Source organism: Microcaecilia unicolor, chromosome 13 (assembly GCF_901765095.1).
Source record: "Microcaecilia unicolor chromosome 13, aMicUni1.1, whole genome shotgun sequence".
Lineage (NCBI taxonomy): Eukaryota > Metazoa > Chordata > Amphibia > Gymnophiona > Siphonopidae > Microcaecilia > Microcaecilia unicolor.
Window position 1 is genome coordinate 91,132,524 of NC_044043.1, and position 71,186 is coordinate 91,203,709.

General features: G+C 45.9%; 3 protein-coding genes across 4 annotated transcripts; 2 read left to right on the forward strand and 1 right to left on the reverse strand.

The window, feature by feature from the left end:
* Nucleotides 1–5,586: 5,586 nt before the first annotated feature.
* FAM43B (family with sequence similarity 43 member B) lies at nucleotides 5,587–6,502 on the reverse strand. The gene has a single exon (XM_030222167.1). It carries the CDS (start codon nucleotides 6,475–6,477, stop codon nucleotides 5,587–5,589), a length of 891 nt encoding a protein of 296 aa, XP_030078027.1. The 5' UTR covers nucleotides 6,478–6,502.
* A 16,446-nt stretch (nucleotides 6,503–22,948) lies between these two features.
* Nucleotides 22,949–33,984, forward strand: MUL1 (mitochondrial E3 ubiquitin protein ligase 1). Of its 2 annotated transcripts, none has more exons than XM_030185858.1 (6): nucleotides 22,949–23,083; nucleotides 23,355–23,456; nucleotides 29,568–29,702; nucleotides 29,868–29,955; nucleotides 31,576–31,696; nucleotides 33,086–33,984. In XM_030185858.1, the coding sequence occupies exons 3-6, from the start codon at nucleotides 29,583–29,585 to the stop codon at nucleotides 33,816–33,818; spliced, it is 1,062 nt and encodes a 353-aa protein (XP_030041718.1). In that variant the 5' UTR covers nucleotides 22,949–23,083; nucleotides 23,355–23,456; nucleotides 29,568–29,582; the 3' UTR covers nucleotides 33,819–33,984. The 2 variants fall into 2 exon arrangements, with proteins under 2 accessions (XP_030041718.1, XP_030041717.1); XM_030185857.1 differs by having other exon boundaries at nucleotides 23,355–23,398.
* Nucleotides 33,985–57,511: 23,527 nt separating this feature from the next.
* Nucleotides 57,512–60,318, forward strand: CAMK2N1 (calcium/calmodulin dependent protein kinase II inhibitor 1). Its single transcript, XM_030222545.1, has 2 exons — nucleotides 57,512–57,787; nucleotides 59,820–60,318. Exons 1-2 carry the CDS (start codon nucleotides 57,604–57,606, stop codon nucleotides 59,885–59,887), a joined length of 252 nt encoding a protein of 83 aa, XP_030078405.1. The 5' UTR covers nucleotides 57,512–57,603; the 3' UTR covers nucleotides 59,888–60,318.
* The last annotated feature ends 10,868 nt before the right edge of the window (nucleotides 60,319–71,186 follow it).

Here is a 71,186-nt window from a genome sequence, read left to right on the forward strand (position 1 = left end):
GTTTCTCTGGTTTTATCTTTTTTAAGAGATGACTGCTTGTGTAACATATCCACTCAGGTATATAAAATAATGAGTGGAGTGGAACAGGTGGATGTGAAGCGTCTGTTCACAATTTCCAAAAATACTAGGACTAGGGGGCATGCGATGAAACTACAGTGTAGTAAATTTAAAACCAATCAGAGAAAAAGTTTCTTCACCCAATGCTTAATTAAACTCTGGAATTCATTGCCGTAGAACGTGGTGAAGGCGGTAGCTTGGCAGAGTTTAAAAAGGGGTTAGACGGTTTCCTAAAGGACAAGTCCATAAACCACTACTAAATGGACTTGGGAAAAATCCACAATTCCAGGAATAACATGTATAGAATGTTTGTACGTTTGGGAAGCTCGCCAGGTGCCCTTGACCTGGATTGGCCGCTGTCGTGGATAGGATGCTGGGCTCGATGGACCCTTGGTCTTTTCCCAGTGTGGTATTACTTATGTATTTATCATTTCTTCCTTCAGTATTGTGATGAAGTGTTGCTACACTATCCTGCTTATTTTCGAACAAGAAGACCGGCCATCTTCCGACACAAATCGGGAGATGGCCGGCCTTCTGCTAAATCCGGCCAAATCGGTATAACTGAAAGGCGATTTTGGCCGGCTTCAACTGCTTTCTGTCGCAGAGCCGGTGAAAGTACACGGGGGCGTGTCGGCAGTGTACCGAAGGCGGGACGGGGGCGTGGTTAAGAGATGGCTGGCTTCAGCTGATAATGGAAAAAAGAAAGCCGGCCCTGACGAGCATTTGGCCGACTTTGCTTGGTCCCTTTTTGTTCATGACCAAGCCTCAAAAAGGTGCCCCAACTGACCAGATGACCACTGGAGGGAATGAGGGATGACCTCCCCTTACTCCCCCAGTGGTCACCAACTCCCTCCCACCCAAAAAAAAATATAAAAACATTTTTTTGCCAGCCTCAAATGTCATACCCAGCTCCATCACAGCACTATGCAGGTCCCTGGAGCAGTTTTTAGTGGGTACTGTACAGCGCTGCGTATGCCTTGTAGCGCTATAGAAATGATAAGTAGTGGTAGTACTGCAGTGCACTTCAGGCAGGCGGACCCAGGCCCACCCCCCCCCCTACCTGTTACACTTGTGGTGGTAAATGGGAGCCCTCCAAAACCCACTGTACCCACATGTAAGTGCCCCCCTTCACCCCTTAGGGCTATGGTAGTGGTGTACAGTTGTGGGTAGTGGGTTTTGGGGGGGGGGATTTGGGGGGGGGGCTCAGCACACAAGGTAAGGAAGCTATGTACCTGGGAGCAATTTGTGAAGTCCACTGCAGTGCCCCCTACGGTGCCCGGTTGGTGTCCTGGCATGTGAGGGGGACCAGTGCACTACGAATGCTGGCTCCTCCCACGAAAATCCTAAGAAATAAATAATAAATAAGCGTCAGTAAGCTTGGACTTACTGCTCACTAAACAGGAAGAACCACTGGGCTACCGCAGCAGCAGCACAGCGGTACTTCCCACCCCTAGCGAACCGTCATAGCTGGCGTTTTGTAGCGCCGGAGTGTGCCTGGCAGTAATTGGGCAATGCTGCACGCTGCCCAGTTACCGCCGGGTTAGCATGGGAGCCCCTACTGCCACCTCAATGGGTGGCAGTAAGGGCTCCCCCCCCCCATAAAAGGGCCAGGCGGCAAGTGCTTTACATGCTGCACGGTCATTTTCTGCAGGAAAGGCAGACTTTCCTTTTACCCACTGCGGTAAAAGGGGGCTTCGGCGTGCTTGAAGAACACGCGCCGATACCAGCGCAGGCCCCCCATTTGCCGCAGCTTGGTAAAAGGGGCCCCTCAGTGCATTGGTAAAGTATGCATAGCATATGCAAGAATGAACCAAATGTGAAAAAAAAAAAATGAAATAACAGGAGAGAAACAGAAGAAAATCCCTTACAATTTCAGTTTTGCACTATTGATGATACTGGTCTCCAAGCAAAAACAAAAGCACCTTTTTTTTAAAAATAACAAACAAAATGATAAATGTTGTAAAAATAAATAGATGGTTTCCTCCAGTGGCGTTCCTAGGCTGGCTGACACCCCCCCCCCCCCCCGGCGAAATTACACCCCCTGGGTGCATTTTTACCTGCTGGGGGGGGGGGGGGGGGTGCCGCACGCCTGTTGTCTCAGAGTCCGCTCATTCCCTGGCTGCTGCTCCCTCTGCGCGGAACAGGTTACTTCCTGTTCCGGAACAGAGGGAGCAGCAGGGAGGGAACGAGCGGACTCGGAGCCAACAGGCGCGCGGCACCCCCTCAGCAGCGTGCACCCAGGGCGGACCGCCGATGCGCCCCCACCCCCCCGGGTGCAGCACGACCCCCCCCCCTGGCAAAATTACACCCCCTGGGTGCATTTTTACCTGCTGGGGGTGGGGGGTGCCGCACGCCTGTTGTCTCCGAGTCCGCTCATTCCCTGGCTGCTGCTCCCTCAGCGCGGAACATGCAGGTTGTCAGGACTCACAGAAACAGAATCCTGATCAGCGAATGCGCCGGACTCAGAGACCAGCACTGAAGGGGACTTCGGCTGGCGGGGGTTGGGGACCCCACCAGCAAAGGTAACTGGTAGTAGCGGAGGACAATTGGCGGCAGCGGGAGGGGGGTCGAAAGGGACGGGGAGGGGGGCGGTGCCGCCCGGAGGGGGGGGGGGGGTCAAAAATGGTGGCGGGGGGGGCTAAAATGTGCCCCCTCACCTCAGGCTCTGGACCCCCCCTCCCGCCGAAGTCTGGCTACGCCCCTGGTACCGTGTCATGTCAGCTTTAAGAAACACCTCTAACCTTGCTGTCCTGAGTCCGTCTTAGACGAGAGCCTGATCCAGCTGATCTACCCCGTGGGATTTTTGTGTTCTTTCCACTTTTTGTGGGGTTTTTTAACACCCATTATTCAACATGAATGTCAGTGTGTTTCTAATCATTATACATGTATATGATGTTTTGCTTTGTACAATAATATTTCTCAGCACTTATGAATGTCCATTGTTGGGCTTTGCTTAGGGCATCAGTTGGCCTTAATCCGGCCCCAGTCCCATTCCCTACCCCCTTGTCCGTGCATACAATCACAACCACAGATTACATCCGAAAGCAGACTGTCCCCAGGCAATGATTAATTCTGGTCCTGGAATATTGCCGCGGCTAGCCCCTAATCCACACCAGTACAACTCGATCAGCATTGCAAAGTATTGTTCTGTTCACCAGCTCATTTCAAGACACCCCCCCCCAACCAAAGTGATCTTGCTGGAAAGGTACATAAAGTTTATTCTATGAATACCTTATGCTACCTGGTTTTAGCACATGTACACAGGGTTAAAACACCCCCCCCCTGCCCTTTGCTTTTCAAGAAAAGCTTCTAAATCCTAAATTACACTCCCAGAATATAGATAGAAAACTGTACAATAATTACATTTACCTTTTGATTATTACATTTAATATAGAACTTTGAAATACTGCATTTTCAATACAAAGAGAAAAGGTTATATAAATATTTCTTTTGCAGCGTCTCCACTTTCACTGTAAATATAAAACATCTTGATTTCAGTCAGCATTTTGGATGTGTCAAAGCAAAACCACCACCGCATACAGCAGCAATAAATTCACTAACTGGCCCAGGCTTTGTGCCAGTCCTGCCCAGAGGGATGGCAGAGCTTAGGCTGAGGCATCCGGGGCTCACACACCGTTCAAACGTTTGCCAGAGCCTGGTCCTACCTATGGGATTGAAGTCACGAGTTTTGCTAGTGGGCAAAGAGTCAAGATATGCGCCTGATTCTAATGGAAACGAGTCTGAAATCCGCCTTGTCTAGAGAGTGCGATGCCCAGGGTCACTCAGGAGAGGGGTCTTTACCCAGGGAGGGGGCCAGGCTTCAGCCTGTGTAATAAGGATGGGGGGGGGGGGGGGAGAGAGTGTGTGTGTGGTGGTGGTGGGGGGGGGGGGGTTCTGACCTGGGGGAGGGGGCAGGCTCCAGCCCTTAAAAGACAGAAGAAGGGGTCTTTGTCTGGCTCCAGCCCTTAAAAAACGGGTCGGGAGAGTAAGGGACGGGGGTCTTCGTTCTGGAAAGGGGAAGGGGCAAGCTTCAGCCCGTATAATAAGGATGAGAGGGAGGGGAATGTGTGTGTGTGTGCGTGTGTGGGGGTCTCTGACCTGGGAGAGGGGGCAGGCTCCAGCCCTTAAAAAACAGAAGAGTAGAAGAAGGGGCAAGGGGGTCTTTGTCAGGCTCCAGCCCTTAAAAGACGGGTCGGGAGAGTAAGGGACGGGGGGGGTCTTTGTTCTGGAAAGGGGAAGGGGCAAGCTTCAGCCCGTATAATGATGAGAGGGAGGGGAGTGTGTGTGTGTGTGGGTGGGGGGGGGGGGTCTCAGACCTGGGGGAGGGGGCAGGCTCCAGCCCTTAAAAGACAGAAGAGTAGAAGAAGGGGCAAGGGGGTCTTTGTCAGGCTCCAGCCCTTAAAAGACAGGTCGGGAGAGTAAGGGACGGGGGTCTTTGTTCTGGAAAGGGGAAGGGGCAAGCTTCAGCCCGTATAATGATGAGGGGGAGGGGAGTGTGTGTGTGTGGGTGGGGGGGGGGGGGTCTCAGACCTGGGGGAGGGGCAGGCTCCAGCCCTTAAAGACAGAAGAGTAGAAGGGGCAAGGCCCAGGGGGTCTTTGTCAGGCTCCAGCCCTTAAAAAAACGGGTCGGGAGAGTAAGGGACGGGGGTCTTCGTTCTGGAAAGAGGAAGGGGCAAGCTTCAGCCGGTATAATAAGGATGAGAGGGAGGGGAAAGTGTGTGTATGTGGGGGGGGGGGGTCTCAGACCTGGGGGAGGGGGCAGGCTCCAGCCCTTAAAAGACGGGTCGGGAGAGAAGGGGACGGGGATCTTTGTTCTGGAAAGGGGAAGGGGCAAGCTTCAGCCCGTATAATGATGAGAGGGAGGGGAGTGTGTGTGTGTGGGTGGGGGGGGGGGGTCTCAGACCTGGGGGAGGGGCAGGCTCCAGCCCTTAAAGACAGAAGAGTAGAAGGGGCAAGGCCCAGGGGGTCTTTGTCAGGCTCCAGCCCTTAAAAAAACGGGTCGGGAGAGTAAGGGACGGGGGTCTTCGTTCTGGAAAGAGGAAGGGGCAAGCTTCAGCCCGTATAATAAGGATGAGAGGGAGGGGAAAGTGTGTGTATGTGGGGGGGGGGGGGGTCTCAGACCTGGGGGAGGGGGCAGGCTCCAGCCCTTAAAAGCCGGGTCGGGAGAGAAGGGGATGGGGATCTTTGTTCTGGAAAGGGGAAGGGGCAAGCTTCAGCCCGTATAATGATGAGAGGGAGTGTGTGTGTGTGTGTGTGTGGGGGGGGGGGTCTCTGACCTGAAGGCGGGGGGCAGGCTCCAGCCCTTAAAAGACGGGTCGGGAGAGAAGGGGACGGGGATCTTTGTTCTGGAAAGGGGAAGGGGCAAGCTTCAGCCCGTATAATGATGAGAGGGAGTGTGTGTGTGTGTGTGTGTGGGGGGGGGGGGGGGGGGGCTCTGACCTGAAGGAGGGGGGCAGGCTCCAGCCCTTAAAAGACAGAAGAGTAGAAGAAGGAGGTCTTTGTCAGGCTCGGGGAAGGGGCAAGCAAGCTTCAGCCCCTCACAGACGAAGCAGGGCTCTTCCCCGGGGGGCTTCCCGGAGCAGACCCCCTGTGCAGGCTGCAACGCCTGAGCTGCAGCGCTAAGTCCAGCAGCCGCTGCTCGTCTTCCTCCTCCTCCGGGATGCAGCTGAGCCGGGGGGCGCCCCGGTTCCTGTCCGCCGGGGGCCGGTACGGGCACTTCCCCTTCAGCTGCCTACGCAGGGGGGGCAACGGGATGACAGCCTGGCCCAGGAGCTGCTGCCGCACGTGGCGCCGGTCGTCCTGGCGCTTGAGCCGCTTGAACTCGCTGAAGGCGGCCCGGGAGGTCTGGTAGAGGAACCGGGTCATGGCTCGGGCTTTGTCGGCCCGGGAGACCAGCACGGCGTGGCAGCGGAGCACCACCGCCTTGTTCTTGATCTGGTGCCGGTAGATCCAGGCGAAGATGCGGGGGTGCTGCGGAGCCTCCACCCCGCAGTGGGTGATCCGGTGCAGCAGGTAGGCATGGCCGGGCTTCTTGGAGCCCTTGTCGCACGGGCTCATCCGGACCCCCTGGGGCCCCAGGCTCAGCTTCATCTTGGTGCTGTGGCCGCCGAAGTCGCTCTTGGCCCAGATCTTGCGCACCGCCTCTTCTGTGCATCCCTCGCCCTTAGCGTGCAGAGTGACCGCGTTACCCAGGTAGCGCACGGTGTAGCTGGGATCCTCCCGGTTCAGTTCCACCTTCTGCCGCCGGCTCCGGAACACGCTGCCCAGGCGCTGGAGGGAGCGATCGGGCAGCAGGTCGGGGCAGGAGCGCAGGAAGGAGGACAGCAGGGACGTGTAGGTGAGTCCCGGGCTCATGCTCTTGGGCTGGGATTTCGGCTCTTCCGCTACCAGCACGAACTTGCTTCTCTTCCAGGGCAGCATGGTCGGACCGGTGATCGGAAAGAAGATGGGGGCTCGCTGATCATCAGAGAGATCCAACGGCAGGGAGCAAGGGATTTGCTAAAGACAGCTTCCGAGACGGCAATGTGCATGCTCTAATGGGGGAGGGGGGAGGGGGGCTGGGCTACTCCACCTCTTTACATCCAGAGAGATTACTCATTGCAAGGAGGGTGGAGGGATAGGGGGGAAACAACAAATCAAAGGCCATACTGTAATAAACAAACCCTGATCAACGCCCCCCACCCCCCAGAACCAAGACACCTCCCCGCAGCATACAAACAAGCACACGCTCAGTCACATTGTTAACTAGAAGTGCACCAGGGTCACAATTGCTTAGCTGAACGTGTCTGTCTCTGTGACGTTTTCTGAACGTAAGACAATGAGTTTAAAAAAAAAAAAAAAGAGCGATTGAATTTTGCATTTTGATAATGCATCGGTCGGACTGGGAATACTTAATACGCAGCACGAAGAGGGTCTGTTAACGCACATCTCATTTTCTCTATTTCTACGGATATTTCCTCACACAGGAGCCAACTTTTCAAAATTATTGGGGGTGCTGAGCCCAGTGGAAATAAACCCTCCCTGGACACTTACAAGGAATTGTCTCAATAATTGAGGGTGCTCAAGCACCCACAGAGTCGGCTCCTAAATTCCTCATAAGATACATGTCCTAAAATATGCAGAGTACACTTTAGTATTTTGCATTTTAACGGTAACTTAGTAACATAGTAGATGACGGCAGAAAAAGACCTGCATGGTCCATCCAGTCTGCCCAAGACAAACTCATATGTGTATACCTTACCTTGAATTTGTACCTGTCCTTTTCAGGGCACAGACCATATAAGTCTGCCCAGCAGTATTCCCCGCCTCCCAACCACCAGTCCCGTCTCCCATCACCGGCTCTGGCACAGACCGTATAAGTCTGCCCTCCACTATCCACACCTCCCAACCACCAACCCCTCTTCCCCCCACCTGCTCCGCCACCCAATTTCAGCTAAGCTTCTGAGGATCCATTCCTACTTCATAGGATTCCTTTATGCATATCCCACGCATGTTTGAATTCCGTTACCGTTTTCATCTCCACCACCTCCCGCGGGAGGGCATTCCAAGCATCCACCACCCTCTCCGTGAAAAAATACTTCCTGACATCTTTCCTGAGTCTGTCCCCCTTCAATCTCATTTATGTTTTATTTGTGCGGGTTCGTATCAGGGTGTGGGGGGGGGGGGGGGGGGAATGCCTGACTGCAAGAGAAAAGTCAAAACTAGGTAAAGGTTAAAAACAAATGTGCGAAATGAACTAAAAAAAAAAAAAAGTTCAGAAATCAGGAATGGTAAAATCAATCCAACAATGAAATATTTGCCAGAGCACATCCCTAGCACCCATGGTTGGACTGGAATTATTCCCGAAGTTTTACTGGTGCTCTGTGATCCCAAGGAATCCTTAGGAATTGCTCCCCCCCCCACCCCCAAGGTACATATTGCATACATTGAATTTTAAATTGATACTTCTTTGGCCCTGGGCTTTAAATCTTCACAACTTCAAGAAGATACATACAAACATCCTCTGGACATAGAAAAGGCTTCCTGAAAGGAGGTGGGGGTGGGGGGGGGGGTGAAAGAGGGTTTGCATATCTTTAAGTTATGTCTTTAAGGGCCAGAGTCCTGCAGCCCTTCCTGCACAGTTTGTTCTGGCCAGGGAAGGTTTTCCATTTTCAAAAAGGCAGGAAAGTAGAGCACCTTTTGCAGTACAAATTGTGCAGAAATTTTTAAAAAAATAGAGAGGTGTGGTAGCCGTGTTAGTCCACTCTTAAAGGTTATCAATAGAAATCAAACAAAATAAAACATGGAAAAGAAAATAAGATGATACCTTTTTTATTGGACATAACTTAATACATTTCTTGATTAGCTTTCGAAGGTTGCCCTTCTTCCTCAGATCAGAAATAAGCCAATGAGGTAGCAGATAGTATATATGAGAGAAACATCAAAGCATTACTTTGACTGTCTGACAGAGTGGGAGGGTGGGGGTATGCCTGAGGACATCAAAGCAGTGGCGTTCCTAGGGGGGCGGACACCCGGGGCGGTGCCCCGCCCCCCCCTGGTGCAGCACCCCCTCCCCCGATGCAGCGCGGACCCCACCCCCGGGTGCACGCCACTGGGGAGGTGCCGCAGCACGCGCCTGCTCAGAGTTCCCTGACTTCGCGCGTTTGCTGGAGCTCCCTCTGACCCGGAACAGGAAGTAACCTGTTCCAGGGCAGAGGGAGCTGCAGCGAACGCTTGAAGTCAGCAAACTCAGAGTAGGTGCGCGCCGCGGCACCCCCCAGCGGCGTGCACCCGGGGCGGACCGCCCCCACCGCCCCCCCCCCCTTAGTACGCCACTGCATCAAAGCATTTCATTGATATTCTAACAGGATGGGTGTTGGTAGGTGAGAGGAGGGTAATAAACAATTAAAAAAATAATAATGAATAGAGGGCAAATTGTCTGAAGACAGGTGAAAGAGAAAAATGTAGGCAGGTAAAGATCGGAAAGCAATAGTTCCAAACCTGGTCCTGGAGGCACCGCAGCCAGTCAGGTTTTCAGGATATCCACAATGAATATTCATGAGAGAGACCTGCATGCACTGCCTCCACTGCATGCAGATCTCGCTCATGAATATTCATTGCGGATATCCTGAAAACCTGACTGGCTGCTGTGCCTCCAGGACCAGATTTGGGAACCACTGCTGTATGGCCTATCAAGAAAGACTGCCCATCCATGCCATCTGCTATCTACTCTTTTCCCTTATTGACCCTAGTACTTGTCCCAAGCTCTCTTGAATTCAGATACTGTTTTCATCTCCACCACTTCAGTTAAGCTCACAATTGTCTAGTGATCTAAGGTTGGCTGTTTTCAGCAGTATTTGTTTCATATACCTCACTCTTTGTTCTCAATGCTTTTTTTTTGGCTGCTTGATGCTTCGCTTCTTAACCCTTTGTTTCCACCTTCTCTTGGGACTGCAGTCTTCAGGTTGATGATGGAGGGAACCGGTGGGGGTTTAGAGAACTCTACCAATCAGCTGTTTGTTTTGTTCAGGCCAGCAGTGAGTGAGAAGGGGAGCTGAGACAGCCTTGTGAACAATCAGCATTCACAACCTCTTCTCTGTTGTCTGCAGAACTCAGCATCAGGAGTAATGTAGCTCAGAAGGTTATCGAATTTGGGCGACACCTGCTGGACTCTACAGATACTTTTCACTTTCTTGTCTAAGCACAAGGGGACCTTTTTACAAAGGGGCACTGAAAAATGGCCTGCGGTAGTGTAGACGCGTGTTTCGGGCGCGCGCAGAATCATTTTTCAGTGCACCTGTAAAAAAAATACTTTTTTTAAATTTTTGCTGAAAATGGACATGCGGCAAAATGAAACCACCTGGGATATGCAGAAACAGTATACAGACGTACACAGCAAACAAGTGACAAAACTGTTTCTGCATATCCGAGGTGGTTCAGATTTCTGTTTGGTTCACCATACGCAGGCGTTCCAACACTTTAAGAAATTTCAACATTTGTAAACCACAGGGACTCCTGAGGCAGGCCTCTGCGGCCGAGACACGATTCATGTTGAGTACAGTACTTATTGTGGAATCAGTGACGATCCTAGGTCGGCTGCCACCCGGGGCGGACCGCTGATGCGCACCCCTCCCCCCCCGGGGTGCATTCTTGGCTGCTGGGAGCAGCCGCGCGGCTCTTGGCTCTGCTGGCTTCCTGCTCCCTCTGCCCCGGAACAGGAAGTCACCCCGCCCCGCCCTTGCTACACCGCTGGTGTGGAATAAACTTCTGATGTGAACTCTTAGAGTCCGTTGGTTGTTTTTCATCATCTTCTGTGTCTCCTTCGCTATTTTGCCTGCTTGGTGTGACCTGCGCGAAGGGTTTGGTTTCTTCTGTGCTTGTCGCGACAAGACGGGTGGTTACAGAGTTAGTTGGGATAAATAAAAGGGTTGCTAAACTCAAGGCAAGTTCTTTGTACAGTTAAACAAGATATAAGGAACTTATCTAAGTTACAGTGTGTGCAGCAAGCTAGTCCAGGTGCAGAATGAGTGTCTAGTCAATCACCATGGGCCCGATATTCAGCTGGTGTTGGGCAGCGCTTTTGTTGTCCACCATTGACATTAACCCGGTATTTAATGCCGGGCCAGAAATGGCAAGAGATTGATTGGGGAGTTGATAAGTTGAATGGGGGGGGGGGGGGGGGGTGCAGAAAAATAAATGTAAAATGAAACTGAGGGGCCCTTTCACTAAGACGCGTAGGTGCCTATGCGCGCCCAACGCGCGCCAATTCAGAACTACCGCCCGGCTACCGTGTGGCCTGGGCGGTACTTTCATTTTTACCTGCCCAGAAAATTTCCAGCGTGTGGCGCTAACTAGGCGATTATCAGCATTGTACGCGCGCTGATGATTACTGCCCAGTTAACATGAGACCTTAACACTAAGTGAATGGGTGGCGGTAAGGTCTCAGACCCAAAATGGACGTGCAGTGCACCAATTTTAATTTTCCCGCACATCCATTTTCAGCCCCTTCCAAAAGGCCTTTTTTGCAGGTGCGCTGAAAAATGGACCTGTGTGTGCCCAATACACAAGCGCAGGCCACTTTTCGGCACCTGAGTAAAAGGACCCTTGAGGATATGCTAAAATATTAGCACTGAATGGTAGTAGGTTATTTTATTTAGTTCATATAGGAGAAAGGGGGTGGGACTTAATATACCACTTTTTTGTGGTTACAATCAAAGCAGTTTACATATTATATACAAACTAGTAAAAAAGCCCCGTTTCGGATGCAAATGAAACGGGGGGGGGGGGGGGGGGGGGGGGGCTAGCAAGGTTTTCTTCTGTGTGCATGTGGGAGTGTGTGTGTCCCTGCCCTCTCTGCCCTCCCCCCTCTGAGTCCTTCATTGTTACAGAGAGAGCGATTTGATTTCCTGCTTTGCTGTTTTCCTTCACTGTTTGTGTTAGAGAGAGAGCGAGGGCGGGGCAGACACTCATGGGGAAACCGGATATCTCTCCCCCTTCACACTTCCGGTCGGAGGCTTCATAGAACGTTGGTGTTGCCTTTTATATATAGAGATACTTATTTATTTAGATTTTGCTCACATAGCTCAAGGTGAGTTACATTCAGGTACTCTGGATATTTCTCTGTCCCTGGAGGTCTCACAATCTAAGTTTGTACCTGAGGCAATGGAGTTAAGATTAAGTGACTTGCCCAAGATCACAAGGAGCAGCAGTGGGATTTGAACTGGCCACCTCTGGATTGCAAGACTGGTGCTCTAACCACTAGGCCACTCCTCCACTCTGCTTTAATTTTTTTCCCCCCAGAGAGGATCATATCACCATTATCACCAATCCTTTTCAACCTAATGATGACCCCACTAGCTAAATCCCTAGCCAACCAAGGCCTCAACCATCTACGCAGACGATGTCACAATATACATCTCCTACAAACATGATCTATCAGAAATCACCAATGAAATCGAACTCAGCCTGAAAATCATGGGCGGATGCATTCCAACTAAAACGTAACGCAGACAAAACACACTGTCTCATCCTATCAACCCAATACAACCAGGGCCGCCGAGAGAGGGGGGGGGGGGGGGGGACAAAATTCCCCGGTCCCGGGCCTCCAAAGACGTCTATCTCAAAAACGTCCAAATCCAAGCCATTTGGTCGTGGGAGGAGCCAGCATTCGTAGTGCACTGGTCCCCCTGACATGCCAGAACACCAACCGGGCACCCTAGGGGGCACTGCAGTGGACTTCACAAATTGCTCCCAGGTGATAACCCCCCCCCCCCCAAAAAAAAACCCACTCCCCACAACTGTACACCACTACCATAGTAGCCCTTAGGGATGAAGGGGGGCACCTACATTGGGTTTCTGGTGGGTTTTGGAGGGCTCCCATTTACCACAACAAGTGTAACAGGTGGGGGTGATGGGCCTGGGTCCGTCTGCCTGAAGTGCACTGTAGTACACACTAAAAACTGCTCCAGGGACCTGCATACTGCTGTGATGGAGCTGGGTATGACATTTGAGGCTGACATTTGAGGCTGGCATAGAGGCTGAAAAAAAAGGTTTTTTAATTTGTTTTTTTGGGTGGGAGGGGGTTGGTGACCACTGGGGGAGTAAGGGGAGGTGATCCCCGATTCCCTCTGGTGGTCATCTGGTCAGTTTTGGCACCTTTTCAAGGCTTGGTCGTGAACAAAAAGGGACCAAGTAAAGTCAGACAAATGCTCGTCAGGGACGCCCTTCTTTTTTCCATTATCGGTCGAGGATGGCCATCTCTTAACCACGCCCTGTCCTGCCTTCGGTACACTGCCAACACGCCCCCTTGAACTTTGGTTGTCCCCGCGACAGAAAGCAATTGAGGAAGCCCAAAATCAGCTTTCGATTATGCCGATTTGGGCGACCTTGCGAGAAGGACGCCCATCTTCCGATTTTTTTTCAGGACAAGGTCTCGAAAAGGTGCCCGAATTGACCAGATGACCACTGGAGGGGATGACCTCCCCTTACTCCCCTAGTGGTCACCAACCCTCTCCCACCCAAAAAAAAAAAATTAAAAAACATTTTTTCCAGCCTCTATGCCAGCCTCAAATGTCATACCCAGCTCCATCACAGCAGTATCTAGGTTCCTGGAGCAGTTTTTAGTGGGTGCAGTGTACTTCAGCCAGGCGGACCCAGGCCCATCCCCCCCCCTACCTGTTACACTTGTGGTAGTAAATGTGAACCCTCCAAAACCCACTGTACCCAGCCCCTCTTCATCCCTAAGAACTATGGTAGTGGTGTGTAGTGGGGTTGGGGGGGCTCAGCACACAAGGTAAGGGAGCTATGCACCTGGGAGCAATTTGTGAAGTCCACTGCAGTGCCCCCTAGGGGCCCGGCATGTCAGGGGACCAGGGGACCAGCAGTGCACTACAAATTTATTTATATATTTATTGTATTTGTACCCCACATTTCCCCACCTTTTTGCAGGCTCAATGTGGCTTACAGAGTATGGAAATGAGAATGTCATTACATGATATAAGAAAACAGTCGATCATAAGCTGAGGTGAAAGAGGAATTTAGGTAGAAGGTGTTAGGTAAGGTCGTGAAAGAGGTGTTTTAGTGTACTTGGGTGGTTTAAGGAATGATTTGTTTCATTGAGGGTGACTTTTGTAGGCTCTGTTGAAGAGATGTGTTTTCAAAGCTTTGCAAAAGCTGGTTAGATTTGTCACGGTTTTTAGGGCCATGGGTAGTGCGTTCCAAAACTGTGTACTTTTGTACTCAAAGGTGGTAGCATAAGCCTGTTTGTACTTCATTCCTTTACAGCTGGGAAAGTTCAGGTTGAGGAATTTGCAGGCCGATCTTTTGGCATTTCTGGGCGGTAAGTCCACTAAGTTTAGCATATAGAGTGGGGCATCTGCGTGAATGATTTTGTGTACATTCGTGCAGATCTTGAACTCAATTCGTTCCCTGAGCGAGAGCCAATGCAGTTTCTCTCTGAGGGGTTTCGCACTTTCGTATTTAGGTGTTCCAAAAATGAGTCTGGCTGCGGTGTTCTGGGCTGTTTGGAGTTTTTTGATGGTCTGTTCTTTGCAGCCTGCGTATAGAGCGTTACAGTAGTCCAAGTGGCTTATTACCAATGACTGTACTAGGGTGCGGAAAATGTTTCTTGGGAAAAAAGGTTTTATTCTTTTGAGTTTCCACATCGATTGGAACATTTTTTTCATTGTGTTCTTCGCGTGGGTGTCAAGAGTGAGGTTTCGATCAATAGTGACTCAAAGAATTTTCAGAATTTCTGAGATAGGAAGTGTGCAGTAGGGTGCGGTTATTGTGGGGTATTTGTTTGTATTGTATTGGGAGGTGAGAACTAGACTCCTCCCCCAAACAAATGCTTGGATTTGGTCATTTTTGAGATGTTGGTTCTCATTTTCCATTATCGCCGAAAACCGAGGTCACCCATCTTACCATTTTTTTTATTTTTATTGTTACATTTGTACCCCGCATTTTCCCACTCATGGCAGGCTCAATGCGGCTTACATGGGGCAATGGAGGGTTAAGTGACTTGCCCAGAGTCACAAGGAGCTGCCTGTGCCTGAAGTGGGAATGGAACTCAGTTCCTCAGTTCCCCAGGACCAAAGTCCACCACCCTAACCACTAGGCCACTCCTCCAATCCAATTAGGTCGACCATCTCTTAGGTTGACCTATATTTTGAGATTTGGTCATCTCTGACTGTATTATCGAAACGAAAGATGGACGCCCATCTTGTTGGCTCTTATGGACCACTGTACCAACCACTAAGCTACTTCAGGGACCTGCTTGCTACTCTAAGAGGAATGGCCATTATATCTGCAGGCTGTCATAGAGCCTGGAATGTATTTTCACCTGTTACGGGGGGGGGGGGGGGGGGGTCAGTGACCACTGGAAGATTAAGGGGGGTTATGCGTTTATCCCTCCAGTGGTTATCTGGTCAGTTTGGCCACCTTGTTGGCACTTAGTCATTATTGAAACAGGTCTAGCCAAAAACATCCTATTTTTTGCCCTGGACGTTTTTACAGTGTTCCATTATTGCACAAAATCATCCGAATCGTAATCGCACCCAAGTCCCACCCAAAACACGCCTCTAACACGCCCCCTTGAGATTTAGATGAACTGCATAGAAAACCATTTTAGAAACGAGTTTCAAAAATAGCGATTTGGACAATCCGCAATCCTTGGCAAAGTCTACCTAAAAGAAATCTTCAATCCCTAACAGAAGTCCCACAAAGCAATGCAACTACCCTGTTTCCCCGAAAATAAGACATCCCCTGAAAATATGACCTAGTAGAGGTTTTGCTGAATTGCTAAATATAAGGCCTCCCCCGAAAGTAAGACCTAGCAAATTTTTGTTTGGCCCCGATGGGTGCCCACTCTCTCCCACCAGACGCTCACTATTTGGCAACTAGCCACCCAGCCCAGTTCCCATTAGTGTGGAGGTAGTGATGGCGATATGGTACTGTGTTGTGGTTTATTAGGGGAGGTTGTTTGTTTTTTTTGTGTCCTTGTGAGAGCCGGACGTCTGTAACACAAAGCAACACATTCTTTTCCTCGTTCTTCCTCTATCAGGGGCCATCGTTGGGATTTTTTTTTTGTATGTGTAATCGTTTGGTTCTCTAGTGTGGTGCATTTGGGTATGGCTTGTACCGTGTTTTGCCGAAAATAAGACATCCCCTGAAAATAAGACCTAGTGCATCTTTGGGAGCAAAAATTAATATAAGACACTGTCTTATTTTCGGGGAAACACGGTAGGAAGGACCTCATTCCACTCCTGAGGTGCTGCCACAGAAAAACACAGTGATGGGAATCCAGTAAAAACGTAAAGAAAAACATAAGAAATTTTTTATACAGATGAAAAGTGAATGTGGGTTGATCTATGAAGATTTGCGCCTCAACCATTTTTCCTGGATGGATAAAAGAACATTGAAAGTTGTGTTCATATGGTAAGAGCAGCATTAGTAACTGATGATCCCCAAAGAAAATATTGCTACAGAGTATTACCTTGTTTAAATTGATATAGAAAGAAGAGGAATAAAAATAACAAGAGTAGATGAAAGATTACGGTGGTTTGGGACAAGGACTATATAGTACATTGGCACGTAGAACCGGCATTTAACCCTTAGTAACCCTACAGCCAAGCCCTTGCTTGCTTTCTGCATTGGTCCCTTAGTAAACACCTATAATCCAACAATACAAGAAAGGTGATAATTATGTATTCCATTTATTCAAGAGTGGAGACACAACTCAATAAATGGTATTCCATTTGTTGTAGAGTGGAGGAGTGGCCTAGTGGTTAGAGCACCGGTCTTGCAATCCAGAGGTGGCAGGCTCAAATCCCACTGCTGCTCCTTGTGATCTTGAGCAAGTCACTTAACCCTCCATTGCCTCAGGTACAAACTTAGATTGTGAGCTCTCCAAGGACAAGGAAATACCCAGTGTACCTGAATGTAACTCACCATGAGCTACTACTGAAAAAGGTGTGAGCAAATCTAAATAAATAAATAAAGATTCCATTCATGTAGAACCGCAAAGAATATCAAGATTCTGGAATCCTAAAGAGTGACAAGGTTCCATGCAGAATCTCAAACAGTAGCAACATTCCATGTAGAACCCTAAAGACTAACAAGTGGAGGAGTGGCCTAGTGGTTAGAGCACTGGTCTTGCAATCCAGAGGTGGCCAGTTCAAATCCCGCTGCTGCTCCTTGTGATCTTGGGCAAGTCACTTAACCCTCCATTGCCTCAGGTACAAACTTAGATTGTGAGCCCTCCTGGGACAGAGAAATATCCAGTGTACCTGACTGGAACTCACCTTGAGCTACTACTGAAAAAGGTGTGAGCAAAATCTAATAAACTTTGCTGCCTCATCTTAGCTTTTGGGAGTTGCTCCAAGACAAAAAAAAAAACCCAACAACAAATATATATATATATTTGACTTTAGTGATTAAAAAGAGTATAAAAAGTTGCTATATTTAATAACTGAGTTCTGTTGTTATGGCAACAGAAGTTCTAAAAATGAGGCAAAATAGGGTCCTGCTTCATGTTGTCATGGCAACTGGCATTTTAAGAATATTAGCCTAAGAAGAGGATTTGCTTTCCTTTTTATTTTCTGACTTGGACTTTTTATTTTAACTCATTCATTTCATGTCTGAAGAGGAAGCAGAATGAAAAGACTAATGTGTAAGAGGGGTAGCTTTAGAAATAATGTACGATTTTTGTAATTTGACCCCACATTCTATAAAAGTTGCTAAAAATTGCTTGTACCCAATTTGTGTGTGCAATTTAATTGCATTACAAGCTAATTAGTGCTGATAATTGGCTTATTAAGAAGCAATTATTGGTGCTAATTGGATTTAATTAAAATTCACATGCATAAAATGTAGATGCGTGTCCAAAAAGGGGTACGGCCTCTCTTTTATTTATATTTTTATGGTGGCATATGTCGGCTCACGATTTCAGAAGGTTTGTTTTTGTGAAGTGCCATCTGTCAAAGTGTGCATTTTAATTGCGAGTTCAACAAATAGATACTCAAGTGGAGACTATATGATTTTATAGATATCGATTAGCCCCTGATGCAGCCCAGTGGGGCGAAACACGGCCTGTGTCGGGCTTGTTAATTTTTTATTGATCCATATCAATTAAATATTGTTTTCCACATACGAATCTGCTTCGTTTGGTGTCCATCTTGGAGTTTGCAGATCGATTACCCTGCCATGAGTGGGAAAGCGCAGGGTACAAATGTAACAAAACAAAAATTTAGGTGCGGGGATTTACACCAAGGTTTTATTGGTGCAAATGGTCACGCCTAAATATAGATATTTATTTATTTATTTGTTGCATTTGTACCCCACATTTTCCCACCTATTTGCAGGCTCAATGTGGCTTACATAGTACCGTCAAAGGCATTTACCCAGTCGGTTGATAACAAGTACAAGGTTGATCGTATGAGGTATATGTGGAGGGTCGAGAGGGATGAAGATTGCGTGTTGTCCAGTACGGTCAAAGTCATGCTGTGTTGCTGGGTGAAGAGGTTTACGTGGGCTTGTTGGGGTAGGCCTATTTGAAGAGGTTGGTTTTTAGTGATTTCCTGAAGGTCAGGTGGTCGTGGATTGTTTTCAGGGCTTTTGGGAGGCCATTCCATAGTTGTGCGCTTATGTAGGAGATGCCGGATGCGTAAGTTGTTTTATATTTCAGGCCTTTGCAGTTTGGGTAGTGTAAGTTTAAGTAGGATCTTGACAGTCTGACTTTGTTTCTTCTTGGTAGATCAATAAGGTCTACCTTGTATCCTGGGACAAATAAAGTTGCTGTTCCTGGCGCTAATCGCTATTCTATCACTTTAAGCGCTGTTCATAGAACAGCTTTAAGCACTTTTTCCCGGTGCCAGTTTTTTTAGGCGCCGTTTATAGAATTTAGTCCTTGATTTTCATTAATCCCCGGATTCTACATATGGTACTCACAATTGTGTGCGTAAATTTGGGCAACGAGTTGATAGCTAGCAATCATTAGGTGCTAACAACCAATTATTGCAGTTAATTGGCTCCAATTAGGATTTGCGCGTGCACCTCCAAAGCGCTATTCTATAAAGTTGCACGCTCAGATCTTCTAGTGTGCAACTGAAAAGGGGCGTGGCCATGGGAAGGGCATGGGTGGGTCGGGGATGTTCGGGTGATCCGTGTTTAATTTGCACATGAGGATTTTACATCAGGTTTCAATTGGTGTAAATCCTTGCATCCAAAGCTGGGCGCGGATCCCAGCACTACACGGTATTCTGTAAACAGCACCCAATTCAGAGCACCGTTTATAGAATAGTGCTCAGTGCGTATTTTTTTTACGTCCAAATTAGGGCACCATTTACAGAATCTCATCTTAAATGTCAAATGCACGTGATATTTGTCCTTAACGAATATTTTGATAGTATGATGCAAACAAAATGATGAGATGCAAAACATGCAAATCACATGATTATTATGCAAATCAAATTAACTTCTCGGGCTGCATTATTCATGGAAAAAGCCAGTTCAAAGCTGGTGTTCTTCCCCCCTGGAAACACTGGGCTGCTAATGGGGAGCCTGATTGTTCTTGGGGAGGACTCTTAAAGGGGCCGATGATTTAAACACCAAACTCCCTTCTCTCCTCTGACAGTACCAGCACAAACTTTTACCTCGTTAGCTCCTGACTTACAAATGGTGCCTCTCACCCCTAGTAGTAGTCTCCTAATGCTAGAGGTCAAGTTTTGGCAGGGAGCTGATGGGGAAGGAGTGCTCCTGCCCCACCCCCCTCAGTAGATGCTAGGAGAGGGATCAGAGGGGTTAGGGTGGAGCTACTTCTGGGTAGGGTTACCATACTTCCGGATTCCCTTGGACAATTCATTCCCTCTTTTTCAAGGACTGTTGGAGGTTCAGGCCCATTTGTTCGGGTTTCTGGACAGACGGGCTGGTTGGTGGGCGGGCCTTCTCTCTCCCACCTGAACCTACTGTAACACGCCCTGGTGGTCTAGTAGCCTTTTGGGGGCAGGAAAGAACCCCACTCTTTCCTGCTCGCTGCCGCTTCTTTTTAAAGCGGCGGCCTTGCATGTTTGTTTAAATTAAATGCCTGTGCTTGCTTGCATTTGTGTCTCTGTGCATTGGCTTGGAACAGTGCACAAGTGTTTCACACCCTACAGCCTCACAGAACATATATTTCATCCCAGTTCTAGCCGTCTCTTCAATCAGCACATGTGCGCTCATTTTCAAGGGAGCAAGTTCTCTCCAGGGCCAAGGCATAGATTTCCTGCTTCACCACAAATACTCAGAGACAGATATGGGCTGTTCCAACTATTTTATGGAAAACTTGTCCAGAACATATGGGACTAGATTCAGGGCTGCTGAGAGACACAGCTGGGTCTGGGGCAGGACTGGATTGCTGTGCATGTGCATGCGTGTTTGCCCCCTGCACCCCCCACCTGGGCTGCCGCGCCACACCCTTGCTCCCCCACACTCGGTCCGCCACCCCCGCACTTTTCTGTCTGCTCCATCGCTCTGTGCTGCTCTTGTCCGTGCTGGGAGCCGGGAGTCAGGACCCGGATGATTGCATTAACACAATATCACATTCATGCAATCATCCAGGTCCTGGGCGGCACCTTACACACGTAGGAGCAGGACAGGACAGACACGAACGCAGGCAGAAAGAACCTTCCTGGCGCCGAGCCCGGGGAATTTTGCCACCCCTGTGTCCCCCCTTTCGGTGGCCCTAACTAGAATCCGAGTCGGGTGCCATTTATAGAATAGCGCTTAGAGCCGATTTCCACGCCAAGCTTTGAGCACAAGGATTTACACCAACTGAAATTTGGTGTAATTCCTGGTGTGTAATTTAGGCATGGCTTCCTGATATTCAGTAATACTGCATCCATCTTTAGTGAATGCCCTGACCCGCCCAGGCCCCTCCCATGGCCACTCCCTTGAGTTGCAAGTGAATCTTTATAGAATAGCATGTAGCAAGCTGCGCATGCAAATCCAAATAATAATGGCAATATTGGCTCTAATTGGCTCAGCCAATTTAGTTGCGTGTGGGAATTTGCGCACCATTTATAGAATCCAGGGGATACTGCTTTGAACTAGTCCTTCTGTCCTGAAGTTGTACAGCATTGGGTTAACACTGTAGAACACACATTTCACTTATCCTTTATCTGTGTCTGTGATCCCTTTCAATCAATAACAGTCTTTTCCCAGGAGGGGTTTCCTGGTGGCAGGGTAAACCTATTCCCTTCTGCACAAAAGTTCACAGTCTCTCCTTTCAGGGATCCTCTTCCACACAGACTCTTTCAAAAGGAATCTTTCCCCACAGTACCTTCTCCGGTAGTTATGCTCCTGGTTGGCACTTTTCTCTCTCTTTTCCTTTCTTAGACTTGTGGCTCAAGCCCTCAGATTCACTCCTGGCTTCAGCACTCAAGTAAAGAGGATGGGTAGTACCTTTGAATTTTACAATTGAGGCTGACAGAAAATGCTTTATTCAGTTTTGGCCAAAACCAGAACTGCCACCAAGTTGTTTGAAAGGTTTCGGCAGCCGAAACTCATGACCTGGTTTTGGCCAAAGCCAAAACTGAAACTGAATTTACACAACCAAACTTGAGTTTTCAGTGAGGGCTGCTGGGCACTGTCGGAGCTTTCAGTCTGCACCTCTCTGTTAAACTTTAACCCACAGTATCTAAGCCAGAATATAATAATTAAAAATAAAGACTATTTTACCTTCAAGCAAAGTAGCCTCCACACACTTGGAGCACAGCTAATGAAAACTGATGGTGTTTACAGTGGGTAACTTCGCACCACACTTGGAGTGACAGCTGATTTCATAATTTCACAGCGAGGCTAACGCCTAAAGAATTTATCATCCCAAATTTACAGCTTAAATTCTTGCTGAAAGTTTGAACCAAAAGCGTTTATTTGGAGCACTCTATTTACCATATAAACTATTGTGCAAGATTATAACTGCATTACTTGCTATCGCAGTACAAACAAAAATACAAAGAGTAGCCCCCCTCCCCCCAGGACTACCTTAAAATCCCTGGTGGTCTAGTGGTGTACCCAAAAAAACCCTGTAGATTACAATAAAAGTTGCTCATAGGCTCCTTGTACTCATAAATTCTTAATCAAAACACAAATGGAGGAAAAGAATTGGCCACTATTGGAAGCAGGATACTAGGCTAGATGTACCATTGGTCTGACCCAGTATGGCTATTCTTATGTAACTGGTCAGGAGCCATTTCTGGCTGATTAAGGTGCTCATTTTCAAAGCACTTAGACTTACACAATTACATAGCAACCATAGTAACCTATGTAACTTTGTAAGTCTATGTGCTTTGAAAATGAGTTTCTAAATCTCTTTGAATATCGATCTTAATTAACTATTGTGGCACTTGAAACTGTGACCTTAGATTTCTGCAGCATTAAAAAAAACCCCATTTTCATTGCAGTTCCATTTAACTGTTAACTTGGTTGGTACCCACAGTTTTCAACAGTTTTTGTTTCCTCTTTGAAAACTCGGTAGTAGAGAACATATGTCCGGTTTTACCTGGACATGTCCTCTTTTTGAAAACACGGCCAGGCAACTGGGCAGGTATTGCCAGCCTGCCTGCCTGTCCGAATTTGCGGACAGGCAGGCAGGTGTCCTATCCTCTTTTCCTTTACCTTAGTGTCTTGCAAGGTCACTGCTTGAACTCTCAGCAGCCATTTAGAATCGGTGTGGGGAGACAGACAGTCTGCAGACGTGCTGGGCAGGAAATAGGGGGCTCTTTCCTGACCCAAAGAGGTCACTAGACCACCAGGGCACCACACTAAGGTAAAGTAGGGGAGGAGTAGTGAATTGAGTCATGTGGGTGGAGGGAAGATGGAAAATTGGGGGAGTGGATCTACATGGGGGGGGGGGGTAGAGAGGGAATCTGGCTTTCTTTTGGGGGAGCAAAGTGACAGGGGGTGGTGTGGGGTGTGACAGGGAGTGGGGCAGGTTTGACAGGGGACTGGATGGGGTGTGACAGGGGCGGGGCAGGATTGTGATGGGGTGGGGCAGGGTGTGACAGGGCAGGGCATGTATCCTCTTTTTTTTTTTTTTAGGGCAAATATGGTAACCCTAAGAGAACAGGACCATTATGAAATATTTCAATTTCTTATGCAGTCTCTCAGCAGGGCTTACATAACCCAATCTCTCACACAGTCCCTGATCACAGTTCCTCTGTCCTATCCTCCCCTCCTCTCTTTGCCACGGCCCCTTTGTTCTCCTCTATTCTGCCCTTCCTCCTTCTCCCCACCAACCCCACTCTTTCTTTCTTTTTCAAAACTTCTTGCTATAAGCGGTGTTCCTCTTATAAATGTCCCCCCCCCTCCCTTTAGGCGGAACCGATATTCTTGTTCCCGGTTGCTATGGGGATTGTTACGCAGGTGCACCGGCTCTCCATAGCAGCCTCGGCACTTCCTGTCTCGACTTGTTGCGGGACGTCCGAGCCCCCGGGCGCTTCTTCCGTCCCTCCCTTGGCAGCCAAGAAAAGCAGAAGGAAGAAAGGGTGCGTTTAATTTGGGGAAATGAGCCGAGGTAAGAAAAGGCGGCGTTTGTTACCCCCTCACCGCTTTCTCGTGCTAATGCCACCTTTATCCTGTGTTTTCAGTATATTTAACATAAATGCAAAGTCCTTTTGCTTCTGGACACACAGAGCAGCAGTAAATAGCCAGAGGCGACAAGTATTAACAGGCCTCTTAACTTTGTTGAGTTTGTGGCCCCGGCGTATTTTTTATTTTATTTTATTTTTTTGCATCTTTCATCTTAACCTTGCCTGCCACTCAGATTTCTTTTGCTTTTCTTGCAGTGTCTGGGAAAAGCTGTCAAACACTCCCTTTCTTCGGGAATGAAGTAAGTCAGACTGATGAAGATGTCCATGATGTCTTTAACCTCCAAATAAATTGTCTCAAAATGAGTCACTCGCAGGGCTACTGCCTGCTACTGTTAAGGGATGTGGCTCGTAGTCTGATCTGTATTTGTAAGGAGCATTTCTGATTTCTTATGGCCCTGTTTGCTGTCCTGTGCTGTGTTTCTTTCTCCTCCTGGTGCCTGGAATGCCTTCCTGTGGGAGGTGGCGGAGAAAAAAAAAAAAAACCTGCTGTGGAATTCAAAAAGGCGTGGGATGAACACAGAGGATCTCTTAATTAGAAAATGGTTTAAAAAAGAAACCCCAAACTTAAAGGGTTTTATATGTGTTTGCATGTCAAGGCGTGTTTAGATGGCAACTCTGACTGTATCGGCTAAGGCCGGTGCTGGGCTGGCTTGTATGGTATGAGTCTCGCATCAAGGAGGGATATTTTCAAAGCACTTAGCCTTCCAAAGTTCCATAGAAACCTATGGAGCTTTGGAAGGCTAAGTGCTTTGAAAATATGCCTCTATAGTGATCCGGTTTAGGATGGGCCGGAGAGAGCTTCAACAGATAACTTTAGTCATTTGGAACTTGAGGACAGTTCCTGGCAGACTTTTACAGTCTGTGTCCCGCAAACGACAAGACGGATTCGGGTGGGCTTTGACGGCAACGCCAGTAGTTGGGACAAGCGGACTTCTACGGTCTGTGTCCCAGAAACATCGTGGAAAGACCACGATCAAGTATATAATATCACATTCATTCTTAATTTAATCTTGAATTGATAATGAATGTGACTGTTGGGGCAGATTGGATGGACCGTTCAGGTTTTATCTGTCATCACTTACTATGTTACGGTGTGTTATGAATACACAGCTCACCTTGTCCTTGTGTTGATTATTGTTGTGTTGCCCAAAATGACACGCCCATTTCGTTATCTTGATCTTTGGAGGAAGCTGTGTTCAAGGTCCAGGACTTGTACAATTGGCTTATGGCATTTTCATTTAATTGCTAGCTGATGTTTGTAAATATTTGGAATCGGATTCAGAATCTTTATTGCTTTGGTGACAAAGGCTGGAATATTCCTGGTGTTTCAGGGCCACTTCTTTTAGGAGTGGGTGGGAAATCTGATCTGCCTGTACCAGGGGTGGAGGGGAGGTGTGGTTATGGTTTATTAGACTTCTAAACCACTGCGATGTTTCTTTGTGAACATAAAATCAATCGAACTGATGGGAAAAGAACTCAATTTAATTATAGAATAGAGAAAATAGTAGAAAGGCCAGGGATAAGGGAGGAGAGCTATATAAATAGGATTCAGGAGGGGGAGGAGCGTAGGCACTGGTGTGCACTTTGGATGGCAGAAGTGCCATGGAGGAAAGGGGAGGGAAGCTTCAGAGTGGCTCATTGGTTGACAGCATTAGTGTGTTTGATGGTGGTGGAATTTTTCTTTACTACGGTTATTGGACCTTGTAATGTTTGCTTTCTGGAAAGCTCAACCTGTGTGATGGACATTGCTGATCATTTAGAATAACTGAGATGTGTACGTGCAGAAATTGCTGAAAGCGGTTCCAGTTTGATTGATTTAAACTGCAGTATGAAAAAAAAAAGAATTCCAGGTCTCATTACTAACGGACACCGGCAAATCATTTGTGGAGGCTCCACCCCAGCTTAGTGGCATCAGTGTCTCATGTGCCATGTTTTATTGCTGCCACTTCACTTTTTGATGTTGTGTGTGGGTTGGTAGAGCTAACCATTTGCTGAATGTGATGGCCTTCATGAATCATTGTCCTGTCTCTATGCCACCTACCTTAGTGGCGTGCATATGCATGCTGGTGCGCGTGTATGCCCCCCCCCCCCCCCTTACTGGTCACTCCAGTGCATTTATGCAGATAATTATTTTTACTTGGTAATGTTAATTATGTCTTTTTAGCTTGACACACTAAGGGGTCATTTACTAAGGGCCTCTTTTATCAAACTGCGCTAGCAGTCCCTGGTGCGGCAATGCCGACAAAGCCCATTCACTTTGAATGGGCTTCTTCATTATTGCTGCTGCGCGGGAACCGCTATAGCGTGGCTTGATTAAATGCTGTGGGCTCTGCAGTGACAGCTGTTAGGGAGCCTTTTACTAATGGTTAGCACACGCTATGGGAATAATTTTATAAAGTGGGTGCCCACGTGTACACGCCATTATTCTAATTATTTGCATGTGTAATTGGCATGTTACTGTGTGCTCACATACGTGTATAAATGCCAAAATTCCATCTAAGTGTTGTTCTAGAAATATGCGCGTTACTGTGGCTCACATAGCATGTATCTCATAGATGGGAGCAATGGTGTAGCCAGAACTGAGTTTATGGTGAGGCCCAAGATTAACATGGAGGAGGGGGCTCTAAGCATACAAGTCTGGGTTATGTTTTAGGTGCCTTTGCAAGCACCTAAAATGCATTTCGAAGTAAGCAGTCTGCAACAGCTGCTGTGGATCATGCATGACATAGTTACATATTTTAATTCAAAATTTTCAAGCTCCTTCCAGTGCCAAACCACATACACATTATGGCAGCACTTCAGTGTCTGGCAGTGGAGGAGTTAAATTAACCCAAAACCCTGTAAAAAGATATTCAGAACCTTACCGTACCATGGCAGTACTAACTCTTAGGACTCAAATAGCAATGACCTTATCTGTGAAAAGGCCATACTGCATATAACATACTAGCCCCCCTGTTTACAAAGCCATGCGGCAATGCCGACACAGCCCATTCAAGTGCCTACCTTCCTTTATAGAACAGGTGCCACATAGGTTCCCTGTGATAAAATTGCCTTTCATCCGTATGTATGTTGCAGAAGGGAAAACAGAGTGAAACCAGTGACTTGGGAAGCATCATTTTTCATTGAGTTTAATGTCAAGGTTTTCAGTATCATTACATAAGCAAGTGTTTATACCTCTTGCCAGTCAGGTTTTCAGGCTATCCACAATGAATATGCATGAACTTGATTTGTATACTACCTCCATCATATGCAGATCTTCATATTCATTGTGGATAGCCTGAAAACCTGACTAGCAAGGGGGGTACTCCAGGACCGGACTTGGGAAATATACAGAAAAATTCACTTCAGATTGGCAATGCGAGGCGCCATCGCTGACGCTAGCTGTGCCATGTACGTACAAAAAAAAAAAGTCTTCTGCAAAAATGAAAATAATTTGTACACAATGCAATGAGCGCCAGTTACATTAGAAAAGCTATGGGTACTCTCTTTGTTTCCAATCTGCAATTCCAAACTTGTTCAGTAAGGAGCAAAGCCTCTTGTTGGGGTGTGTTTCAAATTCAAAGTAGCAAGGAAAGTAGAATCCAAAGTGCATAAGTACATAAAGTACATAAGTATTGCCAAAGGTCCATGGAGCCCAGCATCCTGTTTCCAACAGTGGCCAATCCAGGTCACAAATACCTGGCAGAAAAACAAAGAATAGCAACATTCCATGTAGAACTGCAAGGAATAGCAAGATTCTAGAATTCTAAAGAATAACAAGATTCCATGTAGAATTTCAAAGTGTAGCAACATTCCATTCAGAATCCCAAGGATATAAGTACATAAGTGTTGCCACACTGGGACAGACCAAAGGTCCATCAAGCCCAGCATCCTGTTTCCAACAGTGGCCAATCCAGGTCACAAATACCGGGCAAGATCCCAAAAAAGTACAAAATATATTATACTGCTTATCCCAGAAATAGTGGATTTTCCCCAAGTCCATTTAATAATGGTCTATGGACTTTTACTACTACTACTACTACTATTTAGCATTTCTATAGCGCTACAAGGCATACGCAGCGCTGCACAAACATAGAAGAAAGACAGTCCCTGCTCAAAGAAGCCATCCAAACCTTTTTTAAACTCTGCTAAGCTGGGTCATTTTTGTAGATGCTTAATAAAATGAGCTGTAGCCACAAATAGCTTTAAAAAGGCCTCAACAAAAATAGACAAAGGTTCCAAGATTGAGCCTGTCCCAGACACAGTTGGCTGACCCTATGGGAGGACTTATGGATCTTTGGGATCGAGTAAAAAAAAAAAAAAAAATCAGAGCTCTGGGATGTTTAACCCGCAAAAGTCCAGCCTCCCACTGGGTGGTATAAACCTGCCTCTAAAGATTCTTGAACACGAGACCTGATAATAAACTATGGAATAAGCATTGCTATGCAGATGGTATTCTTTTGTGGTTAGGGTCTTCTCCTCATCCTCAGATCTCATCTACTCTTCAGAACTGTCTGGATGCCATCTCAAAATGGCTTAAAGAACATCTGTGTTGGCTAACCAGCCAGCTACACTATCTTACTCGCATCTCTCTACTGTTTGGCACACACGTGCCTATGGTGGATAGTTTTCGCTATTTAGGAGTCCTATTATATTATGGGCTGGCTTTCAATGAACAAGTATCATCCATAATAAAAATAGGGTTTTATATCTTATGCAAATTACATTCACTTAAATATTTGACAAAGCAGCGCTAACATGTATATTACTACATGCTTTAATAATCTACAAGAATATGGTCTATGCAGGAAAATCAAGCAATAATATTAAACGCTTGCAATCTCTCCAAAATGCAGGAATTACAGTGCTTGAGGAATATTTGTAAGTATGATAATGTTGCCCCTCTTTTTAAGTAATATTATTGGTTGCCTGTTAGTTCAGAATTTAAGATCGTAACGATTGCACATAAAGCCTGCTATGACTATTTGCCAATCTATCTGAGTACTTGAGCTATTTCTTATACACCTGCTAGGATACTAAGGACCCTGTTTACTAAGCCACGCTAGCGTTTTTAGCGCGTTGTAAACGCTAGAGTAGCCCATACGTTGCTATGGACCACTTAGCGTTTAGTGCGTCCTAATCAGTTCGCGTTTAAAAACGCGCCCTTAGCGCTCCTTAGTAAATAGGGCCCTAAGATTGTTACAAGATTGTAGAATGTGTGTTCCACGTGTTGCTAGCACACACTGGGGAAACACATGAATGCACATTTTTCTGGCCATCCGCTATGCTTTGGAATAGACTCCTGAAATTGATCTATGCTGAAATGAATTTTGTTCAAAGTTAGGTTAGAAACTTCCCGGCCAATACTCAAAGCCTCTCCTGTCCGCTTAAATCGCTTACCACCACCTAACACTCGATATTCAGCGGCTGCTGAATATCACCTCTGAATGGCCTCAGAAAAAGTGGGCAGAGCTGGGGGTTATGTGGGTGCCAGAAATATTCAGTGCAAAAGGCAGCCGCAAGAGAGTGGGGTTCTCTCCTGCTCCATCGTTGCACCGCCCCCCTGCCCCCCACTGAACCACCAGGGATACAGGTAGACCCAGGGGAGGGTGTTTGGGGTATATTTGGGGGGAGGGGTTTGGGGGCTTTAAATTATGGTGAGAAAGGAAAGGGAAGGTGGCAGGCAGCTTTGATTTTGGAGGGCGAGGGGGGGATTAGAAAACAAAAGTTATGCCGATCCTGACTGAATATTGTCTGGGACCTGCATAACCTCTGGCAGCCAGCACCACAAACATTAGCCTTCAGTGCTGGTGCCTGGCCTGACACTGAATATCAGGGGCTAATCTAGCCAGCAACGATAAGCGTTTAACAAAAAAAAAAAATGGAGGGGGGTGGTTACTTCTTCTATCAGGTTTTTGATATCCAATTCAGATTGTGAATTGGAGATTATACTGATACAACTGCTTAGTGAAAAATAGGAAAGGATGTGAGTTTTAGGTCATTCCAGTCTCCCCAGTTTTATGCCCCCAAACCAACACACTTTGCAACTGTGGGTTCTAACGCGCCACTAAATGTCACCGTTGGGCAATGACTGGGATTTCCTTGCTATTGCAGCAGCTTCAGCCTTGCCTGACCTGGGAATGGAACCCATGTCTTCCGTGTTCAAATGGTCCCAGTATGTGTCTACAGAAGAACTGCTGCATTAAAATTTTCTAATGCATAGGGACTGGGCAGTTTATAATATCATTCAGTTTGTACATTTTGGGTGGCACTTTGTTCTTTGCCATTCTGTTTTTGAATGAGAGTCTTTGTTGGAACTGAAGACTTTGGTCACGTTTTAAAACCGGTTAATCCCTAAAACTAGAAAGAAAAGAAAATGCTTTTCTGAGCAACGTTTAGACCCAACCTTTTTATTTTCATTTAACTTAGGAGTGATTTACAAAGATGGAGGCAGGCGGGCGACCTTCAATAGTCCAAGTCCTCCTGTTGGCCACCAGTTCAGCCGCTACTGCGATACTCTATAGCATTTACAGGCAGAAGCTGCAGAATGTCCAGACTCTTAAGGTTGGTAGTTCCAGGGGAGGGAGGAAATGGAGCTGCTCCTGGCAGCACGTGTGACCGCTCCCTTCTGATGCGCACACCTTGCAAACTTCTTCTGCTCGCAGATTAAGGGGAATTGGACCTCATGAATAATACGCTGCTTTCTGTTTTATCTCCCACGATGCACAGGGAGCTACTAGAGTGTCTTTGGACGAAGACTTACAGAAGGTTCTTATGGAAGCACCAGGGAAATGTATCCCTTATGCTGTTATTGAAGGTACATTAGATGTTTGCAGTCAGGCCTAAGTTACCGTATAAAGATCAGTAATGGAGATCAGGATTTTAGACTATTTTATGATGCAACTGAATAGCAAAGAGCACAGGTAGTTTTCTCGCAGTGCAGAGTTCTCAACCTAGTCCTCTGGACACACCAAGCACATAAGCACCGCCACGCTGGGAAAAGACCAAAGGTCCATCAAGCCCAGCACTCTGTCTCCGACAGCGACCAATCCAGGCCCCAAGAACCTGGCAAAACCCCCCTCCCCCCAAATTTAATAACGATCAATGGACTTTTCCAGTCTGACTTTCAGGGTATTTACAAGGAATAAGCACTACCTCCATTGTAAGCAAATCTCTCTCTCGTGCACATTCATTGTGGGTACCAAAAAGCACGCAGGCAAACGGTCTGCAAGATCCAGTACAACGGGGAAAAAAAGAAGAGCAGAACTGCGTGATGAAGTTAGACGAGATTTATTCAAAGCAGGTGAGTAAAAACAATATACAACTTTCCTCTAACCGGCCAACATGACCATGTTTTGCCCTCTCAAGGCCTGCGTCAAGGGCTTAACATAAACCAGCAGGAGTAAATCAAGGTTTTCCCAGTCTGGTTGATACAGAGCAGCTTAGAAAGTAAAGCTCTCAAACAGGAGCTGCTGCTCTGTATCAACCAGACAGGGAAAACATTGATTTACTCCTGCTGGTTTATGTTAAGTCCCTGACACAGCCCTTGAGAGGGTGAAATATGGTCATGTCGGGCGGTTAGAGGAAAGTTGTATGTTGTTTTTTTACTCAACTTCATTGAATAAATCTTTTTTTTACTTCGTCACGTGGGTCTGCAATCCTTTTTTTTTTTTTCCTATTCATTACGGGTATCCTGAAAACCTGGCTGGCTAGCTGAGGACTGGGTTGAGAACCCCTATCGTAGAGGAAATGCAGTCGCATGACTTGGCCAGGTCTGTCTGGCAGACTGTTCAGGGCGCATAGGAAACCGAGTGTTCATGTACTACCTTTTCATTGTTTGAAATGGATAGAGAGGGATACCATGCATGAATTAAAAAGCGGGTCTAATATGTCCCCTACCCAAGAGGTCAGAATGCTAAAGACGTAGGGGAGAAAAAAAGGAGTGATATGTTTATGGCAAGAATAGATCCTTGATTGGACAGAGACAGACTGAACAGACTGCTTATCGTCTACAAAGTGTTATAGCCCCATTCCCAGGATGCTGTGAGTGCTGTCTACTGACCACATTAAAACATCTGCCTAAATATTAACGCATTAAAAACGTCAGAAGGATTTTCAACCATCCTCTAACATTCTGGGATTGATTCCCCCCCACCACCACCTTTTTCCTTCTCTGTCTGATTCATTTTCTACAGTGTCCCACACAGCTTGTCAGGCCTTCATCTTTAAATAACTTTCTTTCTGACAAAACCAAGTGCTCAGCTGTCCACACAGCATGTAATTACATGCTGCAGAGAAGCAAGTTTCTATGCCTGTCAATTCTATTGCTGCTGTATGTTTCTCGGCATTTCACTTTAGGACCAAGGATGGTAAAGGAAAAACAAAAAACAGGAAGTTTGCAAAAGGGTAAACGATTTTTTTTTTTTCCGTGCTGCAGGTGTGGTCCGAGCCGTTAAGGAAACTCTGAGTAGCCAGTTTGTGGAAAGCTGTAAAGGAGTAATTCAGAGGCTGTCGCTGAAGGAGCATAAAATGGTGTGGAACCGGACCACACATCTCTGGTGGGTCCCCCCTCCGTTCTCTCTTGTCTCCCCCATAGGCTGAAAGAAATGGCTTATTCCGTGAAAAGAAATATGAAAGAGCAGCACAGCCTAGGACTTGGTCAGATGTGAGTAGAAGATATGCAGTGGTATTGCTTTTGCTTTGAGTGAGTCGGATAAAAGTTGAACCAGCAGAGGAAGAGTGAACTGCTCCATTTAGATTCCACTCTAGATGTTGGTGGTGACAGGTGTAACATCTGAAAGCAAAGTGAATAAAAGAGTGGGGTGGTCTCTATCCAGGTGATTACTCATTGCCTTGTCTTCAGTCTGTTATAAATAGAGACTGACTGAATTTAGGTTTTGGCGCTTGTTAGTCATGGCAGCCATTTTGACTGTGGAGACTACTTGGGCAAGAGTGACAGGGGATTGCTCCTGCCCCAACTAGCCACTAGACCACCAAGGGATGTATGTGGTAGACTCAGGGGGAGGGGACCTATGGGAGTGACAGGGGATTGCTCCTGCCCCAAGTAGCCACTAGATCACCAAGGGATGTATGTGGTAGACTCAGGGGGAGGGGACCTATGGGAGTGACAGGGGATTGCTCCTGCCCCAACTAGCCACTAGACACCAAGGGATGTATGTGGTAGACTCAGGGGGAGGGGACCTATGGGAGTGACAGGGGATTGCTCCTGCCCCAACTAGCCACTAGACACCAAGGGATGTATGTGGTAGACTCAGGGGGAGGGGACCTATGGGAGTGACAGGGGATTGCTCCTGCCCCAACTAGCCACTAGACACCAAGGGATGTATGTGGTAGACTCAGGGGTAGGGGACCTATGGGAGTGACAGGGGATTGCTCCTGCCCCAACTAGCCACTAGACCACCAGGGGATGTATGTGGTAGACTCAGGGGGAGGGGACCTATGGGAGTGACAGGGGATTGCTCCTGCCCCAATTAGCCACTAGACCACCAGGGGATGTATGTGGTAGACTCAGGGGGAGGGGACCTATGGGAGTGACAGGGGATTGCTCCTGCCCCAATTAGCCACTGGACCACCAGGGGATCTATGGTAGACTCAGGGGGAGGGGACCTATGGGTGTGTCCAGGAGGGAGGAAGTATGAGCTCTTTAAAGTTTGGTGGGGGGGGGGGGGGGGAGGAGGAAGTGGGAGCTGTTCCCATTCAGGGACTGGGTCGGTTTTGATTTCAGCCTCAGATTCAGTTTCAGCCAAAACAAAAAAACAGTTTTGGTTGTCCTCTATTTCTAAGACCTGAGAGTGAAGTTGCCAGGTTTAGAAACCTGGAACTATAAAACTGTGGATATATGTATATTCATAGTTGCTGAAATCACTGTCTCCAGAGAGGCTGCAGCACTGGTCATTCTGTTTGTTTTCTCCTTCATCCTAATGCAGGAATGACTATGAGAAGATTATTCATCAGAGAACCAACACAGTGCCCTTTGACCTGGTGCCTGGTGATGGTGATGGGGTGGAGACAGCCGTGAGGGTGCTCAGACCCCTGGATGCAACAGAGCTGAGCCTGGAGACGGTATACGAGAAGTTCCACCCTGCTGTGCAGTCTTTCACAGATGTGATTGGCCACTACATAAGTGGTGAGCGGCCTAAAGGCATGCAGGAAACGGAAGAATTGCTGAAAATTGGAGCGGCGATCACAGGAGTAGGGGAGCTGGTTCTGGACAACAAGACCATCAAATTGCAGCCTCCAAAATCAGGCATGCAGTATCATCTCAGCAGTTTGGACTTCGACACGCTGCTGCAAAAACAGGAGTCGCGGCTCAAACTCTGGAAAATCTTGACCGTCATCTTCGGCATGGCCACGTGTGCCAGCCTTTTCTTCATCCTTCGACGGCAGTACCGGTACCACAAGGAGAAGCAGCGCGTACAGCGCATGCAGGAAGAGTTCCGGGAGGCACAGGCACGGCTTCGCCAGGAGATGGCGACCGAAGGGGATGAGGTGTTGAAAAATGCCTGCGTCATCTGCCTGACTAACATAAAGTCCTGTGTCTTCCTGGAGTGCGGGCATGTGTGCTCATGTGATGAGTGCTACCAGGCTTTGCCAACTCCAAAGAGGTGCCCAATATGCAGGGAAGGGATCTCTCGTGTCGTTCCTCTATATAACAGTTAAAATACTGCTTTCTTTCACAGCAGCTAGCGTGTTGTCCTCTTTGCAGAAATGTTCCCGAACACACTCAGGGGTGGGGAAAGAGAAGGGCAATTCCTGATTTTTGTGTTGCAACATGAAGAGGAAGGAATTGTCTTCTAGTCTAACCAAAAATTTGACAGAAAACAGTAAAAAATAAAAAAGCCCAGAATTTGGTGGCAGTGTTGGTGTAAGAAGAGGAAAGGCCCTTGCAGAAAAGGGATGAACACAAATTTATTATAATAGTCTGAGTCGCAGAAGGTGGCAACATTAAACGTCGGCTGCAAGCCCAGGAAACCTCTGTATTGACGGGGTTACTAAACTATACAAGATTAAGTTTCAGGTCTCTGTAGTTCTTTACCTTCATGCAAGTGGCACCTGGATGCACCGGCAGCTATAATTAATGGTCAATGTGGCTTTTTGAATTTAAGCATTATCTATCTGGTTGATACTTGGCTGATGGCCGTTGGTGTTTCTTTAAACACTGACCACCGCCAGCTAATTTAGACCCGTCTGGGCACTGACTATTTTTGGTGGCATCTGGAAGTTACGTGGCTTCGGCTGATACTCTGCGCTGTATCCGGATAACTAACCAGGCAAAGTTAGTTACTGCCTTTTGTGTGGTCCTACCTGCCTAGTTAGCTATGCGGGCAATATCGCTTGGACCTGCTTAATTCCTGGCTTTTCTCCGACACTGCCACCAGTGGTGAGTGCAGCGGTGATCAGGTCTGATGTTCAGTGGCATTGTGAATATTCGTGAGCCACCCAACATGATTTAACCGGGCAGGAACCTTCTCTGCCTGGTTAAAGTGCTTTGAATATTGACCCTACAAGTAAAAAACAAAACATGGACTCAGACTTGGAAGAAAGTGTCATATCTCAGTCCTGGTACAAGAAGAAAATTGAATCTCAAGTCGGTCCCTGCCACAGGTGAACAATTCTAGCAGTGTTATTGTTCCTGGGCGGGGGGAAAGTAGTTCCTATGTAGGCTCCAATACTTTTTTTATTATGTCAAACGGAGTGATCCCGAGAAAACGGTGCTTGTGAGCTTTTAAGACCTACACGGGTCCGATGATCTCGAAAGCTTGTGTGAAACCGCCTCGGATAATAAAAGCTGGCACAAGAAACGAGGAGGCGGTGACAACACAAGTTCTAGTTTTGGTGGTGAAAGAAGGGAGCACTCCATGAAGTTTCATTTTTAACGTGTACAGTTTGCGATTGTCATCTCTGGTACTTTGTAAACCAAAGCTAAAAACTCTGCTGGGGTCATGTAGCAAGCAGAGAAAACGTGTGGTCTTGTAAAGAAATAAAATCTAACTTGAATAGACAACTCTCTGAGCTTTTTCCTCAGCTTTATAGGTTATTTGTGGGGCTCTTTTTTTTCTTTGTAATCTTCCTTTCTGCGGTGGCAAAGTCTGTTTTACTGGCCACGGTGATTGTAGCAGGCTGATGTGACTTTGCTGCTGTTCCCCAGAGTTCTGGAAGTAAAAGGTGACCATATCTGTTATATCTGTAGTTTTTGTTTAGTGATTTTCACGTTTTTGAAAGTATTGGGGTTGATATTCAGCTGGCGGCAGGCGGCGTTTTGCCGATTGAATATCTGGGAATAAAGCTGGTGGCAGTGCCAGGCCATGTCTAGGCACCGGCATTGAATATCCGGGCATACGTGGCCGGTTCAAACATAACAGGTTAAGTGTAATATTCAGCAATTAACTGGCTACGATGAGCCGCATAAAGATAGAACTGTGTTTTAGGTGGTTAGAAACAGAGAAATATGATGACAGATAAAGGCCAAATGGCCCATCCTCTGTAACCCTTAGCTCCTCCTTTTCCTAAGGGATCCCACATGCTTGTCCCATGCTTTCTTAAACTCTGACACAGTCCTCGTCTCCACAACCTCCACCAGGAGGCCATTCCACGTTTCCACCACCCTTTCCGTAAATGAACACTTCCTTGGATGGGACTGGAACTTGATATGTCTCCTTTCTGTGGTTTTTGAAGCTACATTCAAAGCGGTTTACATAGTATATACAGGCACTTATTTGTACCTGGGGCAATGGAGGGTTAAGTGACTTGCCCAGAGTCCCAAGGAGCTGCCTGTGCCTGAAGTGGGAATTGAACCCAGTTCCCCAGGACCAAAGTCCTCCACTGTTGCTACTATTTGAGATTCCACTAGTAACATTCCATGTAGAAGTTGGCCCTTGCAGATCACCAATGTGGCCGCGCAGGCTTCTGCTTCTGTGAGTCTGACGTATGTGCAGGACATCAGACTCACAGAAACAGAAGCCTGCGCAGCCTTCTACATGGAATGTTGCTAGTGGAATACCAACATTCCATGTAGAATCTCCAATAGTATCTATTTTATTTTTGTTACATTTGTACCCTGCGCTTTCCCACTCATGGCAGGCTCAATGCGGCTTACATGGGGCAATGGAGGGTTAAGTGACTTGCCCAGAGTCACAAGGAGCTGCCTGTGCCTGAAGTGGGAATCAAACTCAGTTCCTCAGTTCCCCAGGACCAAAGTCCACCACCCTAACCACTAGGCCAGTCCTCCACTGTTGCTACTATTTGAGATTCTACATGGAATGTTGCTATTCCACTAGCAACATTCCATGTAGAATCTCCAATAGTAGCAACATTCCATGTAGAAGTCGACCCTTGCACTTTGTGATTCAAAACATACCATTTCAGTGGTGGAAATATATTTTAAAAATCCAATCTCTCTCTGGTTGTAATGCAAAGTCCACAATTAAAGTCAGTGTTGTAGCCCAATTTCATCAAACTCTATTATTTGAATGAAATTCAAATTGAACGTCTGACCCAGTAGCTATTACTTGATCCATAGATTTCTTAACGTAGGGCTGTAAGTGATACATCTTAGCAACTGGAGGGTAAGACTGTTCTGGTATCTTCAAAATTTGAAAGTAATCAATGGCGTTATGGAAGGTTGCTTAGGAAAATTAATGAAGCGTAAAGTTTTTAATTGCTGTTGGTTCTTCAAATTTTAAATTTTCTGTTTTAACAGTATATTATCTTTAATAATATCACATTTTCCCTCCTTAATCTTCACAATATCTGCTTTATTTTGAGTATCATTCATCTCCAACACAGTTATTTTCTGCTCAACAAGTGAGATTTTTCCAACAAAAGATTGATTCTGAGTCACCAAAGTTGAACTTCCATTTAATCAAAAATTTTCTAGTCGGACCAAAACGGCCCATATAGAATCCGAGGATACGTTCGAGGGTTTATCGGGCAGTGAGGATATACCAACTTGATCCACCTGATTATTCAAGGGTTCTTCGCCTCACTGCTCCAGCTGACCTGTAAATGTCCTCAGAAATCCCAGCTGCCGAACCACCAGGTTCTTCACGCGGTAGTAGGTTTCTGTGGCCTGACCCTGTGCTTGAGATCGCCGAGCTCTCATCAGAAAATGGCATCCCCATGCCTGCTTGAGCAACACTGCCGGCATTGAGGGCAGTATCCACAGTTCGGAGCTAAAGAAGATGTCAACTTCAAGTAGGGAGATTGGTTCACCTGCCACTGACCTTCCCTGCAGTGAAGATGTGTACCCCAAGGTTCCTGCAACCGCAAAGCGATCCATCGGACCCACCACAGGCAAAGCAGCTACCGCAGGGTAGGAATGCTGTTTCGCTGTCCTCTTAAGCATCAGAACACAGGAAAATTCAGAACAAAGGTTAAAGTGGGTAGAAGCATTTAAGCAGTACTTGTTTCAAATCGCCATCTTGGATTCCCCACTCCCCTTTTTCTCTTAAACTTACATTGTTAATTATTTCCGCACCAGTTGGATGAGGAAGCAGATAACAAAGGGTTGTGCCTGAGACAAATTCATGGTTCTTGAGCATCTTCAGTTTCCTTGGCTTTCACCCTTTATGTGTGGAGGGGTACAAGGGTTTAATTTTATGCAACATTTTTCACTTATAACAAGTATAGGTGGAAAGTGATACTTATACATTGATACAGGGGATACACACGTACAAGTCCGCTTGCTGCTATGACTGTTGTGTACGTAGTAGTTTGGCCAGAACTGGGGTGGTTTTGCAGTGTATTTGCAGATTTTATACAACATGCATGTAGATATAGTAACATAGTAGGTGAAGGCATATAAAGACCTGTACAGTCCGTCCAACAAAATAATAAGAAGGTGGTACCCGGGTTCAGCACATGTCTACAGCTTCGGAGTATGTGTCTGTGCACCAGTTGGGGTCATTGTTAGTTTTATAAAGGCACGTGGTGTGCTGTTATGAAATTAGGTAAGCGAGCACGGCAGGGGTGACACGAAGGATGATGCAGAACAAAAACCTAAGTAATATTTTGGTTTCAATACTTGCCATAATTATACAGCTTATTAGTGTTTTTACCTCAAAGGTCATGCTGTAGCTACAGACATTGGTTGATACATATGTGCTTCCATTTTTTTTAATATATGTGTGCTCCTTTGTCACAATTTTAATTACTCCTAAGTTTTTAGGTCACATTGAGGGGCATAATCGAACGAAAACATCTATCTCCATGGGCGTTTATCTCCGAGAACGGATCTGTGAAGGGGCGGACCAAACCGTATTTTCGAAAAAAATAGACGTCCATGTTTTATTCGACAATTTGTGAGCTGGGCGTTTTTGTTTTTCAGCGATAATGGAAAATCAAAGCGCCCAGCTCAAAAACGAATAAATCCAAGGCATTTGTTCGTGGGAGGGGCCAGGATTCGTAGTGCACTGGTCCCCCTCACATGCCAGGACACCAACTGGGCACCCTAGGGGGCACTTTTACAAAAACAAAAAAAAAAAAGGTAAAAGAGCTCCCAGGTGCATAGCACCCTTCCCTTGTGTGTTGAGCCCCCCCAAATCCCCCTCAAAACCCACTGCCCACAAGTCTACACCATTACTATAGCCCTAAGGGGTGAAGGGGGGCACCTACATGTGGGTACAGTGGGTTGGGGGGGGATGGACGACTAAGCAGTAAGCAGCACAATTGTAACAGGTGGGGGGGGATGGGCCTGGGTCCACCTGCCTGAAGTCCACTGCACCCCCTAACAACTGCTCCAGGGACCCGCATACTGCTGCCAGGGAGGTGGGTATGACATTTGAGGGTGAAAATAAAAAGTTGTGAAACATCATTTTTTGTGGTGGGAGGGGGTTTGTGACCACTGGGGGAGTCAGGGGAGCTCATCCCCGATTCCCTCTGGTGGTAATCTGGTCATTTAGGGCAATTTTTGGGGCCTTATTCGTGAAAAAACAGGGTCCAGGAAAAGTGCCCTAAATTCTAGCTACAAATGCATACTTTTTTTCCATTATCGGCGAAAGGCGCCCATCTCTGTTCGGGTGATAACCATGCCCCAGTCCCGCCTTCACCATGCCTCCGACACGCCCCTGTCAACTTTGTACGCTTCGGCGATGGAGTGCAGTTGAAAACGTCCAAGTTCGGCTTTCGATTATACTGCGTTATTCGTTTTTGTGAGATAAACGTCCATCTCCCGATTTAGGTCGGAACTTGGGGGTTTTTCTCGTTCGATTGTAAGCAGGATTATGTTCACAATATATGCATTCTTTTAAATGACTGATTTTACATTTTCTCATGTTTTATTGCCTGTTACTTTAGCTTTGCCTTTTATTTATACATGTCAATTATGTTTATATTAATTGTCTATCCATTTCTTTATAGATATATATCTTATTTGGGTACCATGGCTGAATGTTTGTTGTCAACTGTGCCACTATTGATTTGTACTTATTTTACATATACACTTTTGTTTTTTTGACAGTTTTTGATCTATATGTGTTTTGTGTATTGTCTAGGGACTCCTGAAGCAGTAGCTGAAACACCATTTGTGTTGAGTCCATTTTATCCTGAATAAAACTTCTAATGTGAACTTTTTTAGTCCATTGGATGTTTTTGTTCTGCATCAGCCTTCGTGTCACCCCTGCTGTGCTGGCTTACTTGAGTCTACCTGTGCGGAGGTTTCTTTGTTCATCTGTTATGAAATTACCCATATTAAATTCTCAGAAGCTCTGCTAAAGTGAGGCTTAAGTCTGCAGTTACTCACCTAACTTTAGTTGTGAGCACTTGTGCCAGCTTGGTGGCCTGGTGTAAATATTCACACTGAAGTGTGGGTATTAGTTATTTAGATTTTCCTCACACCTTTTTTTCAGTAGTAGCTCCAGGTGAGTTACATTCAGGTACAATGGATATTTCTCTGTCCCAGGAGGGCTCACAATCTAAGTTTGTACCTGAGGCAATGGAGGTTTAAGTGACTTGCCCAAGTTCACATGGAGCAGCAGTGGGATTTGAACCGGCCACCTCTGGCTTGCAAGACCGGTGCTCTAACCACTCCTCTAATGGCAATGTTCTGTGTAGAATCTCAAATAGTAGCAATAGAATCTCAGATAGTACCAACATTCCATGTAGATTCTCAAGTATTTATTTAGATTTTGCTCACACCTTTTTCAGTAGTAGCTCAAGGTGAGTTACATTCAGGTACTCTGGATATTTCTCTGTCCCAGGAGGGCTCACAATATAAGTTTGTATCTGAGGCAATGGAGGGTTAAGTGACTTGCCCAAGTTCACAAGGAGCAGCAGTGGGATTTGAACTGGCCACCTCTGGATTGCAAGACCGGTGCTCTAACCGTAGTCAGATGGCATAACCGCTACTGTTCTAGAACCCCTCTGTGTAAGTGTTAGGCACACCCTTGACTCGTTCATGCCTTCCCAGGTCCATGTCCCCATGCCGTTGCATGCTGTGGATTTTGTGTGCACAATTTGTGCAATACCAACTAAGGGCAGTTATGCATGTAACTACCAATTAGCACCACAACATCAATTAAAGCAATTAATGGTTGTTAATGCCAATTATAAAATTTACACGCATAACTGACCTTGTTCTAAAACGCAGTTAGCTCACAGTGTGGCACGCGCAAAGTTTTGCAAGCAAATTTAAATACTTAAGACGATAATGCTCAATCTTTAGTAAAATACAGTTTATATTTCAGATATTTTATTAAATTTTAAGGATAGAAGATTATTCCACTTTGGCGGCTTTTTCTTCTCTTGTATGGAAAAATGTCAATAAAACCATATAAGGCGACATTCCCATCAGGTAAAAGCAAAAGAAGCGTTCCGGCAAAAGGTGACTGACTGAACATGCAAGTGCATTGAGAAAACATTACAATGGGAAGGGTCAGGTGATGATGGAATGATAAAACATATGACAGGCAACAATATTATGGCCCAAGGTTCTGTTAAGTCTTTTTAAGTTTGTTTTTGAATTGTGTATTCAAAATTTTAATTCTTCTGTCTTAAGTAGAGGAGTGTGGTAGCCTTCCTTTAAATACTGCTAGTTTTCTGTAAATAAGGTGGTTGCTGGGTTTTTTTCCTTAGGTGATTTTCTTAAATACATAGAATTAATCATTTATTGCTGGAGGAGTTTTTGTCCTTTCTGTAGTGGTTAGTTCAATAATCTAAATTTGGTTTCTTTATGAACCCTAGCAGACTTTATACATGGCTTTCTGCAGACAGACAGAAAGGGTCCTGGGAACCATAAGTTTGCAAGTAGCTCCATCTAGTGACAGATGTCATAGTATAGTAGAAGAAATTTCTAGCAAACTGTATCCATATATGGGTCGATAGAGCAATTTAACTAGCCAGAAATAGCTCTTGGCCAGTTAAATCACTTGCTTGGGACTAACCGATCATTTTCAGTGGCACACTTCACCAGTTGGTCCTGCAGAAAATGTCTGGTTAGCGTCTATCTCAAACCTAGCTCTTTTGGGGTGTAGTGGGAGGCAGAGTCGGCACTTGACCAATTGTGCCGATGTTCAGCACTTAAGCAGCCAAGGTAGCCACATAAATAGGACCAGGGGTGTAGCTTCGTGGGGCCACGGGGGCATGGGCCCCTGTAGATTTGGCCCTGGCCCCCCCCTGCCACTGACCCTCTCGACCCGTCCCCCCGCTGCCGCCGTCACCATCGGGTACCTTTGCTGGCAGGGGTCCCCAACCCCCGCCAGCCGGTCCTCTTCTCCGGTGCGGCCGGGTTGCTGATCTGCAAGGGTCTCTGAGTCTGACGTCCAGCACATTTTAGCCGGCCCCCTGGCGCCACCAACCCCCCGCCGCCACCACCACCTTTGACCCCCCCCCAGCGCCAACCCTTTTGACCCCCTCTTCCCTCCACTGCCAATCTTCCCCCGCAGCCGCCGTCGGGTACCTTTGCTGGCAGGGGTCCCCAACCCCCGCCAGCTGAAGTCCTCTTCTCCGGCGCGGCTGCGTTGCTGATCTGCAAGGGCAGGCTTCTGTTTCTGTGAGTCTGACGTCCTGCACGTAAGCATGCAGATTACTGCGTAGTATCTATGCGGGATGTAAAGAACAACTCACAAAAAAACTACAGACCGCCCAGATCACAGCAGCCAGACTGATATATGGTAAAACACGATTCAAAAGCGCTAAACCCCTTCGAGAAAAGCTGCACTGGCTCCCAGTCAAAGAATGGATCATCTTCAAAATATGCACATTGGTCCACAAAATTATCTACCGCGTAGTCCCAGGATACATGACAGAAACTCCTGCTGCTCCTAGAATCTCATCACTCAGCATACCTCAAGACAACGCGGGGCCCTCACTGGAAACCTCACCCGTAGCACTTCTGTCAGCTTGCAGTTTTCCACTCGATGTCGCAGAGGAGGCTGGACACGGAAGAGTATTGGAAATAGGGAGCAATAGCGTTGTTTCATGTTCCAACAAAGTGAATGCTCCTTCCTTCGCAGCAGGGCTTGATTCCCCAACTTCTAATGAATGGGCTCCAGGCAAGAAGTGATCAAGTGTCTGTTGGACGGGGAACAAAGCTGAGGCAGGTGGAGGAACTGTCCTCACTACCCCATTTCTCTTTGTATGTGGCATCGCTTCACAGAAGTAAGAGAAATATCACCAGCAAGAAAATTGCACCGCTTCTCACAACTCTTGAGTCATGTTGCCATCTTGCCAAGCCCTGCTTTAGTTTTTAAAGTGAGCTAAAACAGTGGTTCCCAACCATGGCCTAGAGGATTTTTTAATTTTTTTTTAATTTTTGTTTGTTACATTTGTACTCCGCGCTTTCCCACTCACGGCAGGCTCAATGCGGCATACATGGGGCAATGGAGGGTTAAGTGACTTGCCCAGAGTCACAAGGAGCTGCCTGTGCCTGAAGTGGGAATTGAACTCAGTTCCTCAGTTCCCCAGGACCAAAGTCCACCACCTTAACCACTCCCAGCCACTTCAGTTTTCAGAATATCTTCAATGAATATATTATGAACAATTTGCATGCACTGCCTCCATGTTATGCAAATCTATCTCATGCTTAGTAATTGCAGATATGCTGAAAGTCCAATTGGCTGAGGGTTCTCTGGATTGGTTTATGGAGCTCTGAGCTAAATTGCAATGTGAATCCACTTGAATATGCAGAAATGAAGGTCAACAAAAATGGTGGCCAACCAGTGTGTTCAAGTGGTGGACACAACATTATTTGATTACCTTGACCAAAATTAAGAGACAGGAGTAGCAGCAGCCTGTGCAAAAAGAGAGAGAACCATCAGCCCATGCAGCCAAACAAGAGGGGATGGATTCTAGAGAAGGGGAGGGGGACAGGGGCAGAATGCGAGAATCCCAGAGTATATAAGAACTTAGGAACTTGAGATGCAGGGAGGCTTATTGAAATCTTTCCCTCTCCTTTGATCTTATACTCCTGAGCAGGAGTGAACCAGCAGTTCAATAAAGCTGGATGTGATGGCACTGGAGGAATTTAGGAAGGCCATTGCTTTGACAGAATGGTCAATATGCTCTCATGATGGTTTGCTATTGGGATGGGGACCTACTAAATTGAATTGATAAATGGCATTACTGTGTTGGAACAGCGTGGGAAACTTGAAACTATCAGATGGCTGTAGTTCAAGCTTAGTAAAGCAGCAGTAATTAAGAAATTGGCTGTACACCAAGTTGGAACATTGAAGAATAGATGCAGATGCCTTAATATGGGATTTCTCAAATTTTCTAGAACCTCCCATATGAGTATGATCTCTGGGAATAGGTTGAAGAAATATCTATAAGTAATTAGGATTTCAGCAGAATCAATTCCACAAAATCCTGAGCGCTGTGGAATGGGTGGAGGTGAATCGATTTTTCACTCATTCAAAAAGTACGAAGACCAGGGGCGCTCAATGAAATTACATGGAAATACTTTTAAAACAAATAGGAGGAAATATACTTGGTCTCAACCTGTTCGTCTACGCGGACGACATCACAATCTACATTCCTTTTAAAAAAGGCTTACGCGAAATAGCCCACAAAATCAGAATTGGTTTGCACACCATGCTTGCTTGGGCTAACTCATTTAAATTAAAACAACACAGAAAACTCATTGCCTTATACTCTCCTCTGTTTATAACAAGTATAAACCCTCCACCTTAATCACTCCTGAGCTTGCCCTACCAATCTCTGAGACTCTAAAAATACTAGGAGTAATTGTTGATAGAAACTTAACACTGGAGCAGCAAACAAACGCCACCATCAAAAAGTATTCTCTCTCTGGAAACTAAAACGTATAAAACCTTATTTCCCTAGAGAAGTATTTCGCAATTTAGTTCAATCACTAGTTTTAAGCCAACTTGATTACTGCAATGGAATATATGGAGGGTGTAAAGAAATGCTTCAAAAAAAGTTACACACTGCCCAGAATACAGCTGCTAGACTGATCTATGGAAAATCGAGATTGCCTCCTGATGCCTATATTTTCCCCTCCCTTTTCCCCTTCCTTACCAGTTTATCTTCCCTGGCACATCTCTCTCCTTAGGAACATTAGCCTCTGAACACAATATACTTTGTGGTCATCCAGCCCAACTTAACCACCTAAGAGTTCTTGGGAAATCTGTGTATATACAGTGGGGGAAATAAGTATTTGATCCCTTGCTGATTTTGTAAGTTTGCCCACTGACAAAGACATGAGCAGCCCATAATTGAAGGGTAGGTTATTGGTAACAGTGAGAGATAGCACATCACAAATTAAATCCGGAAAATCACATTGTGGAAAGTATATGAATTTATTTGCATTCTGCAGAGGGAAATAAGTATTTGATCCCCCACCAACCAGTAAGAGATCTGGCCCCTACAGACCAGGTAGATGCTCCAAATCAACTCGTTACCTGCATGACAGACAGCTGTCGGCAATGGTCACCTGTATGAAAGACACCTGTCCACAGACTCAGTGAATCAGTCAGACTCTAACCTCTACAAAATGGCCAAGAGCAAGGAGCTGTCTAAGGATGTCAGGGACAAGATCATACACCTGCACAAGGCTGGAATGGGCTACAAAACCATCAGTAAGACGCTGGGCGAGAAGGAGACAACTGTTGGTGCCATAGTAAGAAAATGGAAGAAGTACAAAATGACTGTCAATCGACAAAGATCTGGGGCTCCACGCAAAATCTCACCTCGTGGGGTATCCTTGATCATGAGGAAGGTTAGAAATCAGCCTACAACTACAAGGGGGGAACTTGTCAATGATCTCAAGGCAGCTGGGACCACTGTCACCACGAAAACCATTGGTAACACATTACGACATAACGGATTGCAATCCTGCAGTGCCCGCAAGGTCCCCCTGCTCCGGAAGGCACATGTGACGGCCCGTCTGAAGTTTGCCAGTGAACACCTGGATGATGCCGAGAGTGATTGGGAGAAGGTGCTGTGGTCAGATGAGACAAAAATTGAGCTCTTTGGCATGAACTCAACTCGCCGTGTTTGGAGGAAGAGAAATGCTGCCTATGACCCAAAGAACACCGTCCCCACTGTCAAGCATGGAGGTGGAAATGTTATGTTTTGGGGGTGTTTCTCTGCTAAGGGCACAGGACTACTTCACCGCATCAATGGGAGAATGGATGGGGCCATGTACCGTACAATTCTGAGTGACAACCTCCTTCCCTCCGCCAGGGCCTTAAAAATGGGTCGTGGCTGGGTCTTCCAGCACGACAATGACCCAAAACATACAGCCAAGGCAACAAAGGAGTGGCTCAGGAAGAAGCACATTAGGGTCATGGAGTGGCCTAGCCAGTCACCAGACCTTAATCCCATTGAAAACTTATGGAGGGAGCTGAAGCTGCGAGTTGCCAAGCGACAGCCCAGAACTCTTAATGATTTAGAGATGATCTGCAAAGAGGAGTGGACCAAAATTCCTCCTGACATGTGTGCAAACCTCATCATCAACTACAGAAGACGTCTGACCGCTGTGCTTGCCAACAAGGGTTTTGCCACCAAGTATTAGGTCTTGTTTGCCAGAGGGATTAAATACTTATTTCCCTCTGCAGAATGCAAATAAATTCATATACTTTCCACAATGTGATTTTCCGGATTTAATTTGTGATGTGCTATCTCTCACTGTTACCAATAACCTACCCTTCAATTATGGGCTGCTCATGTCTTTGTCAGTGGGCAAACTTACAAAATCAGCAAGGGATCAAATACTTATTTCCCCCACTGTACCAGTGTTGAGTCTTCTCTTTCCAGGTAATGCACACAGGGACTGTCTGTGATTTCTTGTTGACTTGGAATGTGGTTCGTTTTTTAAAATTTTCTTATGTTTGGGAAGAATGAGCCATCGGTGTTATGTAAGAAACAAAGAGCCAGCTCTTAAGATGCCTCAAGATGACATCATACAGTTCTTTCTCTGTCCTCTTGGTGTCACTGTGTGGCCGTAATACCAATTTCTATTCTTCGGAAGCCTTAAAATAAAAATGGATGGCAATCCTTATTGTAAGCTAATCACAGTCTGGATTCATGTCTGACAGTGCTTGACTCCCCGCTTAAACTGTTTCCCTTCCCCCAGTGAAGATTTCCCCTCTCTTCAGAGTTTTGCAATGTTGTCCTGACTGTCCTTACCAGTTCTTCATTTTGCAGATTTACCCAGTCTGCCTGATGGTCCTCTACTGAACCCTGCCCCCGCCTCCACCTCTTTTCTTGCTGTTGGCCAGGTGATTCTTAGCAGACTGTATTCTACACCTTACAGCCCTTGAACTACTTCAGGGGCGTAGCCAGACACCCAATTTTGGGTGGGCCTGGGCCCAAGATGGGTGGGCAGAAGAACTCCGCCCTGTCCCACAAGTGATTTGGTCTCTCCCTCTCTTGTCTGCATGCCATATGGTCTCTCAAACATCCCCCTCCCCCATACCTTTTAAATAGCAGATTTTCACTGGCAGCAAGCAGCAACTAATACACACTGCTTATGTTGGCCTCACAGCCTTCCCTCTGATGCAACTTCCTGTTTCTGCATAGGTGGGAATACATTAGAGGGAAGGCTGGTATGCAGGAAGGACAGTTGTTGGGAATTTTCAGCTGGTGGGACTTGGGGATCCCTGCCAGACTCTTCATAGGTGTGCTGCTACTGGGTGGGCCTGAGCCCAAAGTGGATGGGCCTGGGCCCACCTGGGCCCACCCTTGGCTACGCCACTGCATGAGATGCTTCCCAGGTGTCTAGTTTAAACTGTCGATGGTCAAGAAAGAATGAAATGCATAGCATAGATTTTTATTCCTTAGGAAGGCTATCAACTACCTTACAGTGTAGGAAGGAGCCAGGGTATGATGTCCTCTCCGATCCCAAGTGATTTCTGGAATTTGTTGAAGGTTTGTGGAAACTGGAGTCTTATACCAAAAGAGGCATATGGTTTATGGCAGGGGCGTAGCCAGACTTGCGTGGGAGGGGGGTCCACAGCTTGAGGGGAGGGGGCACATTTTAGCCCCCCTGCCCCCTCCCGCCGCCATCGTTGCCCCCCCCCCCGTCTCTTCTATAATCCTAGTAACATTGTAGATGATGGCAGATAAAGACTATGGTCCATCCAGTCTACCCAAAAAGAGAAACTCATTACATAAGGTATGAGGTGATACAAGATGATACAACATATGTATACCTGAACTTGATTTGTCCATGCTATTTTCAAGGCAAAGTCCATAGAAGTCTGCCCGGCACTGTCCTTGTTCAAAAGCTTTTGAAGTTGTTATTGAAGCCCTTCATAAGCTCCATTCCAGCCCATCCAATGTATCCAGCCCAGGGGCATAGCCAGACCTCGTGGTGGAAGGGGGCCAGAGTCCAAGGTGGGGCATATTTTGATCACCACCCCACTGCTGCTGCTGTACATCTGGGCTGGTGAAGGTCCCCAACCCATTCCAGCTGAAGCACTGCTGCCATAAATACCTTGGCTAGCGGGGGTCCCCAACCCACGCCAGCTGAAGACTTCATCCAGTGCTGGTCTCCGGTGCTGCCGCATTGTCTGCCCTGCTCCCTCTTCCCCTCATGTCCAGCATGCTCCTTTTAGTGAAACTGAGCGTGCTCAATTTCACTAAAAGAAGCGCGCCCAATGTGAGGGGTAGAGAGCGCAGGGCAGGCAATGTGGCAGTGCCGCAGCAGACCAGCGCTGGATGAAGTCCGACAGCCAACCAGGGGCCCAGAGCAAATTTTTTGGGGGGGGCCCAGGCCCCCATGGCTCCACCTAGCTATGCCACTGATCCAGCCACGATCAATGCACAGACCGTAGAAGTCCGCCCCGTACTATCTGTACTAGCTTTGCTTCCCAATTACCAGTGTTGCCACCTAGTCTCTGCTAAGAAGATTAGGCACCGATTATAGAATGCGTTAGTCGGCACTTATTTCAGCGCTGTTTAGGCGCCATATAATCTCCTCAGCGACTGGCTGAATGGTTTTGAATATCAGGTACTCTTGGTTGGTATCTTTCTCAGTGGAATCAAATGTGTAGGTTTGTATTACTTAGGACATAAAACTGAGTGAAAAATACAACACAAGACAGGGGAGTGGGAGAGAATATTATAGAAAGTAGTGTTTATCCAATAAAGAGCTTTTTTTTTTCTTTCATAAGGGATGCTACTTAATCTGAAGCCCTGACTATTTTCTCTCTCTCTACACCCACACACTGGCATTCAAATATTCTGCAATTTTTATCTTAATTCTATGCTGTGTTCACTTTCTTGTCCATGTTGTCATTTTCCTTTTTGTTTCTGGAAAAAAAAAATCACTTGTGAATCTGTTTCATACTGCCGTAAAGTGAATCCACCTGCTCCTGGGTTTTCCTTCTACCCTGACAGGGAGCAACGCTCAAGAAGCCAACAGAGATCTGCAGTTATCAGGGAGGAGCTAAGGATGCAGATCATGCAAATGAAGTCCTGTTTATTTAGCTCTTTATTTTGATCATCTCTCTCCCCCCCCCCCTCGAGGTTTCACTGCTCTGTTGTATGTGTGCTCTGAAATAGTGTAAAGTCACTAGAGACGCTGCAAACAGAGAGCTGTGAGGCAGCTGCTGGAGCGGCAGGCTTTCAGCGCGATGTGTGACTGCTTCACAGGCTTTGAATATTCAATCAGACCCTACCCAAGCTACAGCATTTTACATAGAGAGCTCAGAATACCTTCATATATTGGTTTTATTTATTTCTTTTGTCATCTTTATTTGAATTTTCCTTAAAGAACATATTCCAAAACAGATATTTGTTCCCTTAGAGAGGGAACCGCACGGATCTTCTCTGTTTTTCAGGAAGGGATGGCATTGAGGGGGGGGGGGGGGGGGGGGGAAACAGGACAGCTGCCCTGGGCCCCATAGCTCCAGGTGGCCCCCTGTGGGCCTACATGTCTTCCCCTTCCCTCCACCCCTCTCTGACATCTCCCTCTGCTTCCTGGACAACCTTTAAAATGCATTGTTCTTTGAAGGGGGTCACCGGCGCGGTGGCGATTCTGATATGCTCTCCACGGCCTTCTCGGCATTTTCCCTCCTTTCTGATGTAACTTCCTGTTTCCGACTAGGCTCCTGTATATTTAAGACTTTTGCAATGTTAAAACCGTGTTGAGAGCACATTGTAATTTTTGCATCACTTTGAAAAATGAATTTATATCGGAGGTTTTTTATAGACCAGTGATTGCGATTGGAACCGTTACAGATACTGTTGAACGTTATGTGTTGCCTGTGTGGTCTTTTTTCCTCCACGTTAAAACTGTAAGGTGTCTTGTGTTTGATCAAACCTACTTTATCTTTGAAAATTATTTTTTTTTAATTCTATCACATCTCTTTTGATTATAAAGTAGTGCCGAGGGGATCCCCACCAGCCCCAGCAAGGGAACCCTTGTGAATATGCCACTGATTTACAAAATTAAGTGCATTTCTGTTTTGATTTCTTCAGTACTGTAGAGGAGTGCGGTAGCCGATCTGAGGAAGAAGGGCAACCTTCGAAAGCTAATCAAGAAATGTATTAAGTTATGTCCAATAAAAAAGGTATCATCTTATTTTCTTTTCCATGTTTTATTTTGTTTGATTCCAGTACTGTAGTACTTGTCCAGTGTAACTTCTTGGGGTGTGAACTGAGCACTTTTCAAACCATGAAAAAGGAAAAACTGACTAGTATATACTTTAATTTTATGTAAAGATAAATAGTATGTATACAGTTAAAATTAGTTTATATCTCATGAGTGCGAATGATAAATAAGAGGTATAATTGTAAATTTAAATATTCCCTATTTCTATATAATTGGAGTACATAAGTATCGCCACACTGAGACAGACCAAAGGTCCATCAAGCCCAGCATCCTGTTTCCAACAGTGGCCATTCCAAGCCACAAGCACCCGGTAGGATCCCAAAACAGTACAATACACTTTATGTTGCCCATCCTAGAAACAAGCAGTAGATCTTCCCCAAGTCCACCACAACAATGGCCCATGGACTTCTCTCCTAGGAAGCCACCCAAGCCTTTTACAAACCCTGCTAAGCTAACTGCTCCCACCACACTCTCTGGCAATAAACTCCAGAGTCCAACCACACGCCGAGTGAAGAAACACCTTCTCTGACGCATTTCAAACTTACCACTCCACAGCCTCACTTCATGCCCCCCCCAGTCCCAGCATCCTCAGAAAGAATGAATAAGCAACCCACATCCACCTGCTCCGCTCCACTCATTATTTTATAGACTTCCACCACATCCCCCACCCTCCAACTCCACTACATCTCTCCCGAGATGCGGCAACCAGAATTGCACACAATACCCGATGTGCGACACAAAGGCTCCACAACGTCCCCACTCTTGCTCTCCATTCCCGTCCCAATAAACACTCCAATTGCTTTCCCAGCTGTCACTGCACATCCAGCAGAGGGCCCTCTTTAATCTTTTAAAGTGCAGTGGAGGAGTGGCCTAATGGTTAGAGCACCAGTCTTGACATCCAGAGGTGGCAGGCTCAAATCCCACTGCTGCTCCTTGTGATCTTGGGCAAGTCACTTAACCCTCCATTGCCTCAGGTACAAACTTAGATTGTGAGCCCTCCTGGGACAGAGAAATATCCAGTGTACCTGAATGTAACTCACCTTGAGCTACTACTGAAAAAGGTGTGAGCAAAATCTAAATAAATATTAAATATTTAAGATTCTACATAGAATGTTAATGTTGCTATTCCACTAGCAATATTCCATGTAGAAGCCTGCCCTTGCAGGTCAGCAACCTGCGCAGGCTTCTGTTTCTGTGAGTCTGACGTCCTGCATGTACGTGCAGGACGTCAGACTCAGAAACAGAAGCCTGCGCGTCCGCGTTGCTGATCTGCAAGGGCAGGCTTCTACATGGAATGTTGCTAGTGGAAGAGTAGCCTAGTGGTTAGTGCAGTGGAACATGGAATGTTGGCTACTGTTTGAGATTCTGTTGCTACTATTTGAGATTCTACATGGAATGTTGCTAGTGGAGGAGTGGCCTAGTGGTTAGAGCATCAGTCTTGCAATCCAGAGGTGGCTGGTTCAAATCCCACTGCTGCTCCTTGTGATCTTGGGCAAGTCACTTAACCCTCCATTGCCTCAGGTACAAACTTAGATTGTGAGCCCTCCTGGGACAGAGAAATATCCAGAGTACCTGATTGTAACTCACCTGGAGCTACTACTGAAAAAGGTGTGAGTAAAATCCAAATAAGTTGAAGTTCCTTTTTCTATTGTAAACAGCTTTGATTATCTGAAAGATGGTATATTAAGTTATAATAAACTAAACTATTCCTTCAAATGTAATACTCAGTTTTACTACAGAAAAGAAGAAAACCAAATATTTGCACATATCAGCACAAGCTAAAAAAAAAAAAAGGGTGTGGGAATGACCAAAGTGGTAGGTGGTCCAGATAAAAAGGTTCGTTATTATGAAACAACTAGTGGGTAAACAAGGATTGTATTCGGCACGGGCTGTGTTTTGGCACAATTGCTTTCATTAGGAGTCTTTAGTTACCATAAATAAATGGAATACCAGAAAGCAGCAATATGTAAAATTCTTATGTGTACCCAAACACTCTTTAAAAACAGTTCCAATATGAAACCTTTAAAATCGCTGCTGCTGACAAGCTGTGGTCTACCAGCATCGCAGCAGCATAGAAGTGAAAAAACAAATGTTCTACTTCCATGTATTTCTTAAGGGGGAGTTGCCAAATTTACCATCCGCCTGCCGCTCCGCAAGTCACTCATCATCTGCGAAAAACTCAAAAGTGTGATATCTTTCAAGAGCCCACTGCCACACCAGTTTGGCTCATCTGCTTTTAGCTGTTCTCAAGTTATAAAAAGCAGGAAGGCGTGGGGATGGGACGTACAGAAACCTAAATCACAACAGACAAGACATCTGGTAAATCTGATAAGCCTCTGTTATATATAAAAATGAGGCTAAAAAGGGAAAAAGTTCTGGAGACACTATGAAATGAGAAGCTCGGATGGTGAATCCTTTCTCATAAATAATTCTAAAGCTTTAAGAGTTTATAGACATTGTCCTCCTGTGACCTTGCTCGATGAGCAGACTAAGGTTGAAAACATTTTGTCATTTGTAAATCCAGCAACAAATGGCAATTTCCCTAATTAAAATCAATATATTGCCTAGCAGGGATAATCCATTTAAAAGAGAAGTTACTGGCTCTGTACTTTTCAGTATTTGAAAAGTACTGACCCGAAAGAGGAACTTTTGCCCTCAGTCAAGTCAAAATGCTGTTAGTTTTGGAGTCTTTCCTTTTGTAATCCTTTAACCTCCTTCCCCCGCGGGTCCCATAAGGTGCAGCAATGTTCAGAACACAGTTATTAATGACCTCACCTGGAGCAGGATCTGTATTATCCCTTCAGTGTAAGGGGTGTCACTTGTGACCTCATAGTCAGGCTTGGCCATCTGGATGCAGTACGTGTCAGATGTTTTATGAATTGCAGGGGACAATCTTAAAGAAATGGGAAAATAGATCTTAATAGAATTTTGAACAACACAGGGTGTGCTCTCTTTGCTGTGTATACTTTTGAAATGCTACACAATAAACCAAGTGTACCGTTTCTTTCACATACAAGGAAGGACTTACTTTGTAAAGAGGTAAAAGGTACTTTTGTGTGGGGGAGGGAGGGGGAAATCAGGTTTTAGATAGAATTTATGGTGAGAAATCAATATTTAGGGTTTTGTTTTTGCTTCATTCCAGGGGCGTAGTCAGACCTCGAGGTGGGAGGGGCCAGAGCCCAAGGTGAGGGGGCACATTTTGGTCTCCTTTCCCGCCATCCCCCACCTCCGCTTTGCTGCCCCCACCCACCGCAGCCCTCCACCGCCGTTGCTGCTGCATGTACCTTGGCTGGTGGGGATTCCCAACCCCCACCACCACTGCCACCGCACATGCCCTTGGCTGGCGGGGGTCCCCAACCCCTGCCACCTGAAGTGTGTTTTCCAGCGCTGGTCTCCGGTGCCACCGCATTTCCTGCCCTGCTCTCTCTTCCACTCACGTCATGTCCGGCAAGCGCGCATGCTCAGTTTCACTAAAACAAGCGTGCCAGATTTGAGGAGAACAGAAAGCAGGGCAGGAAATGCAGTGGCGCCAGAGACCAGCGCTGAAAAAACCCCCACTTCAGCTGGTGGGGGTTTGGGACCTCTGCCAGCCAAACCAGAGGCACAGATCCAGTTTTTTTTTTGGGGGGGGGCCAGGCCCCCATGTCCCCCTATAGCTACGCCACTGCTTCATTCTAATCAGTGTACCTTACCTACTATGTAATTATGTCATGCTGTTTGCTAGATAAGGCAGGGTTGTATGCAGTTGTAAATGCTGTATCTCTGTGTTAGTATTACATGTGGTTTACTTCAGGGCTGTTATATTGCAGTTTTCCATTAGGATGAAAATAGTGCATTTATTATGGACAGCTGCATATTCCCTCAGATTCTATATATGGCGCTTTGAGTTGACGTGTGCAAATTTGGACATGTGTCCAATTTGCACACCCAACTTAATTGAATAATGAGCTAATCAGCACCAATAACTGGGCAAGAACAAGCAGTTACCAGCACTAATTGGCAATAATTAGAATTTACGTGTGCATCTTTTTATTCTATAAAGAGATGCGTCTAAATTCTAGTGCGTGGATCTGAAAAAGGAGAATGGCCAGGGCATGGCCCTGAGAGGCGCATTCCTAAAATTTATGTGCGTTGTTATAGAATTTGGGGAATCCGCGCCTAATTTACGTGTGGGGATTTACACCAGGTTTTCATTGGTGTAAATGTTCGCATCGAAATGTAGTCATGGTTCCCGGCACTAAGCAGTAGTCTATAAATCATGTCTAACTGTAAGCTTGGTTTATAGAAAAGTGCTGCTATTTTTTCGGAGAAACTAGTCCATTGTGTCTATGTGTTGCTTCTATTTCTATGGAAGAAAGTGTGGTGAACTGCAATGTTTGCTGCAATTTGCACTATCAGGAGGTCTATACTGTTGTAGCTACAGGTATTCTGCAAAATACCTGGGTAACCTACATAGCGTGCATTTGCAAGGAGGGCTCGAGGCAGCTCATTACAAAATTGCCCCCAATGGTTTCCTACATGTGGAGGAGTGGCCTAGTGGTTAGAGCACTGGTCTTGCAATCCAGAGGTGGCCGGTTCAAATCCCGCTGCTGCTCCTTGTGATCTTGGGCAAGTCACTTAACCCTCCATTGCCTCAGGTACAAACTTAGATTGTGAGCCCTCCTGGGACAGAGAAACATCCAGAGTACCTGAATGTAACTCACCTTGAGCTACTACTGAAAAAGGTGTGAGCAAAATCTAAATAAATAAAGATTCCATTCAGATTCTCACAGAATAGCAACATTCCATGTAGAACCCCAAAGAATATCAAGATTCTGGAATCCGAAAGAGTGACAAGATTCCATGCAGAATCTCAAACAGTAGCAACATTCCATGTAGAACCCCAAAAGGTAACAAGAGTCTTTGGGGTGGAAGAGTGGCCTAGTGGTTAGAGCACCAGTCTTGCAATCCAGAGGTGGCTGGTTCAAATCTCACTGCTGCTCCTTGTGATCTTGGGCAAGTCACTTAACCCTCCATTGCCTCAGGTACAAACTTAGATTGTGAGCCCTCCTGGGACAGAGAAATATCCAATGTACCTGAATGTAACTCACCTTCAGCTACTACTGAAAAAGGTGTGAGCAAAATCTAAATAAATACATAAATAACCAACACACTAAGGTTATGTCATTTCTGCTTCCTAACAGAGGGGTCCTTTTACAAAGGTGTGCTGAAAAATGGCTTGCGGTAGTGTAGGCGCAGGTTTGGGGCGCACGCCGATCCATTTTTTAGCGCGCCTGTAAAAAAAAGGCCTTTTTAAAATTTTTGCCAAAAATGGACGTGCGGCAAAATGAAAATTGCCGTTTGTCCATTTTGGGACCGAGACCTCACCGCCAGCCATTGACCTAGCGGTAAAGGCTCATGCGGTAACCGGGCGGTAATGACCTATGTGCGCCAAAGACGGGCACCCGAAAATAAAAAAAAATAGTTTTCAGACACGCGCCAAAAATGAAATTACCGCAACAGCCACGCAGTACTCGGGCAGTCCCCAGAGTACTGTTAGCCCTCCCCTTCCCTTTTGTTGCATCAAACTTTCAGGAGTCCCAGTGGATCATGACTTGGAAAAAAAAATCCAAAAATCCAGGTAGATAATTACAGTTTCACCCGGTTGGCCTTTTCTTGTTTTGACCTAGGATTTCCTAAGGAGCAGGGCTGCTTTCTATTGGTGAGAAACCTGAGAAACTCATGCATACCTAAGCAATTAATATCTGCAGCTTTCTGCTAGTAATATAGCCATTATCCACAGTATTACATCTCTTATCTAGAACCAGGCAGTATCTCCTGCTTAGTGCTTACCGGGACTGTGCCAGCTCCATAGGTGCAGCTGGGGATTAAGGTAGAAACCCCTGACTTGAAAGAGTGCTGACGAGATGGACAGCGCCAAATCCTCTTCCACTGTAGACGTGGCTACAGCTAGAGAGAGAGAGAGGGTTTTAAATGATCTCTCTTCAGGACCAGCGATTCCCCCCCCCCCCCCCCCCCTGTACATTAACGGGGTTTGCACAGGAATTCTCCTTGTAGGTTTCAGTGGCTTTCTTTACAGGGCTAACTCCAAGATCTGGGGATTAAATAATTACAGTTCACGACAGTGTTTACGTAAACTGAGAGAGCGCTGTCGGAAATGGCAAAGCCCCCCCTCCCTCTCCAGACTTGGATTTTGCGATTCGTTTCTTATTTTGAAATGCCACATGCCTGTGTTTTGCCTCGATCGGTGCGTTTGACAGGTTAATTAAGGCAGACGGTCTCCTCTCACACAGTCTGGAGGTGGGGTGTGAGCTGCATACAGAGCGCTGGGCACCCCCTTGGCTGGTGGTCTATACAAGGTGGAGATCTGACTGCAGGCACCGCTCAGCATCTCCCCATCCCCCCCCTTTTCTGGCTTTTAAGGTAGAAATACCGTCGCCACGCGTGTGTTGCACAAATAAACGATCAGAGGTCACCTTTTTTCACTAGGGCCACGGCAGTGCGGTGGAGGCAGGTGACCCGCTGGCTCTTGGTAGGGGGGGGGGGGGGCTAATCAGACCTGCATCGAGCCCTCTCTCTCTCCCTGTCAATATGGCCCAGGCAGCGAATTTGCGCTAAAAAAAAAAAAAAGGTGACCCCGCTACGTTTCCTTAATTGGAAAGCAGGACGGGATGGTGTTTGCTAAAAGGTGTTTAGACGCAAACAGTGGTAAAAAAACTATTAATTAGTGTAATTATCACCATTAAGGGGGGGGGGCGGTATTTTGCAGCAGCAGCACGGATCTCTGTCTGTCTCTTCATCCCTGCCTGTCTGTCTGTCTGTCTCCCTCGCACAAGCTGGTGCAACAGGCGGCCCAGGCTCAGCCCCCTCGGTGACGTAGCCGCTCTCCTCTTCCAGGAATCTCTCGCTCTCCCGCATCCTCCCTCCCTCCCCCCTTCCTCCCTCCTTTCCTGTCCGTCGGTCTGTCTCTTCTGAGCATCTTCCCTTTTCCTCTCTTCAAGCGCCTCCCTGAGCGAAGGAACCGGGGGGGAAATACCCTGTGGTTTTTGCTGGGGTGGGTTTTTTTTTTCATGCACACATCCATCCTCCCTGCCTGCCTCCCCCGAACCCGCCGGGGCTTTGGCTGAGCACCCCCTCCCCTCCCCCCCCCCCCATGGTGCTGACTGTGTGTGAGTAAGCGAGGCTGTCCGTCCGTCCGCGTCTCATCGCCATCCGCTGGGATCCGAGGCGGAAGGGGGGGGGCCGGCTGCTTGTCCGCGGCTCCGGCCGGAGGATGTGACTGTTCTGCCGTCGCCTGGCAGCGTGTGAACCCCCCTCCCCTGCCCCCCCCACCCACCCACCCACCCCAGGCGGATCCCGGAGCCCAGGCTGCTGCAGCAGCAGCAGCGCCCGCCCGTCCGTCCGTAGAGAGCCCCGCCGGATCCGGTCACCATGTCCGAGGTGCTGCCCTTCAGTGAGGCCGAGCAGCTGCCGCATTACGCGGCCGGAGGGGCTGAGGTGCCCGGGCAGATCTCCTTCACCTGCCGCCTCCAGGACACCAGCAACTTCTACAACAGCGCCGGGCAAGGGGGCAAAAGGCCCCCCAAGCTGGGGCAGATTGGCCGCAGCAAGAGAGGTAAGGGCATGCCACCCCTCCCCTCCCCCCCTCAGTCCAGGCAATTTATTCTGCAGAACGACAGAAACGAAAACGTTTATTTGCCAGAGCTAAAGCGGAAAGGGAGGTAGATTTTTAGATCACCTGCGTATGTTAGAAAGGAACCCCCTCCCCCCCCCCAAAAAAAAGTCAGTTTATTCAATTTATTTTATTTCGGACAGATCAGCAGTCAACCGAATGAGAGAGGTCAAGATATCAATATTTCCCTCCCCCCCCCCCCCCCAATATTAAATTTATACTGCTAAGAAATCGATTTGTCACATCCAGTGAAAATATATGTCTTTCAAGCTTTTTTTTTAAATTAAATATTATTGCATAGGCAATGCACTGCAAGAGAGGAAGGGGCTATATCGGATTCTACCCCCCCCCCCAAAAAAAAAATAAAGGAATCGGGATGCGATCAATATTTTGTGTCTCTGGCACCCGCTAGGGTAGAGGAATGAGGCCAAGTCTCAGGGAGCAGAACCGAGACTGCAGTGCGCTGACAGCTTAACGCCTGGCCTGGAGCTGAAAAAGAGGGTCTTTGGCTGACCCTTAGCACAACCTGCAAAGAATCCTTCGTCCAGGAAGCAACTTACCCTCTCAAAAAAAACCATTTACACCCTCCTCCTAGAGACAATCAGATGCAAAATAGGTTTGCATTCCAGCATCATCAGAAGACTTCCAAAAACGAAAAGCCCCCCTGGTGACCGGTGGAAGTCCACTGGGCCACCTGCTCGCTCACAGCACAGGCCAGATGACCAGTGGTCTCAATACACCACGGCTGGGTAACGCATCCTCCCGGGACCCCTTTCCTCCTGACCCTTTATTTATCAAGTGCTTAACTCGATCCGGATCTTTCATATACCGCAGCCTTTGCCTTTTAGCGCTGGCGCGTTATAAGAATGATTTATTTATAAAGATGAATTTACAAAAGATTCACCCGAGGCCTGAGTTCTTGTATTTCAGCTATAGCGGGAGATGGGCAGTAAATCTGATAAAATGACCCCACTCGTCAGTTTAATTCACTATTAGGACGGCGAGGTAAATTTAGGCTGTATGTGAATTAATTCAAATGACTCAAGGGAACGTCAAAAGTGATAACTGCATTAAAAAAATGTCAAATCTGGGAACGAGGAGCAGCTGATTCTCTTTTAATAAATGATATATCCCCTCATCCTTGGGTGTCCAAAGTGGAAAGATGGCGCCCCCTCTTTCCCTCATAGGTAAAGGTCTAGAAACAGACAGAACCGACCCCCCCCCCCCTCCCTCCCTTTCTTTAGTTTACTTGTTCTGGACTAGACTAAAATTAGGAGCGAGAAGGGCAATGGCTAGGGCTGAACTAGGCTCCACGCATCCGGGCTGTCTTACTCGTTATTCTCCTTTCTTTGCCCTTGTTCTTTATGTGTGTGTCTCTTATCTGTTGTTATGCGTATATCGTACTTCATGTTTCGTTTCGTTTCTTTTTCACCTGCCAGAGAGAGTCACCTTGCAAACCGTGCACATACCGTCAGTACAGACATTTTAATGATAAACGGGATCCCGGCACCCGCTTGACCTACTGCAGATTCACCAAGCTGAGCCAGACTAGTTAAACAAAAACCTAAACTCAAAACAAGTGTTTGCCTTAGAAATGAGACAGAACCAGGAAAGAAAAGGAGGTGTGAGACTTTAAACTAGATTGAGGTAGTATATTGTTATGTAAACTGGTTTGTGTTGTCATTTTGGGGGGAGGGGAAGAGCAGTAAATAGGATGAAATGCAATGAAATGATTCGTTTGCTTAGTTATCATGAAAAGCAGAATAAGCAATTTAAAATAATATTATTCTATATGCTATTGGTTTTTTTTTTCTTTTTAACCCTTTCAGTTTGAAAAGTGGTGCCCCTGGAATGTAGGGGAAGGGGACGGGGGGGGGGGGGGTGGGTGGGGTGTGGGAGGGGGAAGGGTCATGTTCTGTGAGGCTAAAGGAAACCCTTCCAGTTCATATTTAACCCTGTTTCTCTGTTTTTTCAGTGGAGGAAGATGATGGGATGGAGGACGGGATGAAACCACTTTCAGACAAGACACCTCCTGGTGTTTAAAATCCCCAAAGACACTGCAGAAAAGGCAGAATAATTTTACAAAAGTAACATGTTTGGGCATTAAAACAAAAAAAACAAAAACCCAAACAACAGCAAAGCACTTTTGAAATCCTTCATTAATAGCCTGCGACCTACTACGAACCAGCTTAGTTTCTTATTTCAGGCTTGGAGCAGGATGAGGTGTCAAAACCAGAGCAGGAGCAAAAAAGGTTTTAAAATACTACTGAAAACAAACAAAAAAAAAAACGTACAAGACCTCCTCCCCTAATCCTAAAGAAAGTCAAAATGTAAACTCATAATTGTAACTGCTCCCCTCCCCCAAGCTCTGTTGGCAGCTCTCCTGCCCAGACCCATGAGTGTTCTGTTTTCCTATAACGTGAATATTGTGCAGTTGTAGGTTCTGCATTAAAGCTGTTAATTCATGCAGCGAGCACACCGTGTTTTTAGACCTTTCTAGTGTTTGCTGATCTGGCTCTTTCAGACAACTATCTTGTTTACATTATTTAATCTAGCAAAAAAGGGGGGGGAAATGATGATTCTGTGCACCTTGGATGTTAAAGGCTATATATATATGTAGATATATCTTTATCTATCTATCTATATATATACCTATATCTATCTATCTCATCTATATATATAGATCTATATAGATAGACAGATAGATACAGACACACACATATATACATACATACATATATATATAATTGCATTATTTTTTTATGGTTATGTTCTCTTGGATGAAGTAATAACTGAACAAAACATGTCTTGTAGTACTGATGGAATGTGTGAGGCAAATTCATATCTATGGAATTAACCCAGGAAAGGATAATTGTATTTATTATTTAAGAATTGTAAAAGTCGGATTCCTTTGTTGCTGCCCGCGACCTGCTCACGTTTAGTGGGGGTGGGGTGGGGGGGGGGGGGGGGGGAACAGACTGTTTTTCTATGCCAGGAAACTGCGCTTTTTCTAGCTCCCCTGCAAACCTGTAGTGAGCAATATTTATTTTGTGGTGAACCCTCCTGCTCTTAATATACTGTCAGAAAAACCAGGCGTGACCACGAGAGTGCCAAATATTTCCTGGGAAATGCCAAACGGCAAGCCAAGCGCTCTGTTCTCTTTATTTGTGCTCTGCATCCGTGTAAAGTGAAGCTCTTTGTCTCTTTCCTTCCTTATTGCTTCTCTTCTCCCACCCCCCCACCCCCAGCCCCGAAGATATAATATCACTGCTTTGTTTTGCATGACGAACGTAACTTCCTCTTGGATGAAGGAATCTGTAACGTTTGCATCCTTGAATGACGGACCTTAAGAAACTTTCTTTTTCTTACATTTTATAACTGAATATTGTGTATCTTGCATCTCTCTATCCACTACACAGGGCTATATCTGCAATATACAATAAAACCGACTCAGTTCCTGTGGCTAACCTGCCCTCTTTCGTGTCTTCCCTTCTGCCTGCATTACTAAGGGTTCCCAGCATATTAGTAGGAGTAAATAATCCTTCCAGAGTGGACTAAATTACTATTTTTGTGTCATTAGATGTGGAGAGCTCTTCTCTCCAAGCTAAATTATTGGTTGCATTACGATGATGGGTATCAGTTTTCAGAGCTGTACAGTTAAAGGGTGTGAAAGTTAACACTGGCTCTTGTGCATAATCCAACCTGTTGATTCCTTTCTGGCTTGCAATATGTGTGTGGGGGGCTCGAAGGTTCTGCAGTTGACTAGTGTGGCCTGCCTAGGTCAGGAAGTTCCTCAGCAGTTTTCCAACATGTAATGTAGAGAGGAGTGTGGTAGCCGTGTTAGTCCACTCTTAAGGTTATCAATAGAAATCAAACAAAATAAAACACCCTGTCAGACTATCATAGTAATGCTTGAATGTTTTCACTTATATACACTGTCAGCTAGCACATTTGCTTATTTCTGATCTGAGGAAGAAGGGCAACCTTCGAAAGCTAATCAAGAAATGCATTAAGTTATGTCCAATAAAAAAGGTATCATCTTATTTTCTTTTCCATGTTTTATTTTGTTTGATTTCTATTGATAACCAACATGTAATGTAAACCAGTGACCTAGCCCATCCTTTTAGCAAAAGGAGCCCTGTATCCTGCTGCCTAAAACTGTTGACAGGGAAACAGTGGCAGAATGCCAAGGTTTCAGGTGAAAGAAATTTCTAGAAACACCTAGCTATTCTCAGCATATCAGCTTGCCTATCCCTTGGTTCTCTTATCTCCTCATTTGCATAAAATAAGTAGGAGGTGCTTATAGAGATAGATAGATAATCATTTGGATAGAGATTTTTACTTAGCAGTGAATGATCTTGATCTGAAAATATATGTGGCATCATGGAGCAGAGAGGGCAAATACTTAAATCTGCATTTTGATAGGATAGATATAAGCAAAACTAGCTCTATCCTGCAGAGGACTGTTCTGGGTATTTGCAGTCAAGGCACCTTAACTGTTGAAACCTGAGCAGGTAAACAGAGCTACAACCTGTCCCCTGCCTTCTAATGATTACCAAGAGGATGCTAGGATAGCCCTATGAGGCACTGATCTTTGTTGAGTGGTTAATGAGTCTGGGAGAGCCTACCTGCTCCACAGAGTTTGTGTGTATCCTAAGGTGTATGAACAAGCTTATTGTAGAGGTGGACTGAATTTTGGTTTCAGATTCAGCACTGAAACCGGCCTGAACTCTGGGTTTGAGTTTCTGCCGAAAATGCCTCAACATTTTCGGTGGAAACCCAAAACTGTAGCCACATCACCTTCCGCCGCTGCTGAAGGCCAGTCTCCTCCCACCTACTGTGACAGGAAACACCCCCCCCCTCCTGGGCTACCCACCACTCTGGCCTCTCCCCCCCCCCCAAAACAGTAGCCCCTCCCTGGGCCTACCTTATAAAGGCCCTGGTGGTGGAGTGGTGTCTTCAGGACAGGAGCGTTCTGAATTGCTCCCGCCCCCTTCCTCCATGCTGAAAAAGTGGCAGCCATGACTGCCACAGGAGGTCGCAGTCACCATTTTGGAATTGGGAATGGCCTTAGTGGCAGTGACTTGCTCCTGCTCAGGCAATTCCCAATTCCGAAATGGTGGCTGCAGCCTCCCACGGCAGTCTTGCAAGACTGTTGCAGGAAGTTGCAGCTGCCATTTTTTCAGTGCAGCAAATGGGGGCAGGAGCAATGCGGGATGCTCCTGCCTCGGAGATACCACTAGACTACCAGGGCCTTTACAAGGTAAGTCTAGGGAGGGCCTACTATTGGGTGGGGGGGAGGGCAAAGTGGTGGGTGGCCCTGGAGGGGGCGTGATTTCTGTCAGGAGGATGGGGGAGGTTGGCCTGCAGCAGTGATGTGGGCGGGGCCACAGTTTCGGTTCCAAACTTTGGCTGCGGATACAGTTTCGGCCAGAACTTAAAACTGCTGGTTTTGGTCGGCCTCTACGTTATCGTATCTGAAAGAATAATTTATTTGGATTTAGCTCAGACTTTTTTCAATAGTATTCAGCTACATTTCCTTGTCCCTCAGAGGGCTTATAACCTATGTTTGTACCCAAGGCAAGGGAAGGTACACTAATATTGGAGAGAGAAAGAAACCCACTGCATGCGATCACTGAAGTGGAGGCCAAGTAAATATGGATGGTGGTAGAAAGGGAAGTTATATAGTCACGGTTAACATATGGCTCCAGAAAAAGGAGGACAGATTGAGCCAGTCTGGGTTTTACTTCCATTGCTTTCAATGGAAGCAAAACCCGGACTGGATCAATGTGTCCTCCTTTTTCTGGAGCCATATGGTAACCCTATATAGTCACAACCGAGCTATAGAGTAAATGTTGGTAGAAAAAGACCATTTGACCCATCTACTTTGCCTAGGTCTCAGGTGTCAACCATGAAAGCTTCCTTGAGCTTTGAACCCAAGGATTGTGCTACTCAACGGGTAGGCATCCTTGTAAAATGTTATCGCTGGCAAGTTTGGCCAAGTTGGTTTGCAGTCTGTGCTAGGAAAATAAGAATCTGTTCCTACGTATTGCTAATGCTATGTTGCCTGGTGTTATATTGTGGTTGATGTTGCCTTGGGAACCTGATGTAGCCACACAACTGCATTGTTTTCCCCTTTTTGGTTCTCTACTATTTCATGCAGTTGACCATACAGCTAGTGCAAAAGCCAGATTCTCCGTCCCTCCACTACTACCTTGCATACCTTCCTTTGGCATTGTCTTCTAATACTGTATGTGCCCCCAACATGGGCTCTGGTGTAGCATAGTGGACAGAGCACAAAGTTCAAACTGTGGACGCTCAGGTTTGCAAAGTAAGCAGGAAAAAAAAGGAGGTAAAAAACCTCACGGTACCGTGAGAAGTGAAACAAAAAGAAGTGAGGAGAAACCAAGGAGGATAAAAAAAAACAAAACTTTATTGGGTTTCTAAAAAACGACCCGACACGGCCGTGTTTCAGCCCTAAGGCCTGCCTCAGGGGTCTTGATCAATCTCAGATGTTGCAGTGTAATATTATACACCGATGAAAATTTGCACACAATCAAAAACGTCTTTGGTCTCCTCTCTTATAAAAATGTCGTGTTGTCAGTTAAAAAGCATCTGAGATTGATCAAGACCCCTGAGGCAGGCCTTAGGGCCGAAACACGGCCGTGTCGGGTCGTTTTTTTTAGAAACCCAATAAAATTTGTTTTTTGGTATCGACACTCAGGTTTGATCATACTGTCTGCTACTTTCAGGGGGACGGCTAGAGGAGCTGTCAGGGGTATTAGATGCCCTAGTCAAAATTTCAGCCTTGCACCCTCCTCTCAATTAAGTTCTATACTTCTAGCAATCTAGGAGCACCCGCCCCAAATGTTTTTTTTATAACTTAACTGAAGAATCAAGATATCAGCATAATTACCCCAAGAACAATCCTAAGAAACATTTATTAGGTCAGGACATCACACAAAGCTTTTGTTTTATAAATTACTAGGAAAAAATACCCGTTTCTGAGCGGAATGAAACGGGCGCTAGCAAGGGGCCCCCTCCCTCCGTCCCTCAAAGCTACTTGCCTTGTTCGCTGTGGGCCGTTTTGGCCGTCGAGTGTCATAGCTCCGCCCTCGACGTCATGACGTTTTGACGCGAGGGCGGTGCAGACACTCCAGGGCACACCGGATATCTGGCGTTTCGGCCGTCGAGTGTCATAGCTCCGCCCTCGACGTCATGACGTTTTGACGCGAGGGCGGTGCAGACACTCCAGGGCACACCGGATATCTCGGGCGCCTCAACTTCCGTGGAGGCTTCAGAACGTTGGGGTTGCCTTTTATATATATAGATAAATATACCCTGGACTCTATATATGGCGCCTGAAAAACCGCGTGGAAACCGAAGCATATTCTATAACGATGCTTATACCTTAATTGGTTAACTAGCTAATCAGTGCTGTTAATTGGATGTTAACAATTTTCAGCACTAATTGTCATTAATTAAGATTTACGCACACAACTCACTAAGTGTATTCTGTAACGTGGTGCACGCAAATTCTAAGCTGCGTTAGTTGAAAAGGGGGCGTGGTGTGGGCGTTTCTAAAATCTATATGCATTATTATAGAATACACCTGATTTGTGCCTAATTTGGGCGTCAGGATTTACACCAAGTAAAACGTGGCCTAAATGGACGCGACCAAATTTAGTCACATGGTAACCCGCTCAGCGTATTCTATACTGCGCAGAAATTTAAGTTTATTCTATAAAATTTAGGAGTACATTAGAGAATGTACATAGGCATAATTTTTTTTCTGCGTGGATATTTCAGGCACCATATATAGAATCTGGACCTTAAGGCAAAATTCAAGAAAGGGTATTAAAATTTAAGGGCAGTGATGATGCACGCTAAGTGAAAATTCTATAATGGCAGTTCCACATGGAACTTGCATTCTAAAACACTAGCCTAAGTCCACAGTTCTGCACCTAACTTTAGGCTGGTGTAAATGTTCATGCCAAACTTTAGGCAGTCACATGCATGACTGCTAATATTCTATAACCCATGTGCATAAGTCCTAGGCTTGCCTCTGACCCGCTCATACCCCTCCTAGGTCTAGACCCCTCTTGCAAATGCATGCTATGAAAATAGCGCACCCAGGGGCCCTTTTACTAAGCTGCATAGGCATGTATGCGCATCCTACCTTTGTCAGTTTTGAACTACCGCGCAGCTACTGTGCGGTCGGGGTGGTAATTTCATTTTCTATGCACCCCGGAAAATTTCTGGCACGTGGAGGTAACCGGGCAGTAATCAGCATTGTACTCGCACTGACGGTTACCACCCGGTTGACGCGTGAGACTTTACCCCTAGGTCAATGGGTGGAGGTAAGGTCTTGGGCCCAAAATGGATTTGCGCCAATTTTTATTTTGTTGCCTGTCCATTTTTGGCTTTAAAAAAATGGCTTTTTTTGCAGGTGCACTGAAAAATGGACCTACGCTCATCCAATACATGTGTCTACACCTGTGCAGGCCACTTTTTGGTGCACCTTAGTAAAACTACCCCTCAGTTTGTAGAATACCAAGGTCAATTACATGTCTAACTTCTAATTAGAGCCAATTAATATCAATAATAGAGAATTATTGGTTGTTAAAGCCCATTAGCATTGGTGCCTAACTGACCTTATTTTGTAAATTGCACGCACAACTTTGCACATTAAGGGGGAACTTCTTCTATAAATCATGCTCAAAAAATGGATGCCAGCACGCTCATTAGAAAATCACGCTTAGCACTGATTCCTGCACCCAGAGTTTGGGTGCCAGACTTAGGCCTGCTGAAACCTGCCCAAGTTGGGTGCGCTGACCCTGTACTCTGTAAGTATGTGTGCAACCTTTTGGAATGCCAATGCTCCGCCTATGGCCACGCCCCTTTTTCATATACATGCTATGAGAGTTAAGCTCCCTGCTTTACAGAATAATTCGCAGTCAGATGCGTGCACAAATTCTAATGGGTACCAATTAACGTAAATAACTAGTTGTTAGCACCCAATTATTGATGTTCAATTTTATTTGCGTGCCCAACTCGGCAGCGCGCACAAATCTGGGTGCCATATATAGAATCCAGGGATAAGTGTAAATTTGGGTGTCCAACTGTATAGAATGAGGGCACATGGGCTATCTGAAAACCTACTGTGTTGCTTTGATCGCAGCTGCTCTTTGCTGTCCCCTAGAAACTGCTGCCCTAGGCAATTTCCTAGTTTGCCTAATGGTTGAGCTGCCTTTGGGAATTGCCTTCTTCTGGGATTAGCAGAACAATAGGAGGCATGGATCTGTGAATGCCCAGGCAGTGCATATATAGAGCAGACCACAGAAACCAGATGGTAAGGTGGAGTGGAGTGGCCTAGTGGTTAGGGTGGTGGACTTTGGTCCTGAGGAACTGAGTTCGATTCCCACTTCAGGCACAGGCAGCTCCTTGTGACTCTGGGCAAGTCACTTAACCCTCCATTGCCACAGGTACAAATAAGTACCTGTATATAATATGTAAGCCGCATTGAGCCTGCCATGAGTGGGAAAGCACAGAGTACAAATGTAACAAAAATAAAATAGATACTATTGGAGATTCTACACGGAATGTTGCTACTATTGGAGATTCTACATGGAATGTTGCTATTCCACTAGCAACATTCCATGTAGAAGGCTGCGCAGGCTTCTGTTTCTGTGAGTCTGACGTCCTGCACGTACGTGCAGGACGTCAGACTCGCAGAAGCCTGCGCGGCCACATTGGTGATCTGCAAGGGCAGCCTTCTACATGGAATGTTGCTAGTGGAATAGCAACATTCCATGTAGAATCTCAAATAGTAGCAACAGTGGAGGAGTGGCCTAGTGGTTAGGGTGGTGGACTTTGGTCCTGGGGAACTGAGGAACTGAGTTCCATTCCCGGCACAGGCAGCTCCTTGTGACGCTGGGCAAGTCACTTAACCCTCCATTGCCCCATGTAAGCCGCATTGAGCCTGCCATGAGTGGGAAAGCACCGGGTACAAATGTAACAAAAAAAAAATTAGACCAGAAAGGATTAAAAAAAAAAAAGCAGTGCCTGTGGTGTCCTTGATTCGCCTACGTAAGGCTGCGTCAGGGGCAGATAAATGTTAAACAGTATCGCAGTATGTTTCAAATTCTGGCTTATCACACCACTGACCACCTTGCCTCTTCTCTTATACTTCCTCACGTAACCTTCATTCATTAGATGTTATCCGGTTGGTTTTGTCCAGCCCTAAACAAATATTTTAAGAATCAACCCGTCGCCCTGCTTTCTTTTTCTTAGTCCCTATGCTTTGTGACAAAGAATCTTTTCTCAGTTTTAAGTCATTTCTCCAAACCTATTTCTATCATCTGCCGAGAGTTGTCCGTCAGAGTACAGTAACCGAGTTACTATTTTGTGTTCTAGGTATGAGGGTTTTATTCTGTACAATTTATTAATGGAGTTCTTTCTCTTTGATTTTATGTAGTAATTTATTTTACACTGCATAGACCCTTGTATTCTTGGTGTCTGCGGTGTATCAAGTTTTATGAAACATAAATATAAACAATAACTTTATGAATGGCCGAGATGCACATTCATGTTTATTACAATCCGTATATCCATTTTCTTTTACACCATTAGCTGCTTGTTCTTAAATAAATTTTCATGTTTTTATTTTTATACATGGGCTTATTTATTTATTTATTTATTGCATTTGTATCCCACATTTTCTCACCTTTTTTGCAGGCTCAATGTGGCTTACATTATGCCGTAATGGCGATCGCCATTTCCTGAATGAGAAATACAAAGTGTTATTGCATTAAAGTTCATAAATGATAGAGTAAGTTATAGAGTAAGTTAGTCATCAAACAAAATAAAACATGGAAAAGAAAATAAGATGATACCTTTTTTATTGGACATAACTTAATACATTTCTTGATTAGCTTTCGAAGGTCGCCCTTCTTCGTCAGATCGGAAATAAGCAAATGTGCTAGCTGACAGTGTATGTAAGTGAAAACATTCAAGCATTACTATGACAGTAAAATAGATACTATTGGAGATTCTACATGGAATGTTGCTAGTGGAATAGCAACATTCCATGTAGAATCTATAGAAATCAAACCAAATAAAACATGGAAAGGAAAATAAGATGATACCTTTTTTATTGGACATAACTTAATACATTTCTTGATTAGCTTTCCAAGGTTGCCCTTCTTCCTCAGATCGGAAATAAGCAAATGTGCTAGCTGACAGTGTATATAAGTGAAAACATTCAAGCATTACTATGACAGTCTGACAGGGTGGGAGGATGGGGGTGGGTAGGAGGTATGCATGGGGACATCAAAGCATATCATTGATATTCTAACAGGATGGGTGTGGATAGGTGAGGGGTTGAGAGAAATACAACTTTATGGTTTATAATGGGCTAGGAACCCCAGATCCTTGTTAAGTCCTTTCTGTTGGGTGTTAAAATATTCAATCATTCTGACTTCAAAGGTCTTACGTTCTTGTATGGTTTTAAAGTTACCTTTCAGGATTCTCACTGTGAAGTCACTGGTACAGTGTCCTGGTCCTGTAAAATGCTGACCAACAGGGGTGGGAACCCTACTGGCACCAGTATTGTTCATGTGATGTCTATGTAAATTGAATCTTGTCTTAAGCATCTGGCCTGTTTCTCCAATATAGCATCGTTACATTTTTTACACTGAATGATATATACCACATTGGAAGATGCCATCCTCCCACCCTGTCAGACTGTCATAGTAATGCTTGAATGTTTTCACTTATATACACTGTCAGCTAGCACATTTGCTTATTTCCGATCTGAGGAAGAAGGGCAACCTTCGAAAGCTAATCAAGAAATATATTAAGTTATGTCCAATAAAAAAGGTATCATCTTATTTTCTTTTCCATGTTTTATTTTGTTTAATTTCTATAGATTCTACATGGAATGTTGCTATTCCACTAGCAACATTCCATGTAGAAGTCGGCCCTTGCGGATCACCAATGTGGCCGCGCAGGCTTCTGCTTCTGTGAGTCTGACGTCCTGCACGTACGTGCAGGACGTCAGACTCACAGAAACAGAAGCCTGCGCAGCCTTCTACATGGAATGTTGCTAGTGGAATAGCAACATTCCATGTAGAATCTCCAATAGTAGCAACATTCCATGTAGAATCTCCAATAGTATCTATTTTACTGTCATAGTAATGCTTGAATGTTTTCACTTATATACACTGTCAACTAGCACATTTGGTTATTTCCGATCTGAGGAAGAAGGGCAACCTTCGAAAGCTAATCAAGAAATATATTAAGTTATGTCCAATAAAAAAGGTATCATCTTATTTTCTTTTCCATGTTTTATTTTGTTTGATTTCTATTGATAACCTTAAGAGTGGACTAACACGGCTACCACACTCCTCTACTTAGAGTAAGTTAGATAATCAGTTCATTTCCGGCGTAAGAAATAAGGTGGTAGTACATTTACGTTCATTAGTGACAGATAATTTCTGCTTTTAATTATTTATTGTTTTTGTTTAATATGATTTTGTTTTTAATTCCCTTTATGTCTGTTTAACAGTTATCTATTCCTGACACAGCCTTATATAGGTGAAACGTGGTGGCACTGTTTTTTTTTTTAATCCTTTCTATTTTGGTTGGTGTGGTCTGCTCTATATTTGCACTTCTTCTGGGCTTAACATTTCCCAACAATTCACTGTGATTTCCTATCAGGAGAAGACTGGATGCAATAGTCTTTCATCATTACTAGTTGCTTACAATATGCCTATTCGCATGTCAATTAGTTCTTTGATGCACACAGTAGAGCACTGTGGTGATATTGTGAATTATATTGCTGATACTATAGGTTTATTGTAAATCACCTGCAGGTTTTTTTTTTTTAACTTGGCAGCTTATAAAAATAATAATGCATATTATTATTTTATGAAATGCCTGTTGAAATGAAGGCTTACAGCATGCTGTCACAATGGCAATCTGGAGAATGATATTATTGTACTCATTGTGATACGTTAGAATTACACTGGCATTGTGTTTTACAGACTTTGCATGTGTGAGACATGCAAGGGGCACATTAAATGATTAACACAGGAAAAGGGAGTGGGAGGGCTGTCTCTTACCCCAAAAGCTTACAGTAGAAAGAGGAAGAAGGGTGTGAAGGATGGTGTGGTGTAGGTGACAGTGGGAAGATGCAGAAACAAAGGGAGCGAAAGGGGTGTGCACTTGGAACCAATTTCTGTAAATAGCACCGGAAAAAATAGCACGCTAAGGAGGAGAGTCTGTATATGGCAACTAAAACATTAGGCGCTGAAATCAGTGCATTCTATAATTGGCACCT

Excerpts from the sequence above, each read along its gene's own strand:
- FAM43B (XM_030222167.1), bottom strand. The coding sequence starts at position 6,477 with ATGCTGCCCTGGAAGAGAAGCAAGTTCGTGCTGGTAGCGGAAGAGCCG.
- MUL1 (XM_030185858.1), top strand. The coding sequence starts at position 29,583 with ATGGAGGCAGGCGGGCGACCTTCAATAGTCCAAGTCCTCCTGTTGGCC. Across the intron at positions 29,703-29,867 it reads AGAATGTCCAGACTCTTAAG|GGAGCTACTAGAGTGTCTTT; the intron begins GTTGGTAGTTCC and ends CACGATGCACAG. Across the intron at positions 31,697-33,085 it reads AACCGGACCACACATCTCTG|GAATGACTATGAGAAGATTA; the intron begins GTGGGTCCCCCC and ends ATCCTAATGCAG.
- CAMK2N1 (XM_030222545.1), top strand. The coding sequence starts at position 57,604 with ATGTCCGAGGTGCTGCCCTTCAGTGAGGCCGAGCAGCTGCCGCATTAC. Across the intron at positions 57,788-59,819 it reads GATTGGCCGCAGCAAGAGAG|TGGAGGAAGATGATGGGATG; the intron begins GTAAGGGCATGC and ends CTGTTTTTTCAG.